The sequence below is a fragment of the Camelina sativa genome, chromosome 4 (assembly GCF_030686135.1).
Source record: "Camelina sativa cultivar CO46 ecotype springtype chromosome 4, ASM3068613v1".
NCBI classification, from domain to species: domain Eukaryota; kingdom Viridiplantae; phylum Streptophyta; class Magnoliopsida; order Brassicales; family Brassicaceae; genus Camelina; species Camelina sativa.
Window position 1 is genome coordinate 9,214,079 of NC_141883.1, and position 72,089 is coordinate 9,286,167.

The following is a 72,089-nucleotide window of genomic DNA, read 5'->3' on the forward strand; positions in this document are numbered from 1 at the left end:
GCAACTTTATGAAGCCTTCATGAGAATGGAGTTCCTGGGAACTAGGTATCCACACAAGGAAACCATGGAGAAGCTAGCCATTGATAAAGATGTGGAGTACCTTTTTGAGAAGAGCAACCTAACCAAGTTCATGGGGCTTTGCATGGAGGGGTATAAAGAAGAAAGTTGTGAGTTTCTAGCCACAGTCAAGCTGCACACATATGCAAGGAAGGATGATTAGTTTGGAGCTGGTCATATTGCTTTCACAATCAAGGGGAAGAACTATGAGCTTTCTTTGAAGAAGATAGCAAATGTGTTTGGTTTTGAAGTTGGTAGTAATAGGAGCTTGATGATACCAAGAGAGGAGCTCTATGCCATTTGGGAAACCATTGGAGACAACATCACCTATTCATCCTCCAAGACCAAGAGTTCAAAGATAAGAAGCCCAGTCCTAAGGTACTTCCACAAGGCCTTAGCAAATACATTCTTTGCTAGGAAAGAGACTGGAAATCTCAATGAGGGTGAGCTCAAGGTAATTGACATGGCTCTCAATGGAATCATCCTTGAGGCAAGAAATGGAACCATCATTCTTGGGACCACTGTGGAGACTGACCTTGCAATGATGCTCATTGACCACATGATATATTTGAGAAGTTGGGTAGGCAAGCTACAAAACAAAGGGTCAAGAGGAGCCTTAGCCATTGGAGGCATCATCACTCCAATACTACAAGCTGCGAAGGTCCCACTTAGAGGAGAGAAGGTTTTGCCAAGATGGATTGACTCAAGCTACCTCACCTCCACTCTCATATTGGCCAAGGAAATGCATCAAGGAAATCACATCTTCAACTTTGAGCTTCCAACAGTTGGGAAAAAACAGTTGATCTTACCTAACCAAGAGCTCACCACCATTCAAGAAGGAGCAAACATTGACTTTTGGCCAGCTGATGAGTTCTTGTTTGATGGGATAGTTTAACCTAGAGTTGATGAAGTTGGAGATGTGCAAATGGCTGATGGGGAGGAGCAATTTTACTTTGAAGATTATGAGCCCAACCCAAGGGATAGTAGAGGAGTGAGAGAGACTAGCAAGAGGTTGACTCTCCTACAAAAGTGGAGCAAGTGGCATGGGAAGAGGTTTGATAAGCTTAAGAAGAAGGTGACCAATATGGCTAAGTCCATCAAGGGCCTAAAGAAGGAGATTGCTGAGCTGAAGAGTGCAAACTCATCTTCAAGCCATTCAAGCCCTTTGAGGAGGAGTAGCTCAACTAGAGAACTCTCAAGAGTTGCAAACCCTGTGGAACCAGCTAGAGCTTCAATATACGAGCCAAATCAGAGGAAGAGGAGTTCAAGTAGCCGAGAACAACAATTTTCGAGGCACTCGACCGGGTAACTCGAGCACCCACTCGACCGAGAACCCCAGATGCACTCGGCCGAGTTCCAGCCCAGATCACCTTATGGCTTCCCACCTCCAGCTGCTTATCCAGGATATCCAGGTTACCCTCTCATCCCACCCCAGTACTTCATGGATCCAGCACTCTACCAGCAGGTTTTGATTTTGAATCCTCTTACAAATTTCTTTCACACAGAGGACCGTGTGATTTAAGTTTGGGGGAGGGTTTGAGATAGCATTTAATGTTGTGTTTTGTTTTCTTATTTCAAATTTTTAGCATCATCATGTTAATACTTGCATAGCATCTAAGGCATAGAAAACCCCTAAAAATTTGAAATTTTTTGCCAAATTCTTTATAAAAAAAAATAAAAAAAGTGTTCATGTAGTTTGCATTGCATAATAGCATTTTGTTTAGCATGTTTCATGTAGGATTGTATAATATTTGCATTAGGGATCTATGATGAGTTTTGCCTTGTTAGCTTGTTTAATTCACTAGACTAGGATCAATGCCCAAGTTAATAGTACTTTGATGCTAGTTGAGTGGTTAGAAGCATAAAATTGAACCAAGCCTTGAATTCCTGCATTGCATTTGGTCTAAATTGAAGCATGTTGTGATTTGACACCATTTCCTACTTATAAGAACTTAATATTGACTGTTAAATATCAATGTGTGCATTGCTTTAAACTCATGGATATCATATATATATTTGGATTATTTTTCTCCTCTTTACCACTCTTGTTGATCCAAGTAGCTGATTGAATCATTAAAGTCAGTTTCCAATACCCTTAACCAACCCTTCTTTCAAGCCATGTTTATTCTTGAGTGTGTGAGGCCTTTTTGGGATTGAGCTTGGTAGAAAGTGTTAGGTTTGAATTGACAAGAATAATGCCTTGTGTAGTTCTAGTTTGCATTTTCCAAACTAGATAGGACTAGGTGATTTCATTGTTGGGTTTGGGATTTGGTTGTTTGAAAAAGAAAGAAAAGAAAAGAGGAAAAGAGAAAGAAAAGGTTAGAGTCTTTAGGAGGAGAATGTTTTTAAGTAAAATCAAAGTCTAATGAAAGAATGGGAAGTATGATATTGTTTAAAGATGGTTTCAGTCAAAGAAAATAAAGAAAGAAAAAGAAGAGTATAGCAAAATGTTTTTATGTCTTAAGAATAAGAAGAAAATAAAACCATAGCAAATAAGTAAGAATCTCCCATTCCACTAGAAAGATCAAATAAGAAACCTCTCCTAAGACTTTAAAATCAAAAGAGAAAAGGGTGAAAGAGAAGAGAAAAAGTTAAAGGGTAGGACTAGGATCAATTGGGTTTAGATTGATAGGATAAACACTTTGGGTGCCTTTGGGTAGACAAGGTTTTGTTCTTGTATGTGTCTAAGTGTTCTTACCTTTAGCATTCTTCTAAAGCTCAATCCATTTTTATGAGAGAACCTTGATATTGATAAGCCCCACTCTAAAGAGAGACCATCATTGTCTCTAAACCTTTTACTACCAAGCCAAATGAGTTTAAGCATTGCATATAATTGATTCATGTTCTTGATTAATGAATGTTAAAGGAAATGGTTGATTTGAATGCATGTGGACATCTAAGGCTCAAATCAGTAAAGGATGTGATATGCTTGTCTAAAATCTTTAAGTACAGCTCATTCAACTTGCATCATAGTACTAGTAACCTGGACATTGATTCTAGATGGTCTATTTGCAAGCTTTAGGAGCTGAGATCTCACTTTCAAACCTCACCTACCTTCTTATGTCTTGTTCATTTGTTTGAGGGCAAGCAAAGACTAAGTTTGGGGGTGTTGATGTTCATATATTTTACTCTGTTTTCCCTTAATATATTCACATCTTTTGCATCTTTTGCTATCCATTTTGACCATTATTGCATAGCTTTAGGGCTGTTCTTGCATTAGAGTTTAGTTGCATTGCATTTGCATATTTTCATGCATAAACAGGTGATTTTTGAGCTTAAGGAGCATGGAAACAATCATGAGGAGAAAGCAAGAGAGTTAAGGCTGAAGAACCAAGGTCCGGAGTCCAACTCGACTGCCCACTCGACCAGACACTCGACCGTGTGCTGAGAGGGACTCGACCGAGTGGGAGGAGCACAAGAGGAGCCAACTCGACCGGTCACTCGACCGAGCACCAGGTCGAGTTGGTCGAGCCGCCTGACTATTTTGTCTTTTAGCGTTTTTAGGGCTTCCACTACTTTTTCTATATAAGGGCTTGTACCTGCAGCCACCAAAAGAGTCCAGCTTTTTAGAGAGTCAAAAACCTAATTTTTACCTTTTTTAGAATTATTCCTTTTGCACTTTTATTTTCTTAGATCTTGTACTTCTTTTAAAAAGAGAAAAGGACTAAATTCTTCAATATTGTTGGTTTCATAACTTTCTTAATATTGAGAATTTGAGTTTGGTTCTTTCTTCAATACTGTAGATCTTTGATTTATATTTCTAATGATGCAAGTTTCAGTATTTTCTGGGTTTATGACTTTATTGTTCATCATGTATGCTTGTGAGTAGTTGCTTAGGATCTTGAGGATGGGTTAGGTTGGGTTGTGTTTGAGGTTTGTTTGATTTGGTCAAGCTTGATTGTTGTAGATCGCTTCTAGGCTAGATGTTCTTAATGCTGATCCTATATCTGAGAGGGTAGGATCTGATTTCAAGCCTCTTAGCATCACACCAATGTCTAAGGAGCATAGATAAGGCTAGATCTAGAGACTATCATTAGGCTTGCTAAGAGATTAAAAGTCTTGTTTGATTTTTGACATATTGCTTAATGTCTGCTTGTGTAGATTCTTTACTTTGTGAGAACAAGTCTAGAGATGCATGAGTTTGATTGTTTCTTGCCATGAGAGTGGATTAAACATGTCTTAGAAATATATGTCTAGAGATTAGCTCAAGTTGTTTGAGATTTGTTGACCAAGTTAGATGACCTCAATCATAGTCCAGCCCATGAATCCCTCCTCAAGACCTTCCTTGTTTATTGATTTCTTAGCTTAAATCATGTTGTTTGATCGTTGTTTGATTTGCTTTTGGTATTGCTCTGTTTTTCTTGTGTTGCTCTGTTTTGCATATTTTTCCAGCTCGACCCTGCACTCGGTCAGCACTCGATCGAGTGCTTGCTCGAGTTCCAACCCAGAACTTGTGTTTATGATTTGTGTTTGTCCTGTTTCACTCTAGTTGCATTTCTGTTGCATTCATTTAGTATCCTGTTCATTACTTACCTTGCATTAGTTCAATACTTGCATTATCATAGTTTCTATTTCTGTTTTAGCTTCATAATTGTCATAATCATTCTGTTCCATTTGCATTTAGCTCCTAATTCTTGTAGTTTTACTTTCTGCATTTTACATTTCATCATAGGATTGTTAGTGACAAACAACCTTTACATCTGGCTTGACTTAGACTCATATGCACATCTTGATTGATCACAAACACTCAGATTGGATTGACACCTCTTATACTACAATTGCATAAGGGGAATTGAAACACCCTGACAACCATTCATTCATAAGTCATCATTCCATACATCATCCACCACCACAAAAATAATGTGTTTCACTATGCTCGATAGAATGTTTGAACCAATATGAATTGAGCAATATTTCTCTAACCTGCGAAAGTTGATGTTAGGGGATATTGTGAACTTAGTGAACTTCTTTGATAATGCAAATTTGATTAGGAGATTACAAATGAAAGTTTAGTTATTGAGTAGTCAAGTTTAGTGGTTAATACCTTGATAGAGGGTTAGTCAAATCTTGTGTTCATGTTCTAGAACGGTTCTTAATTATTGAATTCCTTGTTTCATTTCCCTATTGAACTTTGATATTTGAAATACCCTATAGCCCAATGTTTTAATCTCATAAGTTAAATAATTTTATTTATTGCATTTTTATTAACAATTTCTAAAACAAAACAAACAAACATTCGTTCACTTCAGCTATTTACATGTCTCGCAAATCTTTAGTGTACCATTGGTCCTTGTGGATTCGACCCCCCATATACTGCCTTGCGGTTAAGTGTATCGGGTAAATACTCAAGCAATCAGAGGCCACCTTCGTACGCTGTGGATCGTCAAAGTGGAAAGATGATTGCTTATGTTCTTGTCAATGAAGCGGATTAATCTTGCGGGTGGGATTGGAGTATCACCGTAACAGAGCCGGTTTCTTTCCCGCCAGATATTATAAATTGAGATTTGAAAAATATACCGCAGCACAAACAAATGGACTTGTGGCGTGGAAGTGTGTGAGAGAATAGGGAGTAAGGAGTCCTAAGTGGTGGTGAAACGTTGACCTAACAGACCTCGAGTTAACGCAGACCAGATTTGAGAGGAGAAGGGACAAGTGAAGAAGAGATGATCCCTTGTCTCCACATGATTCCGACAGAGAACACAATCACCTTGAGCTCCAACATTCCAATGGAGCCTTCTGTCACCCATAGCCAGTCTATTGTGGATAGCAATCCAGGTTATGAAGGATTATTTAGGTGTGGAGTTCGAGAACCATATACCTTCAGACCAATAACAAATGGGATGTACTTGTCATATTTATTGCCATGCTTGAGAAAAGGAGAAACCGCCTTTAAAGGAGCCATTGTTCTTCTTCCAAAGGATCCGATCAGGACCATTTTAAGGGCCTTTTTGTCGCATAGAGTCAAGTTCATCTCCAATATGGTTTACAAAGGGAACCCGCCTACGTCGCTGATGAGAGTTAAGTGCTTCCGCGAGTGTTGAGTGTTTCTGTATACCCATGTCAATGCAACCGCGGGCACCAAGTTTATCAAATAGATTACCTATTGGACACCACACACCATACCAAAAGAATGTATTCAAACCAGAGCTCACCTCCATAGCGTACAAACTTTTTGCCAAATTTCGATACTTCAATATTTTACTCCACATCCAGGAACCTAATCCACTGTTTACACTTACAGACCAAAAGGAACCAGTTCGAAAGAGATCCTTATGAACCCAACTGACCCATAATGAATCCCTAGCTGATAAAAGACGCTAGATAAGCTTTTAAATGCACACCATGCTAGTATCACCTAATCTTCTGATCCCCAAACCACTTTCCTGTTTTGGTTTACACACTACTGACCAAGCAATCTTAGCTCTTCTCGAGTTTAAATCTGGACCAGATCACAGAAAGCTGAAAGCAAACTATCAAACATTCATACATATAACAAAGAGATATGGCGAGAGAGAACTCCCTTGTCTCAAACCTTGCGTGTTTTGGAAGAAACCCGCAAGCTCACCGTTAACTTAAAACAGAGAACGAGGCAGATCCAATACACAGCTCAATCCAGTGTACAAAATCTTATATCATAACCAAAACAATATAAAATCTTATATTGTCCCGTATTAGTATGATACACAGCTCAATCCCGTATCTTTACTAAATCTTATATCATAAGCAAAACAATATAATCATCATGATAGATTGATAGATAATTCAATCAGAACACCAAAAAAATAACTAAAGTAAAACTCAAGATTTTCTATCTTCCATGCCGCAAAAAAACTTCGCATTCTTGAAACTTTATTAAACGTGTGTGCATATTCATGCAGTATTAACACTCAAAGTACCTAGATGTAATTTGGTAAGGCATCTTGAGCTAATCACTCATTAATCATAAATTCATAAGTATATTTTGGATACAAAGTAGGGTTTCCTACGTACTTGAGAATATTCTATATACAAATAAAATATTCACATATATATTAGAATACCTCCAAAGTTCGAGCTAGAGGTGGCCGAATGTTTAGACTAGATTGAAAATCATCATTACACGTAGAAGTTGGTAGTCTTTTAGTAAAGATATTATCAAGATTTAGAGGAGATAGAATGTGAAAGACTTCGATGTGTTGGTGCCACTTGTTCCCGTACAAAATCTATGTCAATCTCGACATGTTTGGTGCGATGATGTTGAACCAGATTTGATGACAGGATCGATACACATCATTGACATTGTCGCAAAATGCAATGGATGCTTTCTTAAGAGGGCATCACAAGTAAGGAAGAGATTACAAAGCTAGGTGAGTTATGCGACAACATTATTAACACCCAGATATTCAGCTTCAACACTAGATCGTGATACTTGTAGGTAGATGGAAAAACATTCAAATGCCTCTAACCATACATCATGTGAAAGATTGGTGTCTTTGTAAACCTCACAAATTTGTTTATGTCCAAAGCCCAAGCCAACTCCCATATTAGTATGATATTATCTATTTGGCTCAATTAGTCTAATCCTCACAGATTTATTGGGTCCTTCCCAAAAGATCTTATACTAATTGGAGGTGGATTTGATTTATTTATTAGAAACTTATTTTCTAATTTTCCGATGTGGGACGTTGGTTTGTATCCCAACAATTCTCCCTTCAAACCATGTATCACGATCCTTTGGCCTCTCCTCTAGCGAAACCATATGTACCTATGCTCCAACACCTGTTATTCCTGAAGTATTCTTGAGACACTCTTTATTGTGTCATCTTTTTGAGAGATCCTCCCATACCGAACGCAAAGCCCACACGCACTCCCCTAGGTCCACTTTTCGACCTAGGCTCTAATACCAATTGTTAGGATTTTCAAGCCCAAAACCAACTTTCCTATTAGTATGATATTATCCGTTTTGAGCCCTAAGTGGTCAAGCCCTCACGTATTTTTTATTGGGGTCCTTCCCCTATTAGTATGATATCTTCCGATGTGGGAGTTTGTTTTTATCCCAACAGATTCTTTACTTAGTCTCAAGATAATCGATCAACAACAAATGTGTATTTCTTTGTAAACCGCCCTAATTTATTTATTGACCTCGTCTTATCTAATTTTCTTAATTTTTTCGTAGCTCTATGTCAAAGCTTAAATAGGTAGATTAAAGTGTATCAAATTACTTTATGTTTTCTTTAAAGCTTAACAGATAATAAGGTTTACAAAAGATAGTAAGTACTACTGATTAAACAAAAAAAAGGTAATATTGTGTAATTTTTCCTATAATTGTATCCAGTTATTGTCAAGTAAATGAAAATATTTTTATAAGCTAAACATACAATTAAAAACAAAAAAAGATAAAGAAATTCTACAAATGAATTTATAGATAGCATGAATCAATAAAATAAAAGAAGGATGTGTTGCTCTCCTCATCTAACACATCAGCCTCAGATAAAATCATTTCCGTTCGATTGTAGATAAATCTTGACCTGGATCATTCAAGAGTGGCAGCGGCTATTGTAAGGCAAACCGCCTTAGCAATCAATAAGAGAGGTAAGAGACGGGAGGAGATTAGAGATAAGTTTTAAGCCTTTCTCTTGGAAGTTACAATGAGTAGAACAGAGTAAACTTCGGTTGGTCAATGGTAAAATCTGAAACCTGAAATAGGCTTGTAGGTTTATAAAGTTGTCTGACCGATGATCTAACAAGTGATAGAATTGTATCAATATAGCCCATCATTGATGTAGATGTATAAAACAATGGCAAGTTAGGAATTGTGTTCATTATCTTAATAGATCATATATAGATTTCACCTCAATCTCAATCAATCACCTCGGTTGGTCATAGGGGAAGTTTTTCCAATGTTCACTTTTGTGCTTGAAGGTGATGTCACCACAAGGGAACACGTTGATGTTGAGTCTGGACAGTTATCCTTTACTGTGTATAAGAGTGGACAAATGTGGCTAACAAGAAGAGTTCAGTAGTTAGTGGCCTTTAATTTGTAGTATTGGTTTTCAAATGTTATTTTAGCGTGTGTTTGGTTTAATGAAACTTTGAACATGTATGCCAATTTTTATGTTCAAGATCTAAAACTAGGATTTGTCTGGTTTTTAATGTGATAATGAAAGAAGATGTATTGTATAGAGAGCTTGTAGATATTAAAGGTTTTTTCTTCATAAGTCAAGATTTTAGTTTCCGACAGTTTTCAAGATAAGCTTTGAAAATCGTTTTGAAGCTTCACTTTAAACACTATGAGATGCATTATTTCTTTATCCAGTTTTACCCGTTTTCTCAAAAACTTCTACACTACTTTTGAGTTTTGATCTTGTCCCTTTTTTCGTGCGGCAGGAAAAGAAACCAACACGAAAACACAACTAACAAATGGTTCTCCAATGCATAATAATATATTAAAAATAATCATTTTAGACTATAATTTCATTACAATAACTAAAAATCCTTGCAAAAAAAGAAAAAATCAGGAAAAAGTAATAAAAAAAAACCTAAAAACAAATATATTACAAATGAACAATGTCACAAACTATATTAATAATGACTTTTTTGGTTTTGGTTAAAAATATTGATTTAAAATTACAAACACCACACAAAATCAACAAAAAAAAAAGAAAAAATAATCCCGCACCACGGCTGGGTACTATTCTAGTCATATATAAAGAAAGAATGTCTTTCAAATTTCTGTTCGCGCGAGTAACAATTTATTTTCAGACATTTATAAAAACAATAATGATGAAATATTAGTAATTTAAAATAAAGAAAACTTCACATAACACTCCAAAAAAAAAATTTCTTTGACAGATTGGCAAAGTCAATATGACTTTCCATAGAATAGCCACCAAGGATAAAAGGTAAACAAGTACCCTGACAACTAAACAATTAGTTTTGTTACCCAGCAAATATCCTTACAACTAAACAATTAGTTTGGTTACCCAGCAAATACATTACATATTTTGATTAATATAATATATATATATAACTAAATATTATATTTTTTTGGGTTTAAGAAACGAAGACAAAAAGAGAGAGGAACTTGAATCACGAAATCAAGTGTTGATAGGGTCGAATCCGTTCAATGTGGTTTTTAAAGCACATTTGTTACCACCAGCCCACAGTAATATATTTGTAAGTAGCTGTAAACAAATAGAATATATCTGTTTAACTAAACTTAACACCGTTAAATAATTATGTAACGCCTGTTAACGAATGTTAAATCGTGGGTGTAAATTTACCAATAATACAAAGATAAAGTAGTTTTAGTCTAACAACCTTTAAATAAGGTATTTTTATTCTAATAAAAAAAATGAGGTATTAAACTTCCAAATAAAAAATTGATGAAGTATTTTTAATTTTTTTCCCCTAAATTCTTTGTGTCATTGTTGTTATGTACGTATGTTAGAAACTTAAAATATAGACCGAATTCAAGTTCGGGTTTTCAGATCTAGAGTATGGAATTCGTTTGGATATTTTAAAATTTCGGATTTAGGTACGGATCAGATCATCGGGTTCGTATATTTTTCCCATGCGTACTCCTAGCGAAAGAATATGATGTGTTAGCATGGAACTATCACGTGAACCCAAATAAATTATGTAAAATATAAGTATTACTTTGACCCAAAAATTTTAAAAATATTGTTCTAACCTACATAACCTTCACTTATAGTCACTACTCAATAATGTACATATTGTATGTGTTTGTATATGATTGTTTGACTAACCTTTCTAATTGGCTCCATACAGTATCATTTTTTATCATGATTGCTATATCATTCACTTCACTTATACCATACTTTTTGTCACCGTAAAAGATTCATCTTCAGATACTTCCTCAAGTACACAATTAGTAGTGTATGTACATGATGTAGTGATAAACATATATAACGTAGTGATAGACGTACATGAATTATATCAATAGAAAGATGATTTGGTTTATAAACGTATTATTTTGAATGTTTTGGTGGTATATTACTATATTTGTAAATAGCATGCAACAAATAATGTTTTATAATCATAAGAATTATTTTAATTATGTATGTACACATATAAACACACTTTATTACCATGTACGTATACATTGTACCTATATGGAATTTTGTCACTGTGTACGTAAAAGATATATCTTCAGATACTTCCTCATATACACAATTAGTAGTGTATGTACATGATGTAGTGATAGATGTACAGTGCCGGCTTGAAGATATTTGATGCCTAAAGCAAACTAAGAACTGATGCCCCAAAAAAAAATCGCATAACAAAATGACATAAAAGCTTAATATGTTTACAAAAGTTTGAATATAAACAAATGTTGGGTGTTCAAAAAAGAAAAAGAATATAAACAAACAAGCAAAAGAGACAGAAAAAACTATATACTAATCACTTTATCTGAAATTTCCACTTTCATCATTTAATTATTAAGCCATTGTATAGTAATTCTTCTGACCTGTAAGAATAAAAATGAACCATAGAAATTGGCAAACTTGAGAAAAAAAGAAGAAATAGAAGAAGACAACAAAATATTAGTTAAATTGTTGAGTAAATAATTATTTAATTTTAAGCAATCTAACAAAAGAATACTAGTAAAATTGTTTTTTTTTAAAGAAAAAATTGAAGAAAAAAATTTGTTGTTTTAGGGAAAAGAAGAAAAAATGGAAGAAAAAAATTCGTTTATTGATTAACAATTGCAGGGATTCAAACCTGAGAGGGGTTAAGACATCACTTGAATAGTTGAACCACTAGACTATATAGAGAATTTTGACAATTGATGCCCCTAAAATTTTATATAAAATCTGCTACTTGAAGTCCTTGCTTGTTGAGCTTCAGCTACGGGTCGGACCTATAGATGTACATGAATTGAAAGAGATGATTTGGTTTATAAACATATTATTTTGAATGTTTTGATGATATATTTGTAAATTACATGCAACAAATAATGTTTTATATTCATAAGAATTATTTTAATTGTGTACGTACACATATAAACACACTTTATTACCTTGTACGTACATAGTATCTATATGGAATTTTCTTCAATACGATAATAAGATTTAAAATTAAAAAAAATATATAGAATAATAATTCAATATTAAAAATTAATATAGTAAAATGGATCTTAAAAAAAAAAGAAAAAAAGAATTACAATTCAAAATTAAATAAAAATAAAAAAATCATGAAAGTGAAAAGAGAGAAAATGTAAAAAAAAAGAGAGAGAGAAAAATACATATGATTATTTTTAATTATTATTTTTTATGCAACATAATATTAAACTAAACAGTTGCATTTGGTTTGATTCAAGAATATTTTTGTCCAATAATTGGATGATGGCTAAACCATGAAAAGTGTAACTCACTTTGATATAAAGTGGTTAAAAAACTTACTTCATCGCTAACCTATATAATTTACCCTTTAAAATATATATATGACCGTCATTTTCATGAGACAGGTAAAATATCTATTAAAATATTCTTGAGAAGTCCTAGTCAATAGAACTGTTGAGGTTGAGGGGCCTTTATCAACATAGTCGTGACAACTTCTCCCCAACCTGAGTTATTACTTTCTCTGTATAAAACCTGAAAATAAATTTTAATTTCACAAACTCCACAAATACAAAATCAATGGCTTCTTCTTTCCAGAGAAAGTTATGTTTGCTCCAAAACATTCTCGTATCGTGTCTGAATCTCACACTTCTCTCCCTCTGTTCTTCCCGTACCGATCATTATTCTTAGAAACCCTCCAACTTCACTCGGTTTAGCCCTCCTCGCTGTCTCTCTCGTCTCCCTTATATCTTCCTTTGCGGGTGCCTCTTCGCACCAATCTAGATCATGTTTCATCGGGCGAGTCACACTTCATGTTTCTTCTTTGACGGATCAGTTGATGGCAGTTTTTATGATGTTTAGCAGAGAGAAACAGAGTCTTTCCTTTCTGATATCGCCACGGGACCCTAGAGAGGCTAAAGCTTTGGTTAGGATAGAATGTGGGGTTTTCATGGTGATGATTCCGTTGCAGATGATGGTTCTGGTTTTGGCTTGTGTGGTGCATTGTTACTGGGTTAGAGAGTTGGAAGGGTTAGATGCGGAGAGTCAAAGTGAAGGTTCTTTAACAAGAAACTGTAACACAACCGTTGAAGAAGTGAATGTTAAAACAATGGAATTGGAAGAGAAGACTCATGTATGAGTCCACATTTTGTGTTAATTGTTTCGGGGGTATTCAAAGTTATATTTTGTCTTGGTTAAATAGAAAATATTATTTGCTGTACAAAGATGCATGTATTTTATCTATGAGTATGCATGTATCAAGCAAACTTTCAAATGAAAGATATGGCAAGCTAAGTGTGAAGAGTTGCAAAAAGCTGCCAACTTTTAAGGTCTTTGAGACGTTGACAATTGAAAGAATTTTGGGCGTGCTATTTCGCTTTCATTTGCTATTGGGTAAAGCTAGAGAGAGAGATATATACCCATATATATATATATTTGGTAAAGCGTACTATTAAACCGTTATATAGGCCACGATACATCCAAATGTAAAAAGGAAAAGCACCAAAAACTTAATTAGAAACTCTTTAAGACTAGGCTTGGATTTGGGCACCTCGACAGTGGTATGTGATACGGTATCTTGAGCGTGGATGAAGCAATGGGAAGTTTCCACAGATCCTTTGTGAGTGGTGTACGTTAAGCAGCTCTTGTCCAAAGGAACACTTAGGAAGACAAATACAGGAAGACGACCTGGAAAGAATGTGTGGTGGAAGCTGAGAAGATTGAGCACAATGTTCATAGAGAAATCGTGGAGGAAGACAATGCGAAATCCTTCCATATGATCATGAAGAATGAGAAAGCTTCAACAGGTGGCTGATTGCAGAATTTCTACAGTTCAAGTTTCTGTTTCACCATACCTTTGATAATGATTCTTTAACTAATCCTGTATCATAAGTTTTTGTAATCATTCAGTTGTAGGATCATAATATAAAATAAAGTGAAACAGATGTATCCATCATACTCTTTTTAATCAAAACAACCTCCAAATAAGGTCATCAAACAGTTGATTTTAGGAACGGGTTCGAAGAACGTCGAGCTTCTTCTTGATTCACTTCCTTTCTCAGTCCCTTGTCTTCTTTGTTAACATTGTTCACCGGCTTCTTTATTAAATTCAATTTCTTGATCTCTTTTATCTTCACATCTTCAGTTTCGTCTTTCTTCACTTGTTCCTTCCCTAGCTTAAGACCTTCTGAAACTTTTGCTTTCCTTACAAATGTAGTAGCAGACAGCTTAGTTGCAGAAGATTTAGTCTGGAACGAGGCTGGAGGATTCTGAACCTTGGATTCAACTCTTGTAACTACTTCTCTGTTTGGATTCTGCGAAGGATTTGTTATCGCCTCGTTAGCTTCTTCAAGCAACCTTTCCTGTTAGTTAAGAACCAGAAGTTAGCATTACATAAGAAAAGAAATGGTGGTCTGTATCTGATCTTCTATTTTGTGCAAAATACAAGAAATGAAAGTTCTTCTAGAGTACCTCAAGTATGCTACAAAACTTTTCTGCCAAAAAAGGAAGCTTGAGTTTTGTAACCAGTGTAATTGCTGCTCTCATTGATTTTTCTAGAGTTAAAAGCCTCATAAGTTCACTGGCCCTTACAAAACTGTCACCTGAAAGAATGTAGAGAATCTTGTTGTTAAAACCTGGATAATAATGGTCTTAGAATCTGACTTCACACGCATGTGTGACACATAAATAATTAACTTACTACTACAGCACGAGCTGATGAGCCTTAGTATGCATTTATCTTGAGAAACTTCCATGTCGAAAGCTTCATCTTCAAGTGCTGTGGTATCCACCCCGGCCAAAGCCATATCGTCCACTCTTTGTTGAGTCTGAGATTAGGAAAGTATTGGTATTGTTCAAATACATCGATATTGATACTAGTTTCAGCAGATTTTGTGATGTTCTGTCTCTAGTTTGGCCACACATTAACGTATGGAAACAAAGGTTGCACCAACAACAGAGATTCTCCTGATATACTTATCCATGTAGCTTACCCAAAACAACTAACTAATTTCCACATATTTCGGTAGCTAAAACTTCGGGGACACAGATCATACTGCTTAACAAAACTTGACCAGAAAAAGGAGAAATAACAGCAGATAAAAATGGTATAACAAGTAGAGAGGAAAACCTCGTATAAACGCAGCTGCTTTAGTATTAACTCATTTTCTAGAGATGCTGCTCCTAAATCTGAGGATGCAAGCGGGAGAGAAAGGTCTAGTATGGTCAGGATTGGTTTTGGTGTCACCTGAAAATGAAACGGCAGGAAGAATAGTAGTGAGGCAGCCTATTTTTTCTGAAAATATTAAACACCTTAGCATTGAACAATATATTACCTGTGGGAAAATCTCAGGGTGTTTACAAGCTATACAGTACACACTGGTTGTATTCAAGCCAACGACCCAGTAGTTTTCTTCTTGTTTCTTCTCTTTACTGGTACTGCAATTACAATGAGTTCAGTAAGTACAAACTTCTTGAATAAACATAAGAAACCTTCTCGTAAATTGTAGATAGCTAAGGCAAGAAACCTGAAGACTGGGATCCATGAGCCACCATATTGACTTGTAAAAACTCTCAACACGCCCTGTATGAAAAACATTTTTTTGTTGTAGTGCGTGTTGTATGCAATGAGCACCAAAGCAATAGCAAATGAGTGAGCAGAGATGCAAGAAAGCACACCTTGGAATCATATGAGCTCAAAGAACCTTCGTCACTGAATCCTATCCATGTTAAACGTGAGCCAGGGGTTAACGCAACACGGCCTTTCAACTCCTCAGTCATTTTTGATATGTTTAAGACTCTAAATTCCATCACCTGGAAATTGTTGAAACAAGGATGAGGCGAGAATGCATGGTAGATAATAACCTGACTGAATAGTTTTTATCGTTTGGATCTAGTGCGATCATCTTGAACTATGTTATATGACAGGATGATACCAACATGTGCTTGTATGAAACTTTCCTCAAATACTTTAAACATATAGTATTAACTGAATTTTTGTAGAGCGAAACCACAGCAAAAACCAAAAAAGCCTATCCCAATGTATCGGTATCAACACGTCTACATGATGTCCCCTTTTCCACTATTTACTATCTAGGGGAGGGCAAGTGACTCCAAGTTTAATCTAAGCGACGAACCAGTGAGAAATAGTACCTACCTGTTCATTGGAAGGAAGACAGTCTGAAACATGAGTTACCACAGCAAGATGATCCTTGCGTCCTACAGCAGTGACTACAGGCCCATCAAGGGAAAGAATGTGTTTCTGCAAGAAATGACCATAAATTATCAGATCAAATAAACAAAGTATTTCAATACTACAGAACATATTACACACTAGCGTTCTGTTTAAAATTGAGATCTGTTCATGTCAAAATACACGGATTATATACGATATTCCTGTTTGCTGTTAAATTCTGTTTTTTACAAGCGTTTTGTTTCAATTAGTTCAGTGTTTTACAAGAGCTGCAGATTCTCATGCTAGCTATATAGTTGCGTCAATAGAAACTTTTCATCTGTGAATACTCCAAGAAGAGTCAAACGGAGGCAATATTCACAAGAGCAAGTTAAACAAAAAAGAACCATTACAACACTTAGTGGCAAACTATGAGCAGTCGGCTGTTTAGCCTATCAGCTTGCATGAATTATGACACAAGATAAAGAAGTGCAAAAGAAGAAACCTGTAAACCACCCTCGCTAAATATGCGAAGCAAATTGAGGCTTGTAACTGCAGCAACCCAACCAGCACCATTAGCAACAACCTTCACCTCTTCACCTTCAAACCTCATCGTCCACTGGATGAAACAATCAACAAGTAACCAAGTCATATATTTTCCTATCCTGGTCCGTAATTTTTGCTGAATACTGTGTACGTAATGATCGTCTAACCTCACTATTACTGGCCCAGCTTCTAAATGGACGATACATCAGAACACTCATGTTCTTTTCTCCCTTGCAGGGATTTGCAAACACACATCCACTTTCATTGATTGATGCCATGGTGAAGCCGTAAATGTCAATCATTGATGAAACTCGTGGACCTCTTCCAGTATCATGAAAATCTGTCTGCATTTCAAGTGCAAGCAAAAGAAAAACTAAAAATTACACAAAAGAAACAAGTGTATGACTCTTTCTTTTTGAAAAACTTATAAAAGTAAAACATCAAGTTAGAAACGTAACAAATGTACGCCTCAAGTACCTCAATACGGGAGTTCCCCTCATGTTCAATTGTAGTTATGCATCCCAACATATTGTAACACAAGAATGTCTGTTTTCCTGGTTCCAGTGGTGTAGCACCAGGTTGAAAGGAACTTTGCATTTTGTACTTGTTTGATGCAGCAGTGCTTTTAAAAGCCCCACTTCCTGCATACTGCTTTTCTCTATGTACTCGATGTGACATTTTCCTGAATTGAGATGCCGAAGGTAAGCTACTCCCATCATTAAGTTCCTCATATGCATCACCATCATCGTCAATACAAGTTTTCTTCCTCAGTCTTTTCCTGCTAGTATGATGAGATTCTCCATCATCACTATCTACAAAAGAGTCATTTAAACTTTCAGATGCACCATGAAGTTCTTCCTCAATTTCGTCATCAAAATTAAGAATTTCATTCCTCTTCTTTGGTAGTATGTCTGGAATACCCACAGTAGGAGATATCATGGATGATGGAACTAAAGATTCCCAAATTCCATATTTGCCCCTGGCATCAATGACAGACAAAGCATTACAGTTGGGTTTCCAGGCCATACAAGATATTCTCTCCTCGAATTTGTGTCTGTCTATGTCTTGTTTCTTGTCAACATCCCAGAGAAGCACTTGCTTATCAAGACCAGATGTAGCAATATACTTGCCATTAGGAGCCCAGGTTAGATAGCATATAGACTCGAGATGATCACCTCTTAAGGCAAATAGCTTCTCCCCAGTGAATCTATCATACATGACCACATCGTTTCTCAAACCAGGAACGGCAAGGGTTCTTCCATCGGGGCTCCATCTAAGAATATTCACAATGGAAGTGCTGAAACCTGTGTCGGGCGCAACACCCTTAAGGGTAAACGAAACGATTCCGTTCTGGAGTTCCCAGCATAAGACAGTACCAGTTGAGTCAATCGAAGCCAAGAGCTCACCATTAGGGTGGAAATCTAAGCCAGTCACAGGTCCTTTATGACCTTTTAAAACTCTAACAATAGAACCATCAAATGTGTTGATAAGTTTGATGCCTTCATCATCTCCAGCAGCTGCCAATAGACTCCCTGAGCCATTAAATGCAAGCACGCGAATCGGAAGCGTAAACCTGGTTATGTTCGTCTGAAATTCCCCACCTAAAGGCGGCAAAACAAAGGAACTAATAAAATTAAAGCAACAAAATGTCACTAAGAAGATATACACAGAAAAACTTATAAACACAAACTGAAATGTAACTGATGAGAAAGACAAAGGAAAGTGATGTAAATAATAATATACTTGGGAACTTGTAGAGCTTCACACAATGATCGATAGATCCAGAGGCGAGGAAAGAAGAGTCGTGGCTGAGAGCCAATGCGGTGACGCCGTCTTGGTGATGTCGGAGAATCGTCGGAGGTAAAGTTGAAGGCAAGAGTCCGTCGTGGACGGAAATTGAGGGATCCGAAGAAGATGAGGTCACGAAATGTTCCGCTTTGTGGTCCCACAGGATAGAGCAGAAGGCGGCGCTTCCGCCCACTTTATGAGCTTCCCGGAGCTTTAAGGATCGTGATTTCATCGGAAATGTCGATTCTCTGGTTGGTTTGGTTTCTAGGGTTTTTTCTTTTTCTAATTTCTATCTGATTGAGAGATTTGGGCAATTTTCCCTCTTAACCTCGATTTTGGCGCCACTACTCACCATGGGAAGCGCGGTTTTTTTTTCACTTTCTTTTGTCTTCGAAAAATGTAGTTGGAACTTGGAAATGTAAATATACTAAATATTAATACAATAACTTACAAAAATGCAGAAATTAAAAAAAATAAGAGATGGTTATTGGTTCTATGATTTTAATGGATTTGGAAATCCAGACAAAAATCATGTGTTATTCAATCATTGATTTTAAAATACTTATCTAAATGATGTGTTATTGGTTCTATGATTTACAAATACTTGTTAAAATACTATATTATTCATTTAATGATTTGTTTTTGGATTTCAAAATCCACATTATGTTTTAAATGAATTTGAATGGATCTGAAAGTGTAAAATAGAAGGATTCAAAACCAAGGATAAAACATGTTATTTCAAAATCCATGTGTTTTGATTTCTAGAATTTACAATTCTTTATGGATTTAGAAATCATATCTTCAATAACAGTCCCTAAATAAATAATAACAATCTGAGAAATAGCACTAACGGTCGCATTTTTTATAAAATATATATGTGTATATATCTATATATATATATGTAAAGAAAAAATCAATGGTTGTGTTTTTACGGTTACGTTTGTTTACAAAAACAATGGTTTTTAACATGATATAAGTGTGTTTTTTGAGTCTTATATTGCAATTATGGAAGATTTCGGACAAATTTGTAAAACTTCCAAAACTTGGCTCTCTCGTCGGTTTGGACTGGGTGTCGACCGATGTTAAACGATGTCGATCGATACGATCGCTCTGAATTGGTTCCAAGTTGATTTCTTTCGGTTAAATACTCCAAAACGATCCAAATTGCTTCACTTTGCTCCATCTATGGTAAAGTCCTAGAAAACCTGTAAAGACTCTTAAACATCATAGAAAACAAATCAAAAGACTCAAAAAGCACACTTATATCATGGTTAAAAACCGTAAAAACCATGATATATCAACTCTCCCAGACTTAGCCTTTACTTGCCCTAAAACAAAACAGAAAATTACACCTGTGAAAAAGGTTTGAAAACATAGAAACTCATTTTCTTTTTTAAGGTAATGTCATGATCATTCAAACCATAATCCATATGTTTAGCACACAAATCTAAATCAAACCACCATGTACTTCTCTGTTGACATTCGTAGCATCCAAGTTCAAACGAAATTCCACTACTTCCTCCATTAAGCCTTCATCGGTGGGTCTCATCAATTTGATCAATGTCAAGAACCTTATAGACTCATTCTCGTACTATACCATAACAAGCAAGACATAACTTGTACAACATGTGGTACTCTTTCTCTCCCCTAGACTTATTCTATTTTTATCTTTCTTTGAGCTCTGCTTTACTATTTTTTTTTCTTTCTGACTCTTTTTCTTCTGATTCAAAGGTGTAGGCGAATAATGGGGTCATCAGTAATTTACCTACCCCTCGATTCCAAACTTTGTGTGATCATTTGACTCAAAAGTAGAATAATGAGGTCACAGGTAATTTACATACCTCTCTAAACTGATCAAAATCATCTCATCTTTTATTCTCTTTTTTTTAACAAAGCTCTCAGGAATAATCTTTTAAACTTGAGTAAGGGAGAGGAGTACCATTTTCTTTTGAAATCTTACTTGTCAGGTATGAACAAGGAGTCAAGCTCTATGAACATCAATCTCCTTGATGAGGTAAAAAGAAAAGTGCAAAAATTATCTCAGACTTTTATGGATTTTGTTGGAAATTTAGATGTCTTTGGTTTACTGGTCAGCCTTTGGATTTTTCATTAGTCAGATTTGTGGATTCAATCTGCAGCATTAATCAACCAAGGCAGTACTCTAAAAAGAAAAATCATTGTCCCCAACATAATTTTGAAAAACTTGACTCAATAAAAACAAAAATACGGTTTTGACACAATAAAAACAAAAATACGGTTTTGACACAATAAAAACAAAAACTATGTTAGTAGTTAGTACTAACCTCCCCCAGACTTAAACGACATTGTCCCCAATGTTTTCAAGTAATAGGAAAGCAAAAAGAAACAAAAAATTATGGAAAAATGTATGAAAAATTTGAACAGTTCTCGGGTTACCAATTGGTGTCGACCGACACCATTTTAGTGTCGATCTACACTCATAACGAATGGTTTTTTTGGCCGTAACTCCTTGAAAATTGGTTGCAGTTAGATGTGTTGATGGATCAATCCTTGGATGTTAATGTTGTTAAGAAACACTCAAACACAAGTTAAAAACAACATCATAGATAGATTAGTTCATAAGTTTCATACAAAATCCAAATAAAAGCTGACTCAAAGCAAGAATAAAAATGACTCGATCCTAAAGATAAAAATGAAAAAGGATAAGAAACCATGATCAAGGTCTAATCATCATCAGAGTCTGGACCGGCAGGAGATGGTGATCTGTTCCTGGTAGGACGAATGCAACCGCAACGAGACAAAGTAGACACCACATAAGCCTGATGAGCTCCCTGGTCCATAGTACTAGGATGCAGAAGCAGTAGCTGAAGCAGCAGTAGACCAGGAAGCTCGGTGACGACGGGTAGGAGGAGCAGTAACTAAGTCAGCAGCAGGTGGAAGAAAACGCAGTTGATCCGCATCACCAATGGTGGTCAAGTCAGGTCGAGATAGGCGTATCAGTTGCTCTCCAGTCTCATCAAGAAACCTCCACAACAAACCCGGCTTCATCTAGGTTGTACTCCACATATACTTTTAATCCATGAGAACCGCTCAGTTATAACACTGTAACCATCAGTCGGGATGTTCTTCCACTGAAGAATGGCTGTAATGAGGCTCCCAACATTCTCAATCTTACGGCCTCGACCCAAAAATGGTTTGGTCTGAAGAAAGACCAAGTGGTGTGCAAAAACTGCCCCAAAGTTGGGCGATGAAGGGTCATGGCGCTCATTCAAATCAGGAATCAAACTGCCAATTCCAAGTCCCAACAAATAAAGCTCAGCAGCTATCATCTTTCCTAGTTCCATCTTACACAAAAAAGTGTTCCCACTAGCCCGAAGAACATACCTAATCGCAGGATGACGAACATCGGTCTGAAGAGACTTTTTGGAGTCATGCTCCACATTCCTATATAGGATCATAAAATACCAACATCCGAATACTGCTGAGGCAAAGCAGTGCCTCTGAAGAAACGTGGCCAACCAAAAATATCACACAGCGTAGGCAAAGTCAATGAATATGGTACCCCTCTAATATAGAAATGCAATTCGTCTAGACATGGTTCTGATGCCTGTTCGTTGTCATATATGACGCTCACACTAGCCATAAACAATCGCACTAAATCCGGGTAACAATCATACTGCCTAGTGCACACAGTTCCCAAATATATCCTATCTAGCAACCGCAAAACCTCAACATGAATTCCCACCCTATGTAGAACAGCAGGATCAACAAACTTAGTAGGTTCTATATATACATCTAACCAGGCATTGTAATGTATTGTGTCATATTGTCCCCAAACATCCACAGGCCTCTAGATAAATTCTGATTTTGGAAGTTCTGCAAGCGGATTATCCCATACCTGTTGGGTTGGAATTGGCAAATTTTCTTCCTTGGGCCATGGGAACCTAGATTGGATGGGGGATGGAAGTGAGAGGTCAGGGAGGGTGGTGGTTGGTCTGGCCGAAGCCGGTGGAGGAGGACGGCGGTTGGACTGGCAAAAAGAGGAACTTCGGCCGCGGCGATTCTGGGCTTCTTCTTCGGTCCCATGGCTTCCTAACTCGAAACTGACTCTAGATCCGGAAAGAGGAGGCAAAATCGAGTGGAATGGAGCTTTGAATCACTGAAATCGGATCAAAATCGAGAGAGATATGGTGGTTTGAAGTCTTCGTCGAGTGTGTGTTGTGAAACAAAAAAGACGACTAAGGGGTTTAATCGCGAAACCCTCGATTTTAACGGTGTCGACCGACACCACTTATGGGTGTCGGTCGATGCTCTTTTATTCGATCCGATCCAATTTCAATTGTAGGCCCATCTTTTTGAAGCCCAAAGCTTCAAATTTGCCATTAAACTCAGTGTAAACATTGTCAAGCTTCCCATTGAAAGTCATTGTAATTTGCTCCTGACATTGCAAAAGCTGCTCAAGCATAGCTTCCATCTTACTACTTTCAGCTGTCTTTGGAGGAGGGGACTGATATGAATTATTGCCATAAGTTCTTGTGTACCCATTGCTCTGTTGATGCTTCTCATAGTCAGGCTTGGGTGCGAAACCAAAAGAATTGCCTAGAAACTTACTGCGCTGACTGTTTCCACTGTAAGGCCTACTACCTTGTTGATTACCAAACCACTGACCTTGATTTCCATAGACATAGTTGACATCCTCTTCTTCATTCCCTTGCTCAGGTCCTGGTTCATGTGTTTCAACTTAAGGAGCAAAGTGAACTGATTTCTTACCAATAAAGAGACTGTGAACTGAGTCAAGCTTAGCACTGATTGAGGCTAGCTGATTGGCATCAAATCCTGCTCGAGGCTAGATTCTTAATCAAATTCTCAGCTTCATCTGGATATCTTGTCTTGAAGTTTCTATGGTTTGCAACATCCAAGGTTAACTGATATTCCCAGTCAATTCCTCTGAAAAAGATACTCAACAATTGTACTCTTGAAAAGCCATGGTGTGGACAGTCCCTCGGATAGGCTTTGAATCTCACCCAAGCTGCCTTGAAAGCTTCATCTGGTCTTTGCTTGAAAGAAGACAGCTTGACTTTCAACTCATCACACATAGCATCATCATAAAAATAATTAAGGAAAGCCACCTTAATTTTTTGCCAAGATGTCAATGATCTAGGCGGTAACTGCTTCAACCATTGAGATGCCTCCCCTGCAATTAAGTATGGGAAGAGCTTGCAGTAGATGTAATCTTCAGTAACGCCATTAGCTTTGATACTGGTCAACAGATCCTCAAAGTGCTCAATACGATCCAGAGCCTCTCATTTGGCAGGTTAGAGAAAGGTCTTTGTCCAACTAGCTGGAAGTAGGCAGACTTTAGTTCAAAGTCATTATGCGGGAATGGAGGTGAAACAATTGCAAAGCGGTTTTCATACATCAAATCAGCTCTGTTGAAGTCTGCAATGGTCTGAATCAGGTCCCAGTTTTGATCTTGTCTTCGAACCGGGTTGTTATCCTGATGATCAAGAGAAAACCACTTTCACTTGCCCATATGGTACCTTTGCTTACCGAAGAATGCATTTTGGTCTCTGTAATGCTCCTGCAACATTTCAGTGATGCATGATGTCTATCTTTACTGATATGATTGAAGATTATATGGAGGTATTCATGGATGATTTTTCAGTTTATGGGTCTTCATTGAAGAACTGTTTAGATAATCTATGTAAGGTGTTGGCAAGGTGTGAAGAGAAGCATTTAGTGCTTAATTGGGAGAAATGTCACTTTATGGTTAGAGATGGCATAGTACTTGGCCACAGGGTTTCAGAGGCTGGAATAGAGGTTGACCGCGCCAAGATAGAAGTGATGACAAGTCTTTAAATGCCAGAGAATGTGAAGGCACTGAGGAGTTTTCTTGGGCATGCAGGGTTCTATAGGCGATTCATTAAGGATTTCAGCAAGATAGCTAGACTACTTTTTGCTTTGTTATGCAAAGATGTCAAGTTTGAATTCACTGATGAATGCAGAATAGCTTTTGAAAGGATTAAGCAAGAGCTTGTGAGTGCTCCTATTGTTCAACCACTAGATTGGGATCTACCATTTGAGGTTATGTGTGATGCTAGTGACTTTGCAGTAGGAGCAGTGTTGGGACAGAGAAAAGATAAGAAACTTCATGCAATCTACTATGCAAGCAGAACACTTGATGATGCACAAAGAAACTATGCAACAACAGAGAAAGCGTTGTTGGCGGTTGTGTTTGCTTTTGAAAAGTTCTGGTCTTATCAAGTTGGTTCAAAAGTCATTGTTCATACTGATCATGCTGCTTTAAAGTATTTGATGCAGAAGAATGATGCTAAGCCTAGACTTTTGAGATGGATCCTTCTATTACAAGAATCTGACATTGAAGTGAGGGATAAGAAAGGAGTTGAGAATGGTGTTTCTGATCACTTATCCAGGATTAGAATTGATGATGATGTCCCAATACATGACTGTCTGCCTGAAGAACATGTTCATTTTGTGGATGCAAGGTTTCAGACTAATGAAACAAAATGTCTACTCTCGGATACAGATGGCGTCGACCGACACCATACTAGCATCGGTCGACACCCATGCTTCATCAAGACAAATTGGTCATATGATGGAGATTTAGCTACTGTGGCTAGCTCCAATCAACCCTGGTATGATGATATAGCTAATTATCTTGCTGAAGAGGTAGAACCAAACAAATTCACCGGCTATAACAAGAAGAGGTTCTTGAGAGAGCTTAGAAGATACTATTGGGATGAACCTTACTTGTATAAGCATTGCAGTGATGGATTTTACAGACGATGTTTAGCAGAGACTGAAGTTCCTGATCTTTTATTTCACTGTCATGAATCTGACTATGCCGGACATTTTGCTACATTCAAGACAGTGTCCAAATTTCTCCAAGCAGGCTTTTGGTGGCCAACGATGTTCAAAGACGGCTCATGAGTTTGTCTCAAGATGTGATGTCTGTCAGCGAAAAGGTTAAATCAGCAAACAACATGAGATGCCACAAAACTTCATTCTTGAGGTTGAAGTTTTTGATTGTTGGGGCATTGATTTTATGGGACATTACCATCTTCGTACAAGAAAAACTACATCCTGGTTGTTGTAGATTCTGTCTCAAAGTGGGTTGAAGCAATTGCATGTCCGAAGAATGATTCTGTTGTGGTTCTTAAGCTGTTTAAGACCATTATCTTTCCTCCGTTTGGAGTGCCTCGAATTGTTATAAGTGATGAAGGTAAGCACTTTATCAATAAAGTGTTTGACAAGCTACTGAAAAAGTATGGGGTTCAACATAGAGTGGCCACTCCATATCACCCTTAGACTAGTGGTCAAGGTTAGGTTTCCAACCGCCATATCAAGGAGATTCTTGAGAAACAATGGGTGTTACAAGAAAGGACTGGGCTGCAAAGCTTGATGGTGCACTATGCGCTTATAGAACTGCTTATAAAACACCACTTGGCACCACACCTTTTCATCTACATTATGGAAAAGCATGTCATCTTCCAGTGGAGTTATAGCACAAGGCAGCCTGGGCAGTTGATGAATTTTGATGCTAAGACAGCTTCAGAGAGAAGGTTAGTGCAGTTGAATGAGTTGGATGAGCTGCGATTTCATGCATTCGAGAATTCCAAGCTGTACAAGGAAAAACCAAGGCTTATCATGATAATAAGATCATCTCTAGACATTTTGAGCCTAATGACCAGGTACTCCTCTACAATTCTTGTTTGAATCTGTTTCAGGATCCTGTGATGGCTCTGGAAACTCAAATGGTGCGGTAAACCTGATGACCAGGGAGCTCATCAGGCTTATGTGGTTTCTGCTTTGCGTTCCATCTAGAACGGCATGGCCCGATTGTCTCGTTGCAGTTGCATTTGTCCTACCATGAGCAGATCACCATCTCCTGCGGCTCCAGACTTTGAAGATGATTAGACCTTGATCATGGTTTCTTATCCTTTTTCATTTTTATCTTTAGGATAGAGTCATTTTTATTCTTGCTTTGAGTCAGTTTTTATTTGGATTTTGTATGAAACTTATGAACTAATCTATCTATGATGTTGCTTTTAACTTGTGTTTGAGTGTTTCTTGACAACATTAACATCCAAGGTTTGATCCAACAACACATCAACACATCTAACTGCAACCAATTTTCAAGGAGTTACGGCCAAAAACACCATTTGTGATGAGTGTCGATCGACACTGAAATGGTGTCGGTCGACACCAATTGGTAACCCGTGAACTGTTCAAATTTTTCATACATTTTTCCAAAAATATTTGTTTCTTTTTGCTTTCCTCTTACTTGAAAACACTGGGGACAATGTCATTTATGTCTGGGGGAGGTTAGTACTAACAACTAACATAGTTTTTGTTTATATTGTGTAAAAACCGTATTTTTGTTTTTATTGAGTCAATTTTTTCATAATTATGTTGGGGACAATGATTTTTCTTTTTAGAGTATTGTCTTGGTTGATTAATGCTGCAGATTGAATCCACAAATCCGACTAATGAAAAATCCAAAGGCTGACTAGTAAAAAAAAGACATCTAAATTTCCAACAGAATCCATAAAAGCCTGAGATAATTTTTGCACTTTTCTTTTTACCTCATCAAGGAGATTGATGTTCATAGAGCTTGACTCCTTGTTCATACCTGACAAGTAAGATTTCAAAAGAAAATGATACTCTTCTCCCTTACTCAAGTTTAAAAGATTATTCCTGAGAGCTTTCTTAAAAAAAGAGAGAATAAAAGATGATATGATTTTGATCAGTTTAGAGAGGTAGGTAAATTACATGTAATCTCATTATTCTACTCTTGAATCAAACGATCACACAAAGTTTGGAAGCGAGGGGTAGATAAATTACCGATGACCCCATTATTCGCCTACACCTTGGAATAAGAAAAAAAAAAGAGTCAGAAAGACAAAAAGAAACAGTAAAGCAAAGCTCAAAGGAAGATAAAAATAGAATAAGTCTGGGAGAGAATGAGTACCACATGTTGTACAAGTTATGTCTTGCTTGTTATGGTATAGTACGAGAATGAGTTTATAAGGTTCTTGACATTGATCAAATTGATGAGACCCACCAATGAAGCCTTAATGGAGGAAGTAGTGGAATTTGGTTTGAATTTGGGATGCTACGAATGTCAACGGAGAAGTACATGGTGGTTTGATTTAGATTTGTCTGCTAATCATATGGATTATGATTTGAATGATCATGGCATTACCTTAAGTATTTGTTTTAATTCTGCCCTTTTTTCAAGCACTTTTTTAGTCGCCAAATTGCCAGAGGCCTACGCTTTTTTGAATCCAATCGTAGATGTTATGCCCATAATACCTCTTTTCTTTCTTCTCTTAGCCTTTGTTTGGCAAGCCGCTGTAAGTTTTTGATAAAATGCAATTCTTAATACTGTCTTAAAAAAATTTACGTTTTTTGTTCTTCCAACAATTCAAAAGATCAAAAAATCTTGACGGCAACCATACTAAATCTGGATCATTTCTATTTCCTAAATTTTGTCCTCTTTTCCATAAATGAAAGAACCTAATTAGATTCGAGTTCACAAAAAAAAAAAAATCTAGATGTTGGTATGCAAATCTGTTTGAATATGAAAGATTCGACTATTATCTTAATTACAACTGACTCTCTGAAACTTTTTTTTTCTTTTTTGGATAACGCTTGCATCCTCTGTATTACCGCAGCTTCTGGCACAGAGTTAGCCGATGCTTATTCCCTAGATACCGTCATTGCTTCTTCTTAAAGAAAATGAGTTTTTATATTTTTAAACCTCTTTCACAGGTCTAAGTTTCTGATTTGCTTGAGGACAAGCAAAGGCTAATGTCTGGGGGAGTTGATATATCATGGTTTTTACGGTTTTTAACCATGATATAAGTGTGATTTTTGAGTCTTTTGATTTGTTTTCTAGGATATTTTAGAATCTTTACAGGTTTTTTAGGAATTTGGCACGGATGGAGTAAAGTGAAGTAATTTGGATCGTTTTGGAGCATTTAACCAAAGGAAATAGACTTGGAATCAATTCAGAGTGATAGTGTCAATCGACACCGTGTAGCATCGGTCGACACCAAGTCCAAACCGACAAGAGAGCCAAGTTTTGGAAGTTTTACAAATTTGCCCGAAGTCTTCCACAATTGCATCATAAGTCTCTGACGTGTTTTAAGATATATATATATATATATATATTGTTTTTGGGTTTTAGAAACCCTTAAGTTTTATTCAAGCAGCTTTTTGAGAGAGAGAGAGATATTGAGAGTTTTTGGAGAGACGGATCCGATTTCATCTGTAGAGAGAAGAATTCCTTAACTCCCTTCTTTTACTTTTGATATCTATCACATGTTATTCAGAAATATGTTTTGTTTTTCATTAAACATGTCTGAGTAGTTTGCTTGTTAGGTTCAGGGTTTTTTCACAGGGTTTTATGATTTATTAGATCTGTTATTTTTAGGGTATATTATCTTTTATGATCTTCATCTTTGGTTGTTATTTACATTAATTCTTAATTGATCACGTAGAATTAATATCTTAGGGAAACAAATTGATATGAGAATATAACTGTTTTCTTCATTACACCATTGATGAGCAAAATTATTTGATTTTAAAGCTGATTTTTAACCTAAAATTTTACAAAGAGATTTGGATTTTCTGGTTTTAAATTTAGATAAATATTTGCAACGAGAGCTGATTTGTTTTACAGATTATGTTTAGAGTGCTAGATCCGATTTTAATTGTTTGAACCTAAATTAATTTATTGATTTAATATTTCATAATTACCTGAGAAATTCCGTAGGCCTAACCTTTTGATCTTCTGACAATACTTTTATTTAATATTTTGCATTGCTTTTCAATTATTAAACCAACCTGTTTAACGTAATAAAAAAACTCCATAATCTATTGTGTTTGATATTGTGTTTGATCTTGAGTCTCTGTGTATTTGATCCCTAAATATTACAGTGATCTCTTGTTTGAGAGAATAGCTCTAGAAATTAATTTGAGCATATTACTAATAGTTGGATCAATTCAATCGCTAAAAAATGGATCAATTTTTAACAAAAGTAAACTTTGAAAAATTAATTATTTCATTATTAATCACTACTCATAATTACCGTATAACATCTACATAAAAGAAATCAACTATGCATATAATTAATTTCATTATGCATATGCATATGCTTATTTGATTTCTCACGAAAACCGAAGGTGCATGCGTTTGTAATCAAATCAAATGCTCCGTACTAATATAATGAACGGATGATGACTAAAGAGAGACAGCTCGATATATTGTTGACCCACTAACACCAACGAGACCCTCTCAATTATTACATAAAATTTTAACAGAGGAACAAAGAAAAAAAAAGCTAATTTAATCTAAGAGATTTTACTAATAAAACAAGATCGGTTGAAATAAAAGCAAATCATTGACCAAGAACTATAATCGAGAAGAAGAAGTTTTCTTACCAGTGGAGACACAGAAGAATAACCCAGAAGAAGAAGCTTTCTTATGGTGGCTGAGAGAGAGAATCGATTTTGGGATTTTTGTTTTAGGGTTATGTGATTTTGGTCTATGTGATTTTTCTTTTTTTAACTCTTTTGAGTTTCCATAACCCAATTAGATAAACCCAAAGGATACTCTCCAATTCGGATATCCAAACAATTTTAAGTCCATAAAAGTTTTACATAAAAACTAGATTTTTAGGATTCTTATTTTTCTTGGGTCCCAATTACTTATTGGGTTAAAGCCCACTATTAATATTTTTGTCATCTTAGGAGAATTACTATAATATTACTAAAATGTTTCCTTATTACTTGTTTAGTACTAAATTGTAGGGTATTACTAGAATAACTTCTGTACCTTTTGTACCCCTAAAACTAGTAGTGAAAAAAAGACAATTACGGATAATGACATTAGAGAAAAAAAAAACATTGGAATCCGAGAGAAAGTCTACTGGTTCTTTGATGGTACTAAACTCTGGTACATAAAGATGGTAGGTATTGTTAGTATATGAAGGTGGCAGAGTGAAGGGGGTACGTTAGATATAATTGGTATATTTAGTTGTAGTGATGGTACACTTATGTTAAAGATAAATTAATTAGATAGATAGATGATTGCCTTAGATTATGTTGGTAGAGTAATTGGCTTTGATGATAGACTTATTTTATGAGAGGGTTGATCGATAGACTTAAAAGGTAGGGCAAATATTTATGGTAGAGTAATGACCCGTTGCAACAGATTTATTTGACAGACTTAGTCCTTAACATATATTTTTGGTATACTTACTTTGTTTTTTGAAATAGTTTTAGTAGTGTAGTGGTAGACTTCTAATTTGTGGTAGATTAAGTAGGCATTTGTGACAGTTGTAAGTCTTACCAGAATAATATGAATTTGTTTGAACTTGCAAAAACAGTATAGAGTTGCGATAGACTTATAGGGGAACCTATACGACAGTCTAAACACGTTTGGTGTTCTTCTGAAGCACAATTGACTTGGGGCAGACAAATCAATCGTGTTTTGTTCTTCGGCGGGAGCAAACTTGTTTTTCCTACTCTGTTTTGGAAATATTTACCTGGGTTCAAAAATGGAAGAAGAGCAAGATATCGTTTTGGTGTGTGGGAGGTGGAGGGTCGACAAAAAGCAATGGTTGTTTGATGTTGATAATAACAAAGGGTGCAGGATTATAAATGCCGATAAAGAAACGAAGTTTGAAGACTTTGCTTCAATGGTGTTCAATGACTTTGGTTTCTGTGAAGAAACTTCTGGAATACAGCTGAGCTATATGTTGGAGAGATTTAAGAAAAGTGGGTGTGATATGCCACCGGTGATTGTTTCGAATCGTCGGCAGTTTCAAAATTATCTCAGACTATGCAGAGGTGAAACCATCCGCTTATGTGTTCAGATTAAAGATAAATCTGGTGAAACATTGTTGGAGGAAGTTAAACCGAACACCACAGAGCCTAAACCAAAGATGCCTAAAGTCGTTGTAGATGATTTCGTAGAAGAGGCAGAGGAAATGGGAAAGAAAGATGAAGAGTACGAGAGTCGGAAGGGAGACGGTGAAGATAATGTAGGGAAGGAGGTAGATGACGAAGACTTTGATGACGAGGAGACCAGTAGGTGATGTATCTGCATTTTACTTGTTTTAGATCCTCATTTGCATTCACTTTAGCATCATTTCATCCTGTGTTTGTAGCATTTGCGTCTCATTCTTGCATAAATTCACTCACTTAGTAGTTTTCCATTAGCACTGCATACATTGTTGCATATGGAGTTGTTATCAGGTTTTGGAGAGCTTTTGGGAACACGAAGCTGAGCAGAGTGCAAGGCGAAAGAGAGCTCGATCGATCTGGGAAGATAAAGTGAAGCAGAGGAAGTCGAACCAAGGCAGAATGACCAACTGAAGCGGAATCTAGCCTAACGCATGCAGAGCAGAAGACAAGGCGGAGCGACTGACACAAGAGGCAGAGCTCGATCGAGCTGATTGAAAGAAAAGACGGTCGAGCTGTCTGAGACAAAGAAGAGCTCGATCGAGCTGAAGTGGAACGCGAAACCAAAGCTGGACAAGAGGAGAAAGCATAGCTCGATCGAGCTGTTGGAAGCAGAGGAGAGCGAGATCGTGCTAAGCATCAACCGACTTAAAAATTGTTGACTTTGACTAGGGTTTTCACAAGTTTAGTATAAATATGTCTCATTTGTTTAGACTTAAGGAGAACCTCTTTTTTTAGTATTTTCTAGGACTTCTCTCAAGAAACAAAACGTGTTTAAGGCTTTGTAATTCAAATTCTCTTTTAATCTTTCAAGTTTTTATAGTTTTACATCTCTCTTTTATGCTTTAGTTTATATAATCTTGTTAATCTCTCTTTAATCTCTTTTCATAATGTTGCTTATTGAATTTTCTGGGTTTGGGTTCTTGAGCTTCATGATTTCTGAGTAGTGTTCTTAGAGGTCTTGAGGTTGGGTGAGATCCATGAGGTTTTCTTAGTCTTTTCTAGGGTTTTGATGTTTAAATCTTTTAGATCCCTTCTGGATTAGTGTTCTTCATGCTAGCTTCTTTCTGATCATCTGAAGCTTGACCCGAGGCATTTCCACCCGAGAGGGCTTGGTGAAATGTCTGATCTAGCTAATACCGGAGATTTACGTGCCTAGCCTAAGAGATTAGTTGTCTAGGGTGTTTATTGACATTGATTGATTGGTTGTTAATGTCTGCATTGTTATGCTTCGCTAAAGAGATTTAGGTCTGGAGGTAACTTGGCTTGAGGGTCTCTGTCACGAGAGTGGATTGACCTGTTGTTGAATCTTTCGTCTAGGGATAGCTTTGTTTAAAGTTTTATCGAATCTTTGTATTAAGACTAAGTTACTTCATGGATCATTGATACCCAGCCTCACGAGCTCTCTTTTATCATCTGTTTGCAGCAGTGTACGTTTTGCTTGTTTCGCTTAGCTTGGCTTACTTTTGTTAGTCACTGCTTAGCTTTGTTAGTCACTGCTTACTTTTGTTAGTCACTGCTTAGCTTTGTTAGTCACTGCTTACTTTTGTTAGTCACTGCTTAGCTTTGTTAGTCACTGCTTAGCTTTGCTATTAGTTCTCCTTTTCTTTTGTTGCTTGCTCACTTAGGTTGTTAGAAAATCAAAACTAAGGTTCGCTTGACTTAGCTAGATTTGATTGCATCTTTTGTGGTTACTAGCTCACCCATTTGGTTTGACACCCTTTGTACTACAATGACAATTTAAGTGCTTAGGGAATTGAACTTCAGTAGAGTAGTAAAATCTGACTATCAATTTGGCGCCGTTGCCAATTGGGTGTTTGTCTGTTACATTTAAGATTTCAGATCTCTTAAGATCAAGATGTTTTTCTTTTCTTTTCGTTTACTGACTTGTTGGCTGTCTATCTGTTTGCTTCAGGAACACTCCTTCGACACACAGCTCGAGCAGTGTTGTTGAGTTCTCTCTTGCATGCAAACACGCTCCCACGGCAGTCCTAATCTCCTTTTCTGTGACGACATTGATCGTTTACCCCGCGCGTTGAGACAACAAAGGAATCAAGTCGGATTAGATCAACAAGATCACATTGGTATGGATAACCAACAGCACGACCCTCATGCAACTGGTGCACAAAACAATCTGCCACGCCAACCACGACACATTGGCGCTGGTGATGCTCCTAACACCCACACGCAGCGTCAGGGAATTGTGCCTCCTTCCATCCCAAACAATAATTTTGAAATCAAGAGTAGTCTCATCTCTATGATTCAAGGCAAAAAATTTCATGGCTTGCCGATGGAAGACCCTCTTGATCACCTGGACGAGTTTGACAGGCTCTGCAGCCTCACAAAGATCATTGGTGTCAGCGAAGATGCATTCAAGCTGCGCTTGTTCCCATTCTCTCTTGGTGACAGAGCACATCAGTGGGAAAAAGCTTTACCTCAGGGATCCATCACCTCTTGGGATGATTGTAAGAAGGCTTTTCTTGCGAAGTTCTTCTCTAACTCGCGGACTGCTAAGCTCCGCAATGCAATCTCCAGCTTTGCTCAGAAAAATGGTAAAACCTTCTGTGAAGCTTGGGAAAGATTCAAGAGCTCCACTACTAAATGTCCTCACCATGGTTTCAGTCAGGAATCCCTCCTTAGTACTCTCTACCGGGGCATTCTGCCTAAGTTCAGGATGATGCTTGACACTACAAGCAATGGCAACTTCCTGAACAAGGATGTTGAAGATGGTTGGGAGCTTGTTGAGAACTTAGCTCAATCTGACGGGAACTACAATGAGGATTATGATAGGACTGTCAGGAGCAACAACGATACTGATGACAACACCAGGAAGGAAATCAAGGCTCTTCATGAGAAATTTGACAGGATTTTGTTGGGTCAACAGAAGCAGGTTATTTCTGTCTGTGAAGCTGAGCAGATACAGGTCCCAGATGGGGGGGTTGATCCAACTGAGGAGTTATGCTACATGCAGAACCAAAGTGGCTACAATAGAGGTTTCAACAACTACAGAGCTAACCCGAATCTCTCCTACAGAAGCACAAACGTTGCTAATCCACAGGATCAGGTCTACCCTCAGCAACAACAACCTCAACAACAACAGGCGCAACAGCCACACAAGCCCTTCGTTCCTTACAACCAGAATCAGAATTTTGCTCCGAAGCAGCAGTACTTTCAACCACAGCAGCAGGGCAACATGAGTGCACCTCCAGGTTTTCCACCTCAGGCACCACCTCCCGATATGACAACTATGCTTCAGCAACTTCTTCAAGGACAAGCAGCTGGTGCTCAGGATGTTGCCAAGAAGTTCTCTGAAGTGCAACATAATTTTCACGATTTGAACACCAAAGTTGAGGCACTGAACTCTAAAGTGAAGTACCTAGAGAGCAACCACGCTACAACTTCCTCTGCAAAGCCTCAAGGCCAACTTCCAGGAAAAGCTACCCAAAACCCGAAAGAGTACCACCAAGCTCAAAGTATTACCCTTCGCAGTGGCAGAAAAGTCCCATCTCAAACAGGACCTACTGCAATCACTGTGGACAGTGATGAACAAGATGGGGAGGACTTCTGTGAACCAGAGATTCAAGCTGAGCAGAAGGTAGAGGAAGACAAGATCCAAGTTCAACCAGAGTTACAAGCTAAACCCTCGACTGAAAAAGCAACAGTTCCTGAAGCAAAGAAGCCAGTGTTCATCCCACCTCCTTACAAGCCTAAACTTCCATTCCCAGGAATGTTCAAGAAAGAGTTGGTGGCGAAGTACAAAGCGCTTTTTGATAAACAAATGAAGGAGATCGAAGTGAAAATGCCTTTACTCGATGCTATTGCTCTCATACCTCAGTCCCACAAGTTTTTGGAAGATCTGGTAAATGAAAGAATCAAGGAGACTCAGGGGATGGTGGTACTAACTCATGAGTGCAGTGCTCTCATACAAAGGAAGGCTGTCATGGAAAAGCTCGGTGATCTTCACTCTGCCATGCTCCCTTGGTCCATTCGCTTTCAATAATTGTCTATGCGATCTTGGAGCATCTATCAGCTTGATGGCACTCTCCTTGGCTAAAAGATTAGGATTCATGAAATTTGAACAATGCAATATCGCTATGATTTTGGCTGACAGGTCTGTGAGGTATGCTAATGGTATCTTAGAGGATTTACCTGTCAGAGTTCTATGTGGAGATTCCTACTGACTTCGTAGTATTGGAGATGGATGAAGGACCAAAGGATCCTCTGCTTTTGGGAAGGCTATTCTTGGCAACAGCTGGAGCAATCATTGATTGCAAGAAAGGTCTGATAGAGCTGAACCTCGGTAAGGACTTCAAGATGAACTTTGACATTAAAGATGTCAGGAAGAAGCCTACCATAGAAGGGCAACTGTTCTACATAGAATGGATGGATCAGTTGGCAGATGAGCTACTTGAAGAGCTCAATGAACAGGATCATCTTCAGAGTGCTTTGACAAAGAATGGTGAAGATGGGTACCTACACTTGGAAACTGAAGCTTATCAGAAGATTTTGGACTCTCACAAAGAGGAAGAAGGATCTGCAGTCTTTGAGGACTTGAAAGCTCTACAAGCAGTGAATGTCAAGTGTGCAGACCAAGCAGAAAATCAAGGATTGATGCTTTCACTCGACCTGCAAAGCTCTACAAGCAGTCCTGCGCCTGATGATTGGACTGAACTCAAAGCACCAAAGGTAGAACTCAAACCTCTACCAAAAGGGCTAAGGTACGCTTTCTTAGGCCCTAAATCTACTTACCCTATCATAGTAAATGCTGAGCTTAACCATGATGAATTGGAAATGTTGTTAACTGAACTGAAAAGGTTTAGAAGGGCAATAGGGTATTCACTAGATGATATCAAAGGGATTTCTCCTAGTCTATGCACACATAGGATTCATCTTGAAAATGAAGCATACTCTAGTATAGAACCCCAGCGTAGATTAAACCCAAACCTGAAGGAGGTAGTCAAGAAAGAAATCCTTAAGTTGCTAGATGCTGGTATTATCTATCCTATCTCTGACAGTACATGGGTTTCACCTGTACATTGTGTTCCTAAGAAGGGTGGGATAACTGTAGTGAAAAAAGAAAAAGATGAGTTCATCCCCACTAGGACCATTACAGGGCATAGAATGTGCATAGACTATAGGAAGTTGAATGCTGCATCTAGGAAAGATCACTTCCCATTGCCTTTCATTGATCAAATGGTAGAAAGATTGGCTAATCATCCTTACTACTGTTTCCTTGATGGGTATAGTGGATTCTTTCAAATCCCTATACATCCAAATGATCAGGAAAAGACCACTTTTACTTGTCCTTATGGCACATTCGCCTACAGGAGAATGCCTTTTGGTCTTTGTAATGCACCTGCTACTTTTCAGAGGTGCATGACCTCTATTTTCTTGGATTTGATAGAGGAGATGGTGGAGGTGTTCATGGATGACTTTTCTGTGTATGGCTCCTCCTTCTCCTCCTGTTTGTTGAATCTGTGCAGGGTACTTACCAGGTGCGAGGAAACAAACTTGGTGCTGAACTGGGAGAAATGCCACTTCATGGTCAGAGAAGGAATAGTCCTTGGGCACAAGATTTCCGAGAAAGGGATAGAGGTTGATAAGGCCAAAGTTGAGGTTATGATGAAGTGGCAACCCCCAACCAATGTGAAAGATATCAGAAGTTTCCTTGGGCATGCAAGGTTTTATAGAAGGTTTATCAAGGATTTCTCCAAGATAGCCAGACCTCTTACCAGGTTGCTCTGCAAGGACACAGAGTTCATCTTTGATGATGAATGTTTGGAAGCCTTCAAGCTTATCAAGGAAGCTCTGATATCTGCTCCAATAGTCCAAGCACCTAACTGGGACTATCCTTTCGAGATCATGTGCGATGCTTCTGATTACGCAGTTGGAGCTGTTCTGGGACAGCGAATTGATAAGAAGTTGCATGTCATCTACTATGCAAGCAGGACTCTTGACGACGCACAAGGAAGATACGCCACCACTGAGAAGGAGTTGCTGGTAGTAGTGTTTGCATTTGAGAAGTTCAGGAGCTACTTGGTTGGTTGAAAAGTGATTGTCTACACGGACCATGCTGCACTGAGGTACATCTACGCAAAGAAGGACACCAAGCCTAGACTTCTGAGATGGATACTTCTTTTGCAAGAGTTTGATATGGAGATCCTCGATAAAAAGGGGATTGAGAATGGAGTCGCTGATCCCCTCTCAAGAATGCGGATTGAAGACATGGTCCCCATTAATGACTCAATGCCTGAAGAGCAACTAATGGTGTTTGAGACTCTGAATAAGAGTACATACGCCGGGTTAGAGTTGGAGATGGTTGAAGCACTGTCACTGAAGGAAGACAAGTTTCCATGGTATGCAGACCTTGTCAACTACTTGATCTGTGGAGAGGTTCCCAAGAGTTTGGACAGCTACAACAGGAAGAAGTTCTTCAGAGATGTCAACCACTACTTATGGGATGAGCCTTACTTGTTCAAGAGAGGGTCTGATGGTCTGTTAAGAAGGTGTATAGCAGAAGAGGAAGTACAGGGTGTGCTTGAGCACTGTCATGGGTCAACGTATGGAGGACACTTTGCTGCATTCAAGACGGCCCAGAAAGTTTTACAAGCAGGTCTCTGGTGGCCTACTCTATTCAAGGATGCTCACACATTCATCACCAAGTGTGATGCTTGCCAAAAGATGGGTAATATCACAAGAAGGAATGAGATGCCTCAGAACCCAATCTTGGAAGTGGAAATATTTGATGTCTGGGGGATTGCCTTCATGGGTCCCTTCAACCCTAAATCAAATGGCAACGAATACATCTTAGTGGCAGTTGACTATGTTTCTAAGTGGGTTGAAGCTATTGCAAGTCCCACCAACGATCATAAGGTTGTCTTGAAGCTGTTCAAAAGCATCATCTTCCCAAGGTATGGAGTACCAAGAGCTGTAATCAGTGATGGAGGAAGTCACTTTGTCAACAAGGTCTTTGATGGTATGCTGAAGAAGTATGGGGTGAAACACAAAGTAGCGACTGCTTATCACCCCCAAACCAGTGGGCAAGTAGAAGTCTCCAACAAGCAGATTAAGGGGATCCTTTCAAGAACTGTTGGGTTGTCTAGGAAGGATTGGTCTATGAAGCTGGATGAGACTCTCTGGGCTTACAGAACAGCTTACAAGACACCAATTGGAAGAACACCGTTTCAGTTGGTGTATGGTAAAGCATTTCACCTTCCTGTGGAGGTTGAATACAAGGCGCTTTGGGCTATTAAGATGTTAAATCTGAACATTGACAAAGCACAAGCCAAGAGAGTTGTTGATCTACATGAGCTTGAGGAAATCAGACTTGATGCTTATGAAAGCTCCAAAATCTATAAGGAGAGAACCAAGGCTTTTCATGACAAGAAGATTGTTGTGAAGGAACTAAAGTCTGGAGATCAAGTCTTGCTTTTCAACACCAGACTTAAGTTGTTTCCTAGCAAGCTCAAGTCAAGATGATCTGGACCATTTGAGATTAAAGAGGTTTTGCCATACGGATCAGTAACTCTGCTGAACAAGGATGGTAGTGAATTCACAGTAAATGGACAAAGGGTCAAGAAGTACCTTGCAGATCAAAAGATTCCGGAGGGGTCCTCTGTGCCTCTCTGTGATCCTCCAAAAGCCTAAAAGAAACAGGAAGTCAAGCTTAGAGACATAAAACAAGCTCACTTGGGAGGAAGTCCCATGTTTATCCCTGTATATATTTCTTTTTATTGCTATTTAGGTTGTTTTTGTTAGTTTTATGATTTTTTCTCAGGTTTTTAAAAGAAAAAAATCAAGTTCGTACACTATGTAGCTTGGCCCAACGCAGCGTGGTGATCGAGCTGGAGACGGAGTCAACACAAGTCAGCAGAGCAGCATTGGATTCCTTCCCATTTTCGCACAGCTCCTAAAAGTGGGTAAAACACGTTTTAAATCTTGTCCACCAAACTCAAGCTCGGTCCCACCACATGTCTCCTCCAACTCCACCATGTCTCCCACAAGACAACACAAAGTTGTCTCCTCTCACCCATCAAGTCGAGTTCTATCATCTCTCCACTATAAACAAAAGACTAAGTCACACTCTTCTTCACTCAACTTTGCATATCTCGTCTCTCTCTCTAAATCGTTTAAGTTTAGCCATACATTTCATCAACCTTAGCTTTTGCGATTCTTGCTCTCTCTCAAGTTCTCTAAGCTTCATCTCTGTTTCTTACCATGTTTAACAAGCTTAGATGGAAACCGAGGTACTTTCCTTGCGAGATGATTTCGCTTCATTGGCGGAAATTAAGAGCTCGATCGAGCTCGTTATTTCTGGTTACGCGTTTCTCTGTTCTTATTTTCGGTCAAGCTCAAGTTCTTGTTAAATCCCTTCTAAGTTTGTTTTAACTTCACACTTAGAGAGAAAAAGCTTGAGATGAATTACTAGGGATGAAAGAAACCATGATTCGCGGTTTTTTTTAGAGCTCGATCGAGCTCATCTTTTTGGGTTCGCGTTTCGGTCGAGCTGTATTATTTTCGTCGTGCCATGTTTCTCTGTTTCTTAAGCTTGAGCTCTGTTTTGTTGCAATTAGTGTCTACAAGCTCGGTTGAAATAGCATTTAGAAGAGAAAGCTTGAGAATCGCCGCTAGGTTGATAGAAGAAGCGGTTTTGGTTTTCGCATAGAGGAGCTCGATAGAGCTCCACCTTAACAGCTCTAACACTTTTTCATTCCTATTCTTTGCATTGCAGTACCAAGCCACTTGATGCTGAGCTAGCTAGAAGCATCACTGACAAGAGGCGGAGATACATTGAGGCAGAAGAGGAAGAAGAGGAGGAACCACCAGTGGTTGAGGCAGAAGAAGAAGCAGAGGGTTCGCGTCTGACACGAAAGGAAGCTGCAGCCAAAGTAATAAGGCTTGCCAAAGCTAGAGAGTCACTCGCTTCAGCCGAACCTCATGTAGACGACGTACAAAACGTGGAGCCAGTGCAACCTTCTAGGAGATCACTGGATACAACAGCTCGACGAACAATCCATCCACGGCGGTCACTGTCTCACGATAGAAACCCATAAACTCAGGATCGAGTTGTTAGCTCTGGGGAGTCGTCACGTAGGAGAGCTGAAATAGCTCAAGGAAAAAGACCAGTGGGGCGAGTAAGGCAGATTCAGGAGGATTTAACAGATTCAGAGGAATACACACCGCCAGCCACACCGTCAGGGGAGCAGCTCACTCCACAAGACTACTATAACCTCTTCATGGAATGCGATTTCGCTGCAACAAGATACCCGCATCGCTCTACCATGCGCAAGCTTGGAATTAAAGAGGACGTCGAGCTCCTATTCAAAAACTGTGGTCTTAGAAATTTTATGAGGTGTAACCGTGAAGCATACAAAGATGAAACCTGCCAGTTCCTCACTTCTCTCAACGTGTACTACTATGAAGAAAGCGATGAAGACAAGTCTGGGCTAGGCTATTTTACATTCACGATCCACGGAAAGCGCTACTCTTGCAGCATCACCAACTTAGAGAAGTTGTTTGGTTTCCCTAGCGGGACGGAAACCTGCCCCGACTTTGACGACAAAGAGTTGAAGGCACTTTGGAAAACTATCAGCAATGGTGGTTACACATCCTCGAGAAGCAAGAGCAACGAAATTAGGAGTCCGACCATCAGATACTTTCACAAATGTGTTGCAAGCACTTTCTTTGCGCGCCAAGATACCGGGACAGTCAACGAGAGTGAGCTTCAGATGATTGATCTCGCTCTTTAGATCCTCCTCCCAACCACAACAGATGGCACTGTGCTTCGGGGAGACGGGTCAGACACACCTCTTTCCGTATATTTGTTAAGGCAGTTCCTAGCCTACCGCGATTGGGTAGTCAAAAACCGTGGGAAGAAGAATAACACGTTGACTGTTGGCGGGATAATCACTCCTATCCTATCCAATCGTGGTGTCCCCTTGCGCTCAGATCTTCATGAACCTCGCTCGTTGGATATGGGGTATCTGAAGAAAGCACTGTTTCTTGACCATAGAGTGCATGAAGACAAGCTTATGTTTCGTTTCCATCACCCACGCATTGGTGATGCTAGGGTTTTACTTCCTAACCCAACTCTCACTACGCTGGAGGACATTCACAACATCTGGTTCCTCCCAAACCCTGCGGATCTCCACTACCCTGAAGGCACTCAACCTGACACGGTAGAAGCTGTTAACTCGCCTGACCCGCAACCTATGGACATATCTGAAGAAGAGTCACCTCAGCAGTTCTGGTTCACACAGCCTCCTTCTCCTAAGCAGAGCAGGCACATGAAAGGCACCAACAGGAATATCAGCCTTCTACAGCGATGGAACAAACTTCAGGATAAATCTTACAAAGCTCTGCGAGGAACGGTGAAGGAGTTAACAAATTCTGTGAAAGGATTGACGCTTCGGGTCACTAAACTTAAAGAGGGAAGAACTCCTCCACCTCCACCCTCATCGAGCAATGTGCTCTCGAGAAGCAACTCTGAAAGCCTACTCAGGAGAGGCTCCAACCCAGCTGAACCCGCTAGAGCTAGTTCTTTTGAGCCAGCCAGAGCTAGTTCCTTTGAACCTGCTCGAGCTAGTTCCTTCGAACCTGCCAGAACCAGTTTCTTTGAGCAAAACCAGAGAAAGCGCAGAGCAGCTAAACCACCATCAAGCTCGAAGAGAGGCTTCCCTGTTCCACTGGATCTCGAAGATGAACACGCCAGCTCGATCCAACATGATCCATCATCCTACCCTCCCACCGCTGGTTACACCCTGGAGAGCATGGAGGCCTACCTTGACTCCCAATTCTCCTAAACGACCAAGTAACACTCCTCACTCATCTGTTTATACCATTGCATTTCATTTAGTTTGTTTTCTTTGTCTTTTGAACTCTCCTTCAACTTTTTGTTACACAAGGGACTGTGTAATTTAAGTTTGGGGGAGGGTTTGAGATGTATATAACTTGTTTTCTTTGTCTCTTATTTTCAAATTTTGCATCATTGAGTCTGCATACATATAAGGCATAGAAAACCCAAAAAAATTTGAAATTTTTTTAAATTTTCTAAAAAAAAAAGAGTGTTCATATAGTTGTAGTTGCATTTTAGATTAAGTCTTGCTTTCTTTTTAGTAGTTTGTACATATGCAGTAGTTTGTGCATATGTGTTAGGGGTCTGTGATGAGTTTGCCTCGTAGACATGCTGATTTACTAGATAAATTCAATGCCCAAGTTATTAGTTGTCTAACGCATGATCTAGCGAACCTGAAGTAAAACCACACCATGTTTAGAATTCACAACTCTGCATTCTTGTCTAGATGGAAACATGTTGCGATCTGATGCCTTCCCTATTTACTTGAACTTAATCTTGACTCATAATTATCATGTTTTAAGCACTGAATCTAAACTCATGGATACCAATATACATACTTGGGTTTTCTTTCACCCTTATACCACTCTTGGCTAATCCAAGTAGCTAATACCCATTATTGGAACAGTTTCCCCCACCATTAGCCTACCCTTCTTTCAAGCCAAAATTATCTCTGTGTGTGAGGCCTTATTTTTTGGATTGAGCTTGGTAGAAAGTGTTAGGTCTGAGCCGCCAGGAATGGAACCTTGTGTAGTTCTAGTTCGCGTTATCCGGACTAGATAGGACTAGGTGGGAACTTGTTACAGGGGTTTGGGATTCAATGTGTGCAGAAAGGAAAAGAAAAGAATGAAAAGAAAGGATAAAGTCTCTAGGAGGGGTAATCTGTCTCTAAATATGAAAGTCTAGTAAAGGATTTGGGGAATGCAAAGTATAGAAAAAAAAGAAAGATAGTTCTAAGAAAAGAAAAGAAAGTTGTCAAAGAATGTATAGCAAAAGCTTTTGAAGTCTTAAGAAATAAGAAGGAAAAGAGGACCATAGTGTTTTAGAAAAGAAACCCCAAATCCGCTAGGCAAAATCAAAAAGAAACCTCTCCTGAGACTTGGTACAAAAGGGTGAATGGGTATGATCAAAAGAGCTAAAAGCTGAAGGGTAGAGTTAGGACAATCTGGGTTTAGAGAATTAGGAGTCAAACGCTTGGGTACTCTCGGGTAGACAAGGTTTTGTTCATGTATGCATTTGTTGGTCCTTACCTTTAGCCTTCTCCCAAACGCTCAATCCATTTTCTCGAGAGAACCCTGATCAAAAACGATGAACCTACTCTAAAGGAGATCACCTTTATCTCCATCCTTTTCTTACCAAACCAAATGAGTTCATAGGCAGTCTTTAAGCTTGATTCACGGTTCCAATTCAATGAATGTTAAAGGGATAGGTTGATTTGAATGCATGTCAAAGTTGAAACAGAGGCTAAGGCGTGTAAGGAAGAGCATGGCTAAAGTTTTTAAGTAGGACTCTCTCTCTCTTTGCGTTTTACAATTACTAACTTGGACATTGATTTTACCTATTTTATCAGCATGTTTTGGTTTTGAGCCCCCACTTTCAAACCTCTTCTTCAAGCTTAATCTTGATTATTTGCTTGAGGGCAAGCAAGAAATAAGTTTGAGGGAGTTGATGTATCTGCATTTTACTTGTTTTAGATCCTCATTTGCATTCACTTTAGCATCATTTCATCCTGTGTTTGTAGCATTTGCGTCTCATTCTTGCATAAATTCACTCACTTAGTAGTTTTCCATTAGCACTGCATACATTGTTGCATATGGAGTTGTTATCCGGTTTTGGAGAGCTTTTGGGAACACGAAGCTGAGCAGAGTGCAAGGCGAAAGAGAGCTCGATCGATCTGGGAAGACGAAGTGAAGAAGAGGAAGTCGAACCAAGGCAGAATGACCAACTGAAGCGGAATCTAGCCTAACGCATGCAGAGCAGAAGACAAGGTGGAGCGACTAACACAAGAGGCAGAGCTCGATCGAGCTGATTGAAAGAAAAGACGGTCGAGCTGTCTGAGACAAAGAAGAGCTCGATCGAGCTGAAGTGGAACGCGAAACCAAAGCTGGACAAGAGGAGAAAGCATAGCTCGATCGAGCTGTTGGAAGCAGAGCAGAGCGAGATCGTGCTAAGCATCAACCGACTTAAAAATTGTTGACTTTGACTAGGGTTTTCACAAGTTTAGTATAAATATGTCTCATTTGTTTAGACTTAAGGAGAACCTCTTTTTTTAGTATTTTCTAGGACTTCTCTCAAGAAACAAAACGTGTTTAAGGCTTTGTAATTCGAATTCTCTTTTAATCTTTCAAGTTTTTATAGTTTTACATCTCTCTTTTATGCTTTAGTTTATATAATCTTGTTAATCTCTCTTTAATCTCTTTTCATAATGTTGCTTATTGAATTTTCTGGGTTTGGGTTCTTGAGCTTCATGATTTCTGAGTAGTGTTCTTAGAGGTCTTGAGGTTGGGTGAGATCCATGAGGTTTTCTTAGTCTTTTCTAGGGTTTTGATGTTTAAATCTTTTAGATCCCTTCTGGATTAGTGTTCTTCATGCTAGCTTCTTTCTGATCATCTGAAGCTTGACCCGAGGCATTTCCACCCGAGAGGGCTTGGTGAAATGTCTGATCTAGCTAATACCGGAGATTTACGTGCCTAACCTAAGAGATTAGTTGTCTAGGGTGTTTATTGACATTGATTGATTGGTTGTTAATGCCTGCCTTGTTATGCTTCGCTAAAGAGATTTAGGTCTGGAGGTAACTTGGCTTGAGGGTCTCTGTCACGAGAGTGGATTGACCTGTTGTTGAATCTTTTGTCTAGGGAAAGCTTTGTTTAAAGTTTTATCGAATCTTTGTATTAAGACTAAGTTACTTCATGGATCATTGATACCCAGCCTCACGAGCTCTCTTTTATCATCTGTTTGCATCAGTTTACGTTTTGCTTGTTTCGCTTAGCTTGGCTTACTTTTGTTAGTCACTGCTTAGCTTTGTTAGTCACTGCTTACTTTTGTTAGTCACTGCTTAGCTTTGTTAGTCACTGCTTAGCTTTGCTATTAGTTCTGCTTTTCTTTTGTTGCTTGCTCACTTAGGTTGTTAGAAAATCAAAACTAAGGTTCGCTTGACTTAGCTAGATTTGATTGCATCTTTTGTGGTTAATAGCTCACCCATTTGGTTTGACACCCTTTGTACTACAATGGCAATTTAAGTGCTTAGGGAATTGAACTTCAGTAGAGTAGTAAAATCTTACTATCAGTAGGTTTGATTACTGTGAAGACAGTGATGGTGCAATTTCAAGGGATGAAGACTATATGCTGTCATCCAACTTCGCCCCAGATGGAGGAGAGGAATCGATAGATGAGGGATTTGGTTGTGGGTGTTGTAGAGAGGAAAAGGTTTGTAACAAAGAATCAATTCTCCGTACCCGCAACACTAACTCCGCAAATGATGCAATTGAGAAGGAGGTTCAAAATATAGAAAACGGAGGTGGTGATATAGGTGTAGGGGATAAGTTTGATAGCAAAGCTACGTTGGTGGCAAGATTGAAGGTTCTGAGTGTATTAGATAAATATGATTACAATGTTCGTGCATCAACTCCCAGTTTGCTAATCGTAGAGTGTTGGGTAAAAGGTTGTAAATGGAGAATACGGGCTTCAACAATTGGGGATTCGTCGGCGATGCATATTCGCAAATATTTTCGTGAACATACATGCTCTGTTACGGAACGATATGGCCATAGCCGTAATGCTACGCCACCAATCCTAGGTCATTTATACAATGATTATGTTGGAGGTGTAGGAGGTTATGTTGTGCCAAATCTTGTTGGGGAATGGCTCAACCTACGATATGGTGTATAGGTGGGAGACAATAATACTAAAAATTTCTGTAGTTTTAATGTGTATGGGGGGTACAAAATAATGCCATGATTTGTATAGGTTAGGATGAATTAGTTATAATAGGTGTAGGGGTTGTCTTCATTGGGGTACATATAATAACAAATTGTAATATAATGAGCGGTGTAGATATCATTGTCTATAGAGTGTACATGTAATCTTTCCTTTGGTTACTAGGGGGCTTTCTCTACGTGAAGACGTAGTGTAAATAAGAAGAGACAAATTGTAGCTTTAGGTTTTTTTTTGTGAGAAAAGTAGATGTTTTTTTGAGATGCACTACACATATATAAAATTTTATCCTCTGGATGTTGTTCAATGCTGATGTGTCCATTTTCATATAATAGTTTGGCTACTGGAAGGCACATCGTACACTTATAAAGGCGCGGGAATATGTTAGGGGTACACCTGAAAGTGGATACACTGAATTATCTTCATATTTATTCAGGCTGAGGTGCTCTAAACCTGGGACCCTTACTAGACTGGTCGTTGATGCCGATGACAGATTCAAGTATGTTTTCATTGCGATTGCTGGATGCATTAAGGGTTTCAGGTATATGCGGAAAGTTGTAGTTGTAGATGGAACCTTTTTGAAGGGTGAATTCAAAGGGACTCTTCTGATAGCGACAACACAAGATGGGAATTTCAATATATTTCCTTTGGCCTATTCGGTTGTTGATATAGAGAACGACGCGTCGTGGGAATGGTTTTTTACGCAATTAAGCTGTGTAATTCCTGATGATGAAGAACTTGCACTGATACCTGACCGGCATAAATCTACTGCTAAACTATCGGTAAAATATACCCCCTGGCAAGCCGTGGAATCTGCACTTATCATCTTCACAAGAATATTATTCAGAGATTTAGTGGGACTGAAACATTCCGGCTCGTTAAAAAATCAGCTGCAGCGTACCGTGTAGTTGATTTCGAAGAAATCTTCCAGCAAATTCAAGAAGCGAATCCGCAACTGCACGCTTACTTGCAGCATGCAGATGTATCCAAGTGGAGCAGGGCGCACTTTCCTAGTGATAGGTACAACTTCACAACGAGCAACATTGCAGAATCGCTACACAAAGTACTTAATCCTGCGAGAGCGTATCCCATTGTAGAGTTATTAGAAGCGGTTTGTAATATGTTGACACGTTGGTTTGCTACAAGTAGAAAACAAGCTGCCGCAATGATAACTTTACTCACGAAAGGAGTGGAGAACCTGTTACAGGTATGACATTCATTAACATATCCATCGAGAAATATGTTAACTATAGGAGTTGATAAACTGGAAGTGAAAATGTTGAATTCTTTTGGTTATATGAACACTTATGATTTCATTTACTTACAAGCACGTATTGAACATGCACGGCGTCTAAATTTTCAAGAAATTGATGTTCATCAATTTCAAGTAAGTAGTGGTACCTCTAAGCATGTTGTCAATCTGAGGTATAAGAGGTGTTCATGTAGGCGTTTTGATCTGGAGAGGATGTCATGCGTACATGCTATCGCAGCCGCATATACGGCTAACTAATCAGTTATAATCCAGTTTCATCCATACTTCCGCACAGACAGCCTCTACAGTGGTTATACGGACTCGAAAATGCCGATAGATACATCCTGCATCGTTCCTACGGATGTTACATCATCCAGATGTAAACCGCCTTTCGTTAGGAATCCTCCAGGAAGGGCAAAGATGTCCATGATGAAGTCTTTTATCGAGGTTGCGTTGGAGACGAAACGGCCCCCTAAACAGCATGCTTGTTCTCAGTGTCAACAGGTTGGGCACAACCGTACAACATGTCCAGCTAATACGTAGTGCAGATATCGTTTTGTGACGTCTTCTTGATGTTCATATATTTTACCTTGTTTTCCCTTAGTTTATTCACAACTTTTTCATCTTTTGCTATCCATTTAGGCCATTATTGTGTAGCTTTAGGACTAATCCTGCATTAGAGTGTAGTTGCATTGCATTTGCATCTTTTCATGCATAAACAGGTGATTTTGGAGCTTAAGGAGCATGAAAGCAATGCTGAGGAGAAGTGAAGCAATCCTGAGGAGAAAACAAGAGAGTTAAGGCTGTAGAATCAAGGTCCGGAGTCCAACTCGACCGCACCACTCGACCACCACTCGACCATGTGCTGAGGAAGACTCGACCGAGTGGAGAACGCACGAGAGAAGCCAGCTCGACCAGCCACTCGACCGAGCACTGGTCGAGTTGACCGAGCCGTTGACTACTTTGACTTTTGTATTTTTAGGGCTTCCACCTCACCACTATATAAAGCCCTTGTACCTGCAGCCACCAAAGAGTCCAGCTTTTTAGATAGTCTAAAACCTAGTTTTTACCTTTTTTAGATATTATTCCTTTTGCACTTTTCTTTTATTTTAGATTTTGTACTTGTTTGAGAGAGAAAGACTAGATTCTTATATTTTGTTTGTTTCATAACTTTCAAAATATTAAGATTTCGAGTTTTATTCCTTCATCAATATTGTAGATCTCTGTTTCATCTTTCTAATGATGCAAGTTTCATTATTTTCTGGGTTTTTGACATATTTCACCATGTGTTCTTGTGAGTAGTTTGTTTAGGACCTTGTGGATGGGTTAGGCTGGGTTGATCTTGTGGTTTGTTTGATTTGGTCAAGCTTGATTGTTGTAGATCTCTTCTAGGCTAGATGATCTTAATGCTGATCCTATATCTGAGAGGGTAGGGTTTGATTTCAAGCATCTTAGCATCACACCAATGTCTAAGGAGCATAGATAAGGCTAGATCTAGAGCTTACCATTAGGCTTGCTAAGAGATTAGAAGTCTTGTTTGGTTTGAGATGTATTGCTTAATGCCTGCTTGTGTAGATTCTTTTCTTTGTGAGAACAAGTCTAGAATTGCATAGGTTTGATTGTTTCTTGCCATGAGAGTGGATTAAACATGTATTAGAATAGTATGTCTAGAGTTCAGCTCAATGTTTGCTTGAGATTTGTTGACCAAGTTAGATAACCACAATGATTAGCTCAGCCCATGAATCCCTCCTCAAGGCCTTCCTTGTTTATTGAAATCCTAGTCTAAATATCATTGCTTGCTTGTTGTTTGATTAGTTTTAGCATTGCTCTGTTTTTCTTGTGTTGCTCTGTTTTCACGTTTAAGTCTAGCTCGACCACGTACTCGACCTACACTCGGTCGAGTGCTGCTCGAGTTCATCCCCAGAACTTGTGTTTTTGATTTGTGATTGTCTTGTTTCATTCCTGTTTCATTTCCATTGCATTCACGTAGTTTCCTGTTCATTACTTGTCTTGCATTAGTTCATTAGCATAGTTTCTATCTTTGTTCTAGTTTCATTATAGCTTTAATTTGTTTGTTCTGTTTGCATTTAGTATCCTATTCTAGTTGTTTTTACTTTCTGCATTTCATATCTCATTTTAGGATTGTTAATGACAAACAATCTTTACAATTGGCTTGACTTAGACTCATATGCACATCTTAATTGTTCACAATCACTCAGATAGGATTGACACCTCTTATACTGCAACTGCATAAGGGGAATTGAAACACCCTGACTTCTATTCATTCCATACATCATCATTCCATACATCATTAATTCATACACCACAAAGAAAGTCAGTTTCAATTTGGCGTCGTTGCCCATTTGAGTGTGTTTTGTGACATTTAGGATCATTATTAGTCTAAGATTAAGTTCGTTTTAAACACTTGTGAAGTTACTGAACTGGAATCTTCCTTTGCTTGGCTGTTTTGTGTTTCAGGTACCCACTCGACCACCTACTCGACCACCACTCGACCGAGCTGTGATCGAGCACTTGGTCGAGCCAGAAGCCGGATCAAATTAGCCATTACTTCCAAGTCGACTCGACCACCCACTCGAGCCTGCGCTCGACCGTGTACCTGTTCGAGTCCGTAGTAGAGTTTGTTGATGCACACAAGGTCAAAAGGCAGAGATAGTCTTCAGCAGCCTATTGACAACATCCACAGGCTACAGAAGGGTTTGAGACATAAGCAAGGAAGAGTAGTTCAACAACAACAAGGTCAAGACATCATGGAGCAACAAGCTATCCATGAGCAAAGACCAAGGCACATTGGTGCAGGAGATGCACCCAATACCCACAACCAAAGGGCTGGAATTGTGCCACCTTCAGTAGCAAACAATAACTTTGAGATCAAGAGTGGATTGTTCTCAATGATACAAGCAAACAAGTTTCATGGGTTGCCAATGGAGGATCCACTAGATCACCTTGATGAGTTTGACAGAATATGTGGACTCACTAAGATCAATGGAGTGAGTGAAGATGGATTCAAATTAAGGCTCTTCCCATTTTCTCTTGGAGACAAAGCTCACCTTTGGGAGAAGACTCTACCTACTGGAGCTATCACTACATGGGATGCATGCAAGAAAGCTTTTCTGGCCAAGTTCTTCTCCAATGCAAGGACTGCTAGGCTGAGGAATGAGATTTCTGGGTTTGCTCAAAGGAATAATGAGAGCTTTTGTGAAGCTTGGGAGAGGTATAAAGGATTCCAAACTCAGTGTCCTCACCATGGCTTCAGCAATGAGTCACTTCTAAGCACCTTGTATAGAGGAGTGCTTCCCAAGATAAGAATGCTTCTTGACACAGCCTCTAATGGCAACTTCCTCAACAAGAATGTGGAAGAAGGATGGGAATTGGTTGAGAATCTTGCTCAATCTGATGGCAGTTATAATGAGGACTATGATAGGACCATAAGGAGCTCCTCAACTGATCAAGAGGACAAGTATAAGAAGGATTTGAAGATGGTCAATGAGAAGCTTGACAAGATCCTCCTCAGCCAATCCAAGTCCATTCACTTCATTGGTGAAGAGGAAGCTCCAGTTCAAGAGGGGGAGCCTGAATTTGCTGAGTTGTGCTACATGCAGAACCAGGGAGGATTCAAAGGCTACAACCAAGGAGGTTTCAAGAACAACAATCTCTCTTATAGGAGCACCAATGTAGCCAACCCTCAAGACCAGGTCTATCCACCTCCTCAACCTCAACAGCAACAAAACTACATCCCCAAGCAACAACACCAAGTGTTCCAGCCCCAATTGTGTCCCCCACCAGGGTTTCAGACTAACCAAGGCCAGGAACAAGACTTAAGAGCAATGATGCAACAGTTGTTGATTGGGCAAACACAAGGCAAGATTGAGGAAGCCAAGCAGTTTGCTGAGTTGAATCAAAGGCTCACATCACAGTACAATGATCTGAACTTGAAGTTTGAAGGTCTCAACTCCAGAATGAAGTATATGGAGAGTAACATTGCCTCTACTTCAGCTCCTAAACCCAACCAACTCCCTGGAAAAGCTGTTCAAAATCCAAGGGAGTTCACTGCAAAAGCCATTCATATCTCTGATGTGGAAGTCACTGAGGACAGTGAAGTCCAAGTTTGGGGGAATTCATTAGTTACTGAAGCCCCAAGTGACGTTTGTGCAAAGCAACTGGAGTCTGTTATTGCACTCGACCAAGTACTCGAACAGCCACTCGATCGAGTGCATGCTCGAGTGGTCGATCGAGTTGCAGACTCAGAAGCTGTCAAGCCTGCTAAGTACATTCATCCTGCTTACAAGCCACCTCTTCCATTCCCAGGACGTTTCAAAGCACAAAAGATTAAGGAGCTTAGGGAAATCATTGAGAGAAAGGAGATGATGGCTAAGCAACAAGAAGAAGAGAGGGTTTTAAAGGAAGAAGCTGTGGTTGAGGAAGTGTTGGCCATACAAGAGATCACCATTACTTACCAAGAAGAAGAGAGAGGACCTGCCTTGGAACAGTATGATCCATATCCTCTCTACAAAGACTTTTTGCTTGATTTGTCAAAGAAGAAGGCTGAAGCTCAAGATGAGAAGGATCTTGAGGACCTTGGAGGAGTTATCATTCCAATCAAGCTTAAGGATCCAGGTCCATTCTATCTGCGTTGCACACTTAGCTATCTTCACTACAACCAATGCCTTTGTGATTTGGGAGCTTCAACAAGTGTGATGCCAAACTCCATAGCACAAAAGCTTGGGAGAACTGATTTCAAGTCCACCAACCTTCATATATGTTTAGCTGATGGGTCAAGCAAAGAGATAGTTGGAAGGTTGGAGAATGTCCCAGTCAAGATAGGGAAGGCAAGGGTTCACCCTGATTTTGTGGTGTTGGAGATGGACAAGGAACCTGAAGATCCAATCATTCTTGGAAGGTCATTCCTAGCCACTGTTGGAGCAGTTATTGATGTCAAAGAGGGTCTTGTGACCTTGAACATTGCTGAAGATATAGCCATGAAGTTTAACATCTATAACCCAACCAACCTTCCTACCATTGATGATCAACCTTTTACTATCAAGGACAAAGGAGGTCAAGAAGGTTCAAGTGGTGAAGCAACTCCAAAGGCTAAGCTCTCCTTTCAAGATGATTCTGTGGAAAAGCTTAAGAGGTCAGTTCAAGAGTTAACAAGTATGGTTGAGGATCTTCAAGTTAAGTTGAACAAGAGGTCCTTAAGGAAGGCAAGACCAAGGCTCAAAATCAAGAAGAAACATGGTTTGTGTGTTAAGGGTGAGGTGATCAAGGATCAACTTCACAGTGATCAAGAGGTTCCAGGGAGGATTTCATCACCTCCTTGGTATCTAAACCAAGTCTAAAAAGGACACCAAAGTCAATCTTAGTGACTTTAAACAAGCTCACTAGGGAGGAAGTCCCTAAGGTATCCTTTGTAAATATGGTTTATTTTCCTTGTAGTTTTGATGTGTTTTCTTTTTTGTTTGTGTTGGACAGGCCTTTAGGTGAGAATGTAGTTGGGTAAGGAGGGAATTAGACTTGGAGAAGGAGACTCGCAAGCCCACTCGACCTACCCACGAGAGGTACTCGACCGAGCTGGAAAGGAATTGAGGCCCATTTGATCTTCAAATCACTAGAACGATCGAGTGGAGGGAAGAACAAGAAGAAAAATTTCGAAATTTCAAAATTTGGTCAAGGTGCTCGACCGTGTACAGTCGAGTGTGGGGTCGAGTGGCAGCAAAAAGCAGGTCAATGATTCCAATTTCAAATTTGAATGGTATGGACGCTCCACCCTTGTCTCTTTGTCCCCTTAGCTTCTTTATATAGACCTTGCACGAAACTATGCCTCTCACATTCTCTCATTTGCTCAAAATCATTGAATTAAAGTTTTAAAGTCTCTCTCATAGCTTATCTTTTGCTCAAGCTTAGTTCTTTCAAGTTTTTGGTTCACTAACCTATTAACTTTGAGCTTTGAGTCTATTCCCTTCAGTTCTATTTGAAAAATGTCTTCAAGAATCACTAGGAAGTCTCAACAAACCGCTGCAACCTCTATGGAACGTCATGATGCTAGCCTTGAATCAAGAGGAGAAGCTGGAAGGGCCACTCGACGCCCCACTCGATCATGCACTCGACCGAGTGGTGGTTCGAGCAGCCGGTCGAGCCAGATGCCGCGTCCAAGGAGAGAGAGAGTTGAGGAAGATCCTGAGAGGACTGAGAGTGAGGAGGAAAGGGAGTCAACTCTCAATGAGTTCATGAGGAGACACAAGGCCAAAGGGAAGAGGCCAGCAGTTGAGGTTGAACAAGAGGAGAGTGAGAATGAGAGTGAGGAAGAAAGTGAAAAAGAAGGGATAGAGGATGATGGAGAAGCTGAGTCCTGTGGGTTGTCAAAGAGGCAACTCTATGATGCTTTCATGAGAATGGAGTTCTTAGGGACTAGATATTCACACAAGAAAACCATGGAGAAGCTAGCCATTGGTGAAGATGTGGAGTACCTCTTTGAGAAGAGCAACCTAACCAAGTTTATGGGACTTTGCATGGAGGGCTACAAAGAAGAGAGTTGTGAGTTTCTAGCCACAGTCAAGCTGCATACATATGCAAGGAAGGATGCTGAGTTTGGAGCTGGTCACATTGCTTTCACAATCAAGGGGAAAAGGTATGAACTTTCAATGAAGAAGATAGCCAATGTGTTTGGTTTTGAGGTTGGGAGCAATAGGAGTTTGATGATTCCAAGAGAAGAGCTCTATGCTGTGTGGGAAACCATTGGGGACAACAAATACTACTCATCCTCCAATTCCAAGAGTTCAAGGATAAGGAGCCCAGTCCTAAGGTACTTCCACAAAGCTCTTGCCAACACCTTCTTTGCTAGGAAGGAAACTGGGAATATTAATGAGGGGGAGCTAAAGATGATTGATTTGGCTCTCAATGGAGTCATCTTCCAAGCAAGAAATGACACCATCATTCTTGGGAGCACTGTGGAGACTGACCTAGCAATGGTGCTCATTGATCACATGATTTACTTGAGAAGTTGGGTAGGCAAGTTGGAGAATAAAGGATCAAGAGGAGCACTAACCATTGGAGGCATCATTACTCCAATCCTTCAAGCTGCTAAGGTTCCACTTAGAGGAGAAAGGGTTTCACCAAGATGGATTGACTCTAGCTACCTCACCTCTACTCTCATCCTAGCCAAGGAGATGCATCAAGGGAATCACATTTTCAACTTTGAACTTCCAACACTTGGGAAAAAGCAACTGATTTTGCCTAACCAAGAGCTCACCACCATTCAAGAAGGAGCCAACATTGACTTTTGGCCAGCTGAGGAGCATTTGTTTGATGGGATAGTTCAACTTAGAGTTGATGAAGCTGGAGATGTGCAAATGGCTGATGGGGAGGAGCAATTTTACTTTGAGGATTATGAGCCCAACCCAAGAGATAGTAGAGGAGTGAGGGAGGCTACCAAGAGATTAACCCTTCTGCAAAAATGGAACAAATGGCATGGGAAGAGGTTTGATAAGCTGAAGAAGAAGGTGACCAACATGGCTAAGTCCATCAAGGGCTTAAAGAAGGAGATTGCTGAGTTGAAGAGTGGGAATTCTTCACCTACACCATCAAGCCCTTTGAGGAGGAGTAGCTCAACTAGAGCACTTTCTAGAGTTGCGAACCCTGTGGAACCAGCTAGGGCTTCAATGTATGAGCCAAATCAGAGGAAGAGGAGCTCAAGTACCCGAGAACAACCCTTTTCAAGGTACTCGACCGGGTCACTCGAGCACCCACTCGACCGAGCACCCCCAATGCACTCGGCCGAGTTCCAGCCCAGATCACCCTATGGTTTCCCACCTCCAGCTGCTTATCCAGGATATCAAGGTTACCCTCCCATCCCACCCCAGTACTTCATGGATCCAGCACTCTACCAGCAGTTCTACCAGCAGCAAGGTCAACATTTTGACACTCGTGGTCCAGCTCGACCCCCCCACTCGAGCACGTACTCGACCGAGTCCCGGTCGATCCCCATCGTCGAGCTGCCCCAATCTCCACCTCCAAGTCACCAACAAGACCCCAACTACTCCTATGACAGCATGCAGATGGATGTGGACAACTACTTCCACAATCCCTAAGGTACCACTATCACTTTCCCTTGTAGATATCATTGCATTTGACATTGTGTTTTGTTTTTTGTTTTTCATCTTGAATCCTCAATCAAATTTCTTTCACACAGGGACTGTGTGATTTAAGTTTGGGGGAGGGTTTGAGATAGCATTTGACATTGTGTTTTGTGATTCTTATTTCAAAATTTTAGCATAATCATGTTAATACTTGCATAGCATCTAAGGCATAGAAAAACCCTAAAAATTTGAAATTTTTTGCAAAAATCTTTATAAAAAAAAAAGAGTGTTCATGTAGTTTGCATTGCACATTAGGATCTTGTTTAGCATGTTTCATGTAGGATTGTAAAGTATTTGCATTAGGGATCTATGATGAGTATTCCCTTGTTAGCTTGTTTATTCACTAGACTAGGATCAATGCCCAAGTTAATAGTACTTTGATGCTAGTTGAGTGGTTAGAATAAGATTAAACCAAGCCTTGAATTCCTACATTGCATTTGGTCTAAATTGAAGCATGTTGAGATTTGAAACCATTTCCTATTTATAAGAACCTAATATTGACTTTCAATTATCAATGTGTGCAATGCTTTAAACTCATGGATACCACATACATATTTGGATCATCTTCTTCCTTTTTACCACTCTTGTTGATCCAAGTAGCTGATTTCCTCATTAAGAATCAGTTCTCCTACCCCTAAACCAAACCTTCTTTAAAGCCATGTTTATTCTTGTGTGTGTGAGGCCTATTTTTGGGATTGAGCTTGGTAGAAAGTGTTAGGTTTGAACTGACAAGAGTAAAGTCTTGTGTAGTTCTAGTTTGCATTTTTCAAACTAGATAGGACTAGGTGGTTCACTTGTTGGGTTTGGGACTTGGCTATTATGAAAAGAAAAGAGGAAAAAGAGAAAGAAAAGGTTAGAGTCTTTAGGAGGGGAATGTGTTTAAGAAAATTTAAAGTCTAGTGAAAGAATGTGAAGAATAAGGTTGTTTAAAGATGGTTCTAGTTAAAGAAAAGAAAGTAAGGAAAGAGAAGTCTAGCAAAATGCTTATATGTCTTAAGAATAAGAAGAAAAGAGAACCATAGCAAATAAGTAAGAATCCCCCATTCCACTAGAAAGATCAAATAAGAAACCTCTCCTAAGACTTTAAAACCAAAAGAGAAAAGGGTGAAAAAGAAGAAAAGAAGTTAAAGGGTAGCACTAGGACCAATTGAGTTTAGATTGATAGGATAAACACTTTGGGTGCCTTTGGGTAGACAAGGTTTTGTTCTTGTATGTGTCTAAGTGTTCTTACCTTTAGCATTCTTCTAAAGCTCAATTCATTTTTTATGAGAGAACCTTGATATTGATAAGCCCTACTCTAAAAAGAGACCATCATTGTCTCTAAACCTTTTACTGCCAAGCCAAATGAGTTTAAGCATTGCATAGAATTGATTCATGTTCTTGATTAATGAATGTTAAAGGAAATGGTTGATTTGAATGCATGTGGATGTCTAAGGCTCAAATCAGTGAAGGTTGTGATATGCTTGTCTAAAGTCTTTAAGTATATCTCATTCAACTTGCATCATAGTACTAGTAACTTGGACATTGATTCTAGATAGTCTATTTGCAAGCTTTAGGAGCTGAGATCCCACTTTCAAACCTCACCTACCTTCTTTTGTCTTGATTATTTGCTTGAGGGCAAGCAAAGACTAAGTTTGGGGGTGTTGATGTTCATATATTTTACCTTGTTTTCCCTTAGTTTATTCACAACTTTTGCATCTTTTGCTATCCATTTAGGCCATTATTGTGTAGCTTTAGGACTAATCATGCATTAGAGTGTAGTTGCATTGCATTTGCATCTTTTCATGCATAAACAGGTGATTTTGGAGCTTAAGGAGCATGGAAGCAATGCTGAGGAGAAGTGAAGCAATCCTGAGGAGAAAACAAGAGAGTTAAGGCTGTAGAATCAAGGTCCGGAGTCCAACTCGACCGCACCACTCGACCACCACTCGACCGTGTGCTGAGGAGGACTCGACCGAGTGGAGAACGCACGAGAGAAGCCAGCTCGACCCCCCCACTCGACCGAGCACTGGTCGAGTTGACCGAGCCGTTGACTACTTTGACTTTTTGTATTTTTAGGGCTTCCACCTCACCCTCTATATAAAGCCCTTGTACCTGCAGCCACCAAAGAGTCCAGCTTTTTAGAGAGTCTAAAACCTAGTTTTTACCTTTTTTAGATATTATTCCTTTTGCACTTTTCTTTTATTTTAGATTTTGTACTTGTTTGAGAGAGAAAGACTAGATTCTTATATTTTGTTTGTTTCATAACTTTCAAAATATTAAGATTTCGAGTTTTATTCCTTCATCAATATTGTAGATCTCTGTTTCATCTTTCTAATGATGCAAGTTTCATTATTTTCTGGGTTTTTGACATATTTCACCATGTGTTCTTGTGAGTAGTTTGTTTAGGACCTTGTGGATGGGTTAGGTTGGGTTGATCTTGTGGTTTGTTTGATTTGGTCAAGCTTGATTGTTGTAGATCTCTTCTAGGCTAGATGATATTAATGCTGATCCTATATCTGAGAGGGTAGGGTTTGATTTCAAGCATCTTAGCATCACACCAATGTCTAAGGAGCATAGATAAGGCTAGATCTAGAGCTTACCATTAGGCTTGCTAAGAGATTAGAAGTCTTGTTTGGTTTGAGATGTATTGCTTAATGCCTGCTTGTGTAGATTCTTTTCTTTGTGAGAACAAGTCTAGAATTGCATAGGTTTGATTGTTTCTTGCCATGAGAGTGGATTAAACATGTATTAGAATAGTATGTCTAGAGATCAGCTCAATGTTTGCTTGAGATTTGTTGACCAAGTTAGATAACCACAATGATTAGCTCAGCCCATGAATCCCTCCTCAAGGCCTTCCTTGTTTATTGAAATCCTAGTCTAAATATCATTGCTTGCTTGTTGTTTGATTAGTTTTAGCATTGCTCTGTTTTTCTTGTGTTGCTCTGTTTTCACGTTTAAGTCTAGCTCGACCACGTACTCGACCTACACTCGGTCGAGTGCTGCTCGAGTTCATCCCCAGAACTTGTGTTTTTGATTTGTGATTGTCTTGTTTCATTCCTGTTTCATTTCCATTGCATTCACGTAGTTTCCTGTTCATTACTTGTCTTGCATTAGTTCATTAGCATAGTTTCTATCTTTGTTCTAGTTTCATTATAGCTTTAATTTGTTTGTTCTGTTTGCATTTAGTATCCTGTTCTAGTTGTTTTCACTTTCTGCATTTCATATCTCATTTTAGGATTGTTAGTGACAAACAATCTTTACAATTGGCTTGACTTAGACTCATATGCACATCTTAATTGTTCACAATCACTCAGATAGGATTGACACCTCTTATACTGCAACTGCATAAGGGGAATTGAAACACCCTGACTTCTATTCATTCCATACATCATCATTCCATACATCATTCATTCATACACCACAAAGAAAGTCAGTTTCACTTCTCTTTATCTTGTGTGCACTTTCACATTAGTCCTTAACAACAGTAGTACTATACTAACGTTTTTGGTGAGAGGCGATTCTTATCATCGGTTCCTAAATGATGTATGTAATTTTGGATGTAGTGTGAGGATAATACTCGTCATTCCTAAGTGCCACCATCGCTTTTTGTAACATGTGTAGGGAGAATCTTCTGAATATGTAAGCCCACCCTTAAGTTTGACTATGATTGTTGGAGAAATAAGTTTTGGCTGCCCTAGTTGGGCCTATTACTCGTATGGGCTTTTAAAAATGTCAACCAACACCGTTTAGTGTTTGAATAAGATATTTACAAAAGCGTAAATATATCAGTTTGTGTATATAGTGGGGTTCATTGGAGAGGTCATAATGCGATGATATGGATAGTCTTGCAAATGGTTTACCTACATGTACTATACATGTCAACGGACCAAAGTACTATGTTACTTTTACGGTAATTTGATGTATGGTTCCTTGCAATTATGTACGTACATCGTAGATAACTATTGTTGTGTACGTAAATATATAACATTGACAAAAAAAACCATAAATTATCCAGAATTCTTTGAAACATTCGGATCAATCAGAAGTACCAACAAACAGAAAAAATAAATGTAAAAACATTCATGGAGATGTAACGGTTATTTCAATTTTCTTAACTCCCTGAGCTCTCCCCTTCGACAGTCTCATTCCTTTCAGTCCCTCGACTCTGCCCCACGTGCTCCACCATATGTTTTATATAGTAACGTCTAGCAAATTCAGATCTGGGGTTAATATAGAAATTGTATTAACGTATTTGATAGTAACAACATATACAATTATATATTTATATAGAAAAACAAACAGCTTACATCGCCTTATGATGTTCCATTCCTACGGATTCTGGTTTTATATAGATTTTCGAAGACGCTACTGTATTGACAAGACATGGTGCACCTACAGAACATTTACCACAATAAGTTAAATATGGTTTAACTACCGTTTATTCTATGTGATCTATCAAATCGAACGTACCTCCATAGCTTCCAACCTTCCAGAACCGCAAAACACAAAAGACAGGTTCGGATGTATAAGTAAGATGACACCCGTTTGCTTCCCAAGCATTTATGAATAGAGTAGCATAGTCATCTATCACACAAACTTCAGGTTTTCATTCCTACGGTTTTCTTATGTTAATATAGATTGTGAAAAACAATAACTTTACCATGAAAATGTAATCTAAAGGTACCACAAATCTCTTATACCTGCCATTCAGCAGCGTGAAGATAACTTCATTGGCCGCATTTGCACCCTCGAGCAATCTTTTGTCTTCCACTCCAACTACACACCCACAAACATCTGATTCAGGCAAGAGACATACTTTAAACGTTAAAATGTACTTTCATATGCGATGGTTAAGTAACTTAATTATCAACTTTCGAGGACAAAAAAACTATTACTATTAAGGTGCACAAATATAGCAATTAGGTAAAGCAACCCATTTTTAACATTGTTAGAACAATGTGTAATGAAAATGGTAAGAAAAGCGTACCGAATGATATCGGATGAGTAATTCTCCCAAGGGATATATCATCCAAATCCTCGAAATGGAAGTAAAATTTTTGATTCACCGATTGGAGCAGCGTCATCGTTGAATCATCAGTAAATTTGATTTGGAAAGGATGATGAGTATTCCTCTCCCTAAGTGTTGGCTGGATTATCATGAAATTCCTAATATTATACCAATCACCATCATCGATATAATTCCTCAATTTCTTGTAGGTCCCTGATAAAAATGCCACCTCGATTGTGTCACCCTATAAATTGCATATAGATCGTGTATAAGACCACTGTTAGATTAACAGCTTTGTGCAAACATTTTTGTAGTAAACTGGTCTAACATGTTCGTCAATAAGGAGCAGAACCCGCTTTTGGAAAAACTCAGTAACAAACCACGAATGCAAAACCTTCGCGTGGATACACCAATTCGTTCTTCCAGGGTGAAGATCAGCAATGGCATCTCCTCTGAGGTTTATTGTTTTCCCTAATAATATGTTGTAGTTTGTATCTAACCTAGGTTCGAAAACGAGACAAGGGAGATGTATCTAACCTAGGTTCGAAATTTTGACAAGGGAGATGCTATTTAGGGGGTACATGTTCCAAAATTACTAGAAGAGGCAACATTCGAAACTGAAGGCCGAATTTATTGTACGTACACACGATGAAGAAGATATAAGTACTGCGTTGATAAGACAAGACCTTTAGATGGAACGTTTGGGGATGAAACATCTAAAGGTGATAATATAACTAAAGGATCTCAGATATAGCTTTTGCCAACCACCAAAGGCTGCAATTTGTGCAGACAATGTCATAATCTCAATAGTTGAGAGAGTAGAAACCATGCTCCAATAAACACATACGAGGTCTATTGCCCATAAGCCTTGCTCGTTCCGATTTCAGTGGGTAGTGATGTGCATCAAACAGGTCAAGAAAATGAATAGCCATCTCGCAGTTCCCCTCTAACATAGAAAAAAACCCACATGCTAGTGTCGAGACAGCTTCTGCGGGAACGTTACGAGTTAGAAGTGCAATACCAGGCTTAATGTCTTTCTCCTCGGCAACCACCCGGAGACCCTCATAATAAATTGCCATTTTGTTGCCATCATCTAGGCATTTTACAAAGATACACCTATGGATCCCTTCATGTTGGACTCTACCAGTTGGGTTCTATGATGTTTGGAACCAAGAAGGATGGCAGCATATGTTTCAGATTTTAGCATCCTTTAGAGCTTCGGGGGTAAGTGTTGTTTTTATTCCTCGAGGACCTGCCTTCAATATTGGAGCGAGGTACTCCAAACCATCAACTCCGAGAAAGCCGAGGATTTTAATCAAAATTTCATCTGGTATATGAGGGAAATTTTGAGTGGCAGACGGCATTTTCAAGTGATTTTTCTTAAACAATGTTAAGTATTTGTTACAACTTGTGGAGGGTGTTAAGAAAAAAAAAAACTGCTTGTGGAGGGTGTTGGAACAACCAACAAAAAAAAAGAGATGTGTACGTAGTAAGTGGGAGTGTTACAGTTTTTAACATTACATATAGAATGCTAACCATAAACATATTTAGTTAAAAGTGTGTTCCGTTTAGTAAAAATGTGACCAGACTTTCGTAACTAAATAATTATTACAAACACAATATATTAAACTTAGTCAACAAAACACATTGATGAGATATACACATCTATTGTATTCTATACATCTCATCTACATCATTGTATATACGACTTTTGGGGGTATCACTTGTCACATCGCAGTTGCCAAGTATTGTCATGTATGCCACTACGTTAAGTTGAGCGGTATTTAATGTTTTAATTTGACAAAGTAGTGTATATTGCATTTCCAATCCGTATAACCAAGGTTTAGACACACGTATATACATCTACGAAATGGGAGATTGTTTAGTAAGAACTATTTTCCATTTTATCGGGTTAAAGGAAAATTACCAAAACTAACAGCGAACAGAATTCCCTAAAGACATGGATAGCATTTGCATTACGCAAATTGGTGGTGATGGTTTGTACAATAGATTAAGGGGAACATTGCCTATAAGGAAAATTATGTGGTCCTTTAGTAGGAATAGGAATACATCACACATAACAAACAAATGTAGTTCAGATCAGTTTTTAACAAACTTTTCAACAAATTCGTCATAACAATCCATGGCATATTTATTTCTCAACCCGTTCATGTCTGCACGTGTTATAGCACACATATCCTTTAAGGTGTATCCCCGCGCATGCATCTCCAACAACTTCACTGCCACAGGGCCAGAGTCACATATGTCTACGGCTTCATTTTCTACTTGGATCCGCTCCCAAGTGTATGACGAGGTGTCAGTAGGATGTCCCCAAATCTTTGGGACCAAAGATGAGAGTAACCATGGCAGTGCCGTGGCTACTGGTTCCATACAACACTACACCATCTCAGGAAGGTTGAAAAGCTTGCCAAACTGAGATTTCAGTAATTTCGCCAACTCGTCACTATCCTCACCCAAAGTTATAATCAATTTTCCAAGTAAAAACGGTTTTGAGTAGATGTTCAACCTTCCTCCTTTAGGGTACTCGCCCGGAGGGAAAAGACGGCTAGGTAGTCTGACCCCCTTACTTTGCATCCTACATTCATCTTCAAACGGAACTACAGATGACGTTAATATATAACCTAGGATCAATTATCATATACTTGAATTGCATTATATTGTATTGGTTTAAGTGTGTACCCCTCCTACATACAACTTACCCCCACTAGGCGATAAGCAATCCGGACATGAGAGGGGAGAAATTAACTGGATAGCTATAATGTACTTCTAACTGGGTTGTAAGATTATGGAAAAAATAAACGGCCCCGTAAGTCACCGAACATGCGGAAATCATACCTTCATCTCCACCAACCGAATGTACTCCAGCTTTCTCCGCCATCGTAGTTCCCGCAATTTCTTCTCCTACTGTAAAGCCACCAAACTCATATGTGTTTGCTTGGTTGTCAATGCTATTTGAACTAAAGGGACCAATTTCTGATTCGGCGACGGCGGCGGAGAATCTTGGCGAACTCCAGCGTATTTGGTCGGCCATGGGTGAACGATAAGAAAAAAAAGTATAATTAATGAGCTCGTAAAAGAATTTTGAAGACTATTTCATATTAACACTCCTTCTTTACTTTTTACTGTTGATAGCCAAGTATCTCTAACCTACTGGTCGCGTTAACGACGTTTATTCTCTAAAGATCGCAACAGTTGATAATGTGGAAAGCTAAACAGGCCTGCTATAACAAGGGCCCATTAAGGTGCCCACAAACTTGCTCAATTTCTATGTTTCAAAAATGTCAAATAATAAAATAATTACTAGTTTGATATCACCTCGCCATCTTGTCACGCAGTTATATCAACTAGAATTTATCTCCAACTAATTATTCCTCAACAACACCAACATAGAGAGTTTTATTTAACATTGCACTATATACACATAATTCTCACATTACATTTTCACTAGAAAGATGACTAACCCGGATCTTCCAAACAATTTGTTGGCGAGAATAGCTAAGTTTATGGCAGCCAAACACTAATGGTACATGCAGTCACTACTCCGTGCTGGGAAAAGAGGCACACAAATAGTTTACCATCCTGATGTGCTCAAAGTTGCCAACATCTTCAACCTGTGTTGTAACCCCGATGACATCACTGATGGTGGTCGACACAGTAAGTTTTTTGAAAGGTGCCTTAAGGCGGGAAATTCCACGGCCATATATTTTGAAAGCCTTCGTCTTGTGACACAAGTTGGAGACATTGAAGGGGCGATGAAGTTACTACAGCGTAACGTCCCATCACATGCCGACGCTATCCTTGTGTGTGCTATGTTGTGCATCTGTAATGGGTACAGTGACCAGGCCGGTAATTTGCTTCGGTTGTTTTCTAAAAACCACTACCCACTTGACTCTGAAGAGGTGGGAGAGCTATGTGAGGAACTCATCAGTGAGCTTAGGAAGTATGGAACAGCAGACAATAACACTTATGGTGTGTTTTTTGATTACCCTGACGATGGAGAAATAACAACTCCTCCGTGCGTGATTAAGTGCGCCCTCACATTTAACATTAATATGGACGGTCCGTACAAGCATCTTTGCAACAAATGCACACTGTGGTGGTGCGCACGCCGAATTAGTCAAATGCTTTAGTAGTGACAACGAAATTTTCTCATTACCATAACTATGTATCTTTGCATTTCATCATTTCTGTTTCCATCTTTTCTTGTATCCCTATTGATCTTCTAATTTAATTAACATATGTCAGCGATGCCATTTTGGTAATTAAAGGAAAATTATATAGTTAACCACGAACAATATGACATGTTCGTACAACCTAACTGATTTAATTGACGTACATAACTAATCATCGTTTCATGACGGACAGATGCAAACAAAAGGAGTAAAGCAATATGCGAGAGTTACCAATCTATCTTAACATTTTTGAAGTACAAATTTGTGCCATCTTCTTTTTCTCTTATTCGGGTCGGGTTTTCTTAAATAATCAAAACCGATTGCAAAATCGGATCTTTTCCAAAATATATGTGATTTTTTATCACACGAATATTCTATCCGACTTGCTAACTTATTTACATCTCTATATTATAGCAACAAATTAAAGATACAATCATATTAGGTAAGATTTAATTAAGATATGAAACTCAAAAATATAATATGTCCCGATTTACTACTACCTTTTATGGGATAAATCTTAATAACAAATTAATTGATAATAAATGCTAACATTTCTCACAATAAAATCAAATTAAACTCTAAATTTTCTGTGACTAATTTATATACCATGGAGAAAATTAACATAAATTGAGTGAAATACAATGGCATATTCCTTATTTTCACGTTTTATTCTTTCCTATTAATTTGTAACTGTATGATTAGCAAAGATATTTTCCTTGCTCACCAATTTCTTTTGCGATTTGATATCACAACTACTATTATCATCACCAGTAAACTCTATAAATACCAAGGTTATATTTCAACGAAAATGCACAATCTCAAACGAGCATTTAGCTTAGAAACACAAACCAACCCCTTAATATTCCAATGGCTGCTTTATATTTGTTTATTGGTTGTTGATTTGTATTTTACATAAGTCCACGTCTTAATTGTTTTTGTAGATGAGTCATTGTTTCAGATTTTTAGCAACTATACTAAATAATTTTTTCTTTTCTTTCTAGATGGCCAAATCGTTAACATTGGGGAGTGGACTTGCTTAAAGCGAACAACAATCCAACTAATAAATCGATATTTATTTAAGAGTTGAAAAGTGAGTTTTCTAGAGTACTTTTATTTTTATATAGCATGCCTTAATTTCTGGTTTAATCGCATAAGAAAGTCTCAGATAATGAAAAGAGGAAAATGATGTTATATAGCATGCCTTACTGTTGTTCAAAAAAAAAAAAAGAGGATGATAATGAAAAGAATCAAGGTTGATGATGGAGAATTATATTTTCTTTTCCAGGTCAAGATGAAAAAATTGGGTTTTTTCCCTGTCTTTTACGATGTAAGTTAAAAAAAATCAAATTAATAACGCAAATATAAAGCACACCAATGCCAAATATGACTCTTTTTTTGTTACTTCCTAACATTTTCTTTGGGACAATAAGGACGTACAAAGAAATGAAAATAAAAATAAGCAGTATAACGGATTTTCTTTATTTAGCATTACTACCAGTCTACCACAATTAATAGACTAACTAAAATAGTACGATTTTGTCTTCTTGAAAAATTTATGAACATTACTTTGATGTTCAATTTATGTCACAAATAAAGCTATCCTATTTTAATATGGGATAGTAAATTAATAGGCTAATATGTATTTTATCAAAACTATGTAGTGACAATTCCTTTTAAATTTTATTCTTATATTTTGTGTTGTAAACAAGTAAAACAAAAATCACTAAAAAATCATTAATATGGGGTATAAAATTCTAAACATATATATATATATGTTAGATTCATTGAAAACTAATTTTGTTATTTATTATAGTTCAATATATCTAAATCTTTATAAAAAACAATAAAACTATGAAGCAACACAACTTAAATTCTGAATTTAAAAAAATGAAAGAAGATACACCTTAAGTTATAAAGTCAGCACCATAACAAATAAGTTATATATATATATATACATATATATATATAGCACTATAAATTGTGGACCTCATCTCCTATATATGTATAGTTAGTTTTATCAAACTGAGATTGTGAAAATATATTTAGTATGTCTTAGCAAACTAAACAAAAAACTAGACACTTTTGTAAACAAACAAAATTTGATAATGTAAAAAAAAAATGGTACCGTGGTAAACCACAGGGTAAATCCTAGTACATATTATGTTTCTCTCAAACTGGGCATAAACTGATTATAGTAACATGTTAAGTAAAGATATATCTATAATCATTTTATACGTTACGTTACATACGTAAATATTAGCTTAAGCATTTGTACAAAATCAATAGTTACAACCTTGGAGAACATTTACATGTTTATGTAGCTTAATTGTACTTGTATATCATACACTACATATTGAAACTACTCTCCCTTTAATTTATTATATAATCATTACTTGGATTTTTTTCCATTAGTAGATGTACTTAACACCCACCAAAGTTAATGCAATGTCAAATTTAAACTGATTTGACATCCATGTAGGTCAATTTAAATCGATGTGATTTGCGGAGTTGTAGTTGTCAACTGCATGTCACATCGCAATTATGTAATTTGACATATATACGTACATGCCTACTAAAGGTACTCATCTCAGACTTCGTAACATAATCCACAATTGGATATAAATCTTCTACTCTACAATACATCATTACTAGATATAAATCTTCCACTATACAATATAACCATTTATGGGAGTCTATCAACTTCCAACAACATCGAAATAATTACCTGATGTAGCAACAAAATTGAACAATTATTCTCTCTATATATAGGTCTTACGTATAAAGATCAATATGTTCCTTCACATAGCAACTAAGGCCCTATTACCATATCGACTCTACAAAGATATACCATAAACCCCCTCCAAATAAGATTTATGTGGCTATCAAATGGCCAAACCCTACAAGCCTCCTTATCAATTTCATCCACGTGTCTGTCACCCACCTCCAGGTCTTGCCTGAAGCGCTGAACACTGTCGACGTCAACACTGTTCAGCTTCGACCGTTTGTGTCATGGCCACACTTCATCCATATGGAGTCTAAGTTCAGGTCCTACTTTGAACTTCTTCTCCAGAGGGGCCACATCGTAGTGACTTACCTTGAGGGCGTCAGGCTTGCCTCGAGCTCCCCGACAGTTGCAGAAGGTATGGCAATGCACCGCATTGTTGCACCAACTGATCCGTATGCAAACTTTGCTTATATGTTGTTCGCAACGTGCATCGGCCATGGGGTGGAGGCTGAGGCGTTTGGCAATATTTTCTGGGAGATGGTTCCTCATATGAACACCGCCGTTGAAGTCACTGCCATGGTGATGTTCCATGTTGCAAACCTCCACCTTTGTGGTCCCCCGTTTGAAGTTAGAGCATCGACTTCGGTCCTCCAACACCCTAGCTGTAGTTGTTGTAGATACATAATTGGGTGTAAGACCTGTTTTTTCTACAGGTATGCACAAGAGTTATTCACATTCTTCTAACAGCCACTTTTCATTTTCTGCGGCTGAACCTTATAATTTTCCGTCGACAACTTGGTTTATGCTTCAATATTATGTACCTTTTGTTTGTTTTTTTTGTAAAAAGATGGAAGTGTTATGTGGTGTATGTCGAAGTTTATTTTCTAATCAACCAATGCATTCTATGAAATGACCAATATAACAACTACCAACAATAACTATCTTTGTGTAACAAGCGTACAACACAAATTGTTACTGTCCTCATACACAGATGTAGAGCATAATCCCCATTCCCACAACTATGTATATATGTACATACAGAGGAGCAGGTCATCGTACATAACAGTTGCTTACATACTGGAACCAAAGTGTTTTATCTTGTGGGGCGTATCGGAATAACCAAATGCAAAACTATGCATTTGTATGTACACAACGCATGGTACCGTACATTTGGTTTCGTAATTTTTAATTACCATACACGCACCATAGTCAGAGTGAATGTGCGACGTTTCGTGCTGGCGATGTAATAATAATTTAAATTAGCTGTTTACCAATGGGATTGAATTAATTGACAAACCATAATCTGAGATAACCATGACCTTCAGCGTCGAACGTATTACTTATAACATTTCCCAAAAAATTGTCGATGTACGTACCAACGTTCATATAAGTTCACGTGTACGTACCATCCCTTCTATAATCGTACATCCTTAACAAGTTTATACTTTAAAGACACAGGGCGGTTTATAGAACTAAAGGATTTCACAAATAGATTTCGCCAACCACCAAAGTCCGCAATTAGTACACAAGATGTTGTAATCTTGAAAGTTGACAGAGAAGAACCCCGCTTGGATACAACAGATGGCGGCACACTCCGGATTAGGGATCAGGTGAGTAGATGGGTATACTAGTTTATCCTTGAACGTGTTTTGTAGCGCCACCTGGTATAAAAACAACCGTCAGAACACAGCCTTGCCAATGACATTTACTCCATGAGATTTGAGTGGACAGTGATGTACATCAAACAAGTGAAGAAAATGAACCGTCATCTGCTCATGCCCATATAACATAGAAAAAATACCACATGCAAGTGTTGACTCAGCGTCTGCGGGAACATTACAAGATAGAATAAAAATACCTCGCCTAATGTCTCTCTCCTCTGCAACAATCCAGAGGCCCTCGAAGTATATTGCAACTTTGTTGCCAGCTTTGAAGCATCTTCTGAACATCCGCCTATGAATCCCTTTATCTTGGGGTCCACTATTTGGGCCATGTGATGTTTGGAACAATAATGGATGCCAACAGATGTTGTAGATGCTAGCATCCTTTAGAACATACGGGTCGAGCACCGTCTTCCATCCTCGCCGACCTGACTTTAAGATTGGAGCAAGGTTCGACAATCCATCTATTGCGAGAAGCCTAACGATTTCGAGAAAAATATCATCAGGTAGATCTGGGAACTTATTGTGTGGATTCGCCATTATGATATTTTTTTCTCGTTTAATTATTAAATGTTACCACAGTAAAATGAGTATTGCTTAAACGGAAACGTTAGGACTGCCATATATGCGTAAAATATTTATGATTTAGTTGGGGATATTTGTTATATATTGGTCAATATAATCTGTTATATATATTTCTCTAACTATCGGTTTAACCAAATGCATAATCAGATATCGTTGGGAAAAGGACGACGTCACAATTACGTATCAGATAACTGGTTCACGAAGAAAATATTTATATCTCGTCATCTCGGTATAACCAAAATTTTAATTCGTTATCAGATATAAGGTTTACTATACTCGTTGGGAAAAGGTGATGATAATTACGTAAATAAAAAGCGTTCAGTAAAATACAATTATGAGATAAGAATCATTTCTAATAATAAGTCATCAACGACTTTCCCATATAGGAGTTGTCAAATCGTAGAACCTACTAGTGTAATGTCTTAGCATAGGGTTAGTGGGTGCAGTAGATACAGCTAATATTTGTCTAATTCGTATATAATGCATAACAAATCCAATATGCGAGCTCGACACGTATTTCGCACTAGTATGTATTTTTAATAATTATTCACGAGAAGTAGTGGATGAGGGTAAATCCATCAAACCCTCTTCTCGGTAAATCCAACTATCAAAGGAGTAAGATGTAAGGGGTTGTTTGCTCAAATGAAAGTTATTTACATGTGTACACGGACGAATTCCTTTGACACTTGCATAGGATGAAAAATAAATGGGAAATTTAATAAAATTTGGTCGTAATTGGAGACAAAGATACGGTATTCATCATACATAAAGGTAATGAGCCGTACACCAATGTTAAATCATAACATGTAGTTGACGGTTCATAATTCAAGTAGCAAAAGCGTAAACAATATCTTCCCCACACATATCAGACATAACATACTCCGTCCAAAACTCGTTGTTGTAGTCGTCCTCATCAGCCACCTTATCGCCCACAATTAACTGTAACTCTGATTGAAGCACTCCGTAAGGCTCACGGTGCTGACGACGTATAGCAACACTTTCTCCCACTACGCCATTTATCACATCAATCAGCAGATTATCCAGTTTCAGCTTCCCCCCTTCCCTACACCAAACACCGAATTCTCTCCTGGCCAATCTGGATATATGAACTCCATAGGTTTTGGTATTAGATGCTTCACCTCAAGCTGCATTTTGGATACAATAAGATTGAGATATGCTTCTATTAGATAAACTGCTAACCAATAATTGTTAGGTAGATTGTAGGAATACCTCTCCATTATTAAGGAGTTTGCTCCCGGATATGAAGGCTTCAATATCCTTCCTTGGCCTCCCTCTTGCCCACCTTAACAAAGGCAAATCTACACCTACTCTTACATTACCATAGCTAGCCCCCAACACCTTCACACTCTCAAATGGACACATCCATGGAGGGTATATGCATTGTTATGTAACCCAAGGACTTTAATGGAATCAACTAAACTCTTGAAACCAACCCTACCCCATTGAAAAATCTCAAATGCTTTTTCATTCAACACCCTTTTTGCATATTTCAGAGGTATCGTACTGATCCTTGATAAACCAAGCACTCCAACATGCACAAGATACAACCGAACAATCTGAGTCTTCATGTCACCAGGCCACCCACAACAGCTTCTCAAACCTGCAACTAGCTCGTGCCAGTTTGGCCCAATAAAAGCATCTACATTTAAAGCCGCCCATAAAAGTGTATGATCGTCTTCACACTCTGTTTCATCATTCTTCTCACAATTCAGCCCACTAATTTCTTCATATTCATATAGAGAGAACCTTAGCGGCTTTCCTCCAACAATAAACCATAGCTCGGATAGAATATCTATTGCCAATTGATTGCTCAATAGATATTGGATGGTCTTTCCACAAAATAAGTAGTTAGATTCTGCTAGATCCAGTAACACTCCCAGTTGCGATTTCTCTCTTATTTTCCCGTACACCTCATCACCAACGGAAGCTTTCAAAGCAGCAATATTGGACACACTACAATCGTGGTGCATGCTTCTTATCTGCAGTGGACATTTACCATCCCGATACAGCCTACTTGGATACCTCTTAGCATCATTGGTCGACCCCATATCTACGATAGAAGCATTAGTTTTGTTATTAATTCAACATCACAAAACATCTGTTGCTTAGTTTATCAACGAATCAACTCACA

The 72,089-nt window shown here is 38.5% G+C and overlaps 2 protein-coding genes, 1 long non-coding RNA gene, 2 other non-coding genes and 1 pseudogene across 8 annotated transcripts; 3 read left to right on the forward strand and 3 right to left on the reverse strand.

The window, feature by feature from the left end:
• The first annotated feature begins 12,695 nt into the window (after positions 1–12,695).
• LOC104773028 (uncharacterized) lies at positions 12,696–13,544 on the forward strand (annotated as a pseudogene). Its single transcript, XR_015596673.1, has one exon. The product of XR_015596673.1 is annotated as an uncharacterized LOC104773028 (transcript).
• On the reverse strand, positions 13,521–30,175 carry LOC104773029 (protein ENHANCER OF LHP1 1). 3 transcript variants are annotated; one of them, XM_010497575.3, is made up of 14 exons: positions 30,070–30,164; positions 18,577–19,030; positions 17,311–18,434; positions 17,001–17,177; positions 16,793–16,906; positions 16,273–16,377; positions 15,795–15,929; positions 15,644–15,699; positions 15,452–15,554; positions 15,247–15,363; positions 14,818–14,944; positions 14,589–14,719; positions 14,096–14,479; positions 13,521–13,998 (listed from the first exon to the last, which is right to left on the reverse strand). In XM_010497575.3, the coding sequence occupies exons 2-13, from the start codon at positions 18,851–18,853 to the stop codon at positions 14,111–14,113; spliced, it is 2,835 nt and encodes a 944-aa protein (XP_010495877.2). In that variant the 5' UTR covers positions 18,854–19,030; positions 30,070–30,164; the 3' UTR covers positions 13,521–13,998; positions 14,096–14,110. The 3 variants fall into 3 exon arrangements, with proteins under 3 accessions (XP_010495877.2, XP_010495876.2, XP_087366211.1); XM_010497574.3 differs by lacking the exon at positions 13,521–13,998 and having other exon boundaries at positions 14,011–14,479; positions 30,070–30,175; XM_087510085.1 differs by lacking the exons at positions 13,521–13,998; positions 30,070–30,164 and having other exon boundaries at positions 14,011–14,479; positions 15,452–15,548; positions 18,577–19,028.
• A 3,930-nt stretch (positions 30,176–34,105) lies between these two features.
• On the reverse strand, positions 34,106–34,212 carry LOC147945646 (small nucleolar RNA R71). Its single transcript, XR_015597814.1, has one exon. It is a non-coding gene; the product is annotated as a small nucleolar RNA R71 (small nucleolar RNA).
• An 11,575-nt stretch (positions 34,213–45,787) lies between these two features.
• On the forward strand, positions 45,788–48,173 carry LOC147945647 (uncharacterized). Its single transcript, XM_087509321.1, has 6 exons — positions 45,788–46,327; positions 46,714–47,160; positions 47,226–47,441; positions 47,528–47,585; positions 47,632–47,803; positions 47,930–48,173. Exons 1-6 carry the CDS (start codon positions 45,788–45,790, stop codon positions 48,171–48,173), a joined length of 1,677 nt encoding a protein of 558 aa, XP_087365447.1.
• A 2,621-nt stretch (positions 48,174–50,794) lies between these two features.
• Positions 50,795–50,901, reverse strand: LOC147945648 (small nucleolar RNA R71). The gene has a single exon (XR_015597807.1). It is a non-coding gene; the product is annotated as a small nucleolar RNA R71 (small nucleolar RNA).
• Positions 50,902–65,594: 14,693 nt separating this feature from the next.
• LOC147945649 (uncharacterized) lies at positions 65,595–66,368 on the forward strand. The gene is made up of 3 exons (XR_015596341.1): positions 65,595–65,757; positions 65,968–66,056; positions 66,252–66,368. It is a non-coding gene; the product is annotated as an uncharacterized LOC147945649 (long non-coding RNA).
• Positions 66,369–72,089: the final 5,721 nt, after the last annotated feature.

Coding starts and splice junctions, on each gene's coding strand:
- LOC104773029 (XM_010497575.3), bottom strand. CDS start 18,853: ATGAAATCACGATCCTTAAAGCTCCGGGAAGCTCATAAAGTGGGCGGA. Junction 15,700..15,794: donor TGAGCTCATATGATTCCAAG/GTGTGCTTTCTT, acceptor TTTTTCATACAG/GGCGTGTTGAGAGTTTTTAC. Junction 15,555..15,643: donor TCATGGATCCCAGTCTTCAG/GTTTCTTGCCTT, acceptor TTGTAATTGCAG/TACCAGTAAAGAGAAGAAAC.
- LOC147945647 (XM_087509321.1), top strand. CDS start 45,788: ATGCTGTCATCCAACTTCGCCCCAGATGGAGGAGAGGAATCGATAGAT. Junction 47,442..47,527: donor TTGCAGAATCGCTACACAAA/GTACTTAATCCT, acceptor TGCTACAAGTAG/AAAACAAGCTGCCGCAATGA. Junction 47,586..47,631: donor GAGTGGAGAACCTGTTACAG/GTATGACATTCA, acceptor TGTTAACTATAG/GAGTTGATAAACTGGAAGTG.